Source organism: Arachis ipaensis, chromosome B10 (assembly GCF_059453495.1).
Source record: "Arachis ipaensis isolate K30076 ecotype BB chromosome B10, ASM5945349v1, whole genome shotgun sequence".
NCBI classification, from domain to species: Eukaryota; Viridiplantae; Streptophyta; class Magnoliopsida; order Fabales; family Fabaceae; genus Arachis; species Arachis ipaensis.
The window spans coordinates 2,267,142-2,338,295 of NC_142435.1; the positions used below are offsets into that span (position 1 = coordinate 2,267,142).

At 33.9% G+C, this 71,154-nt stretch overlaps 8 protein-coding genes, 2 long non-coding RNA genes and 1 pseudogene across 18 annotated transcripts; 4 read left to right on the plus strand and 7 right to left on the minus strand.

Annotated features, from left to right (window-relative positions):
- Positions 1–903: 903 nt before the first annotated feature.
- Positions 904–1,770, minus strand: LOC110268026 (putative serine carboxypeptidase-like 52). The gene is made up of 4 exons (XM_088503292.1): positions 1,641–1,770; positions 1,384–1,497; positions 1,237–1,282; positions 904–1,161 (listed from the first exon to the last, which is right to left on the minus strand). Exons 1-4 carry the CDS (start codon positions 1,706–1,708, stop codon positions 1,048–1,050), a joined length of 342 nt encoding a protein of 113 aa, XP_088359418.1. The 5' UTR covers positions 1,709–1,770; the 3' UTR covers positions 904–1,047.
- Positions 1,771–2,411: 641 nt separating this feature from the next.
- On the plus strand, positions 2,412–6,425 carry LOC107624481 (pentatricopeptide repeat-containing protein At1g73400, mitochondrial pseudogene; annotated as a pseudogene).
- A 3,361-nt stretch (positions 6,426–9,786) lies between these two features.
- Positions 9,787–11,114, minus strand: LOC148578945 (uncharacterized). Its single transcript, XR_015902733.1, has 2 exons — positions 10,867–11,114; positions 9,787–10,243 (listed from the first exon to the last, which is right to left on the minus strand). It is a non-coding gene; the product is annotated as an uncharacterized LOC148578945 (long non-coding RNA).
- Positions 11,115–12,306: 1,192 nt separating this feature from the next.
- LOC107623367 (pentatricopeptide repeat-containing protein At1g73400, mitochondrial-like) lies at positions 12,307–16,828 on the minus strand. Of its 5 annotated transcripts, none has more exons than XR_002356032.2 (3): positions 16,253–16,828; positions 12,741–14,894; positions 12,307–12,548 (listed from the first exon to the last, which is right to left on the minus strand). XR_002356032.2 is itself a non-coding variant. In XM_088503280.1 (3 exons), the coding sequence occupies exons 1-3, from the start codon at positions 16,269–16,271 to the stop codon at positions 12,864–12,866; spliced, it is 1,377 nt and encodes a 458-aa protein (XP_088359406.1). In that variant the 5' UTR covers positions 16,272–16,828; the 3' UTR covers positions 12,307–12,863. The 5 variants fall into 5 exon arrangements, 3 of the variants coding, with proteins under 3 accessions (XP_088359406.1, XP_020969576.1, XP_020969575.1); XR_002356031.2 differs by having other exon boundaries at positions 12,307–12,585; XM_088503280.1 differs by having other exon boundaries at positions 12,307–14,166; positions 14,723–14,777.
- A 941-nt stretch (positions 16,829–17,769) lies between these two features.
- LOC107623738 (uncharacterized) lies at positions 17,770–23,111 on the minus strand. 4 transcript variants are annotated; one of them, XR_001616592.3, is made up of 8 exons: positions 22,859–23,111; positions 20,963–21,381; positions 20,456–20,532; positions 19,799–20,014; positions 19,548–19,733; positions 18,813–18,935; positions 18,630–18,692; positions 17,770–18,176 (listed from the first exon to the last, which is right to left on the minus strand). It is a non-coding gene; the product is annotated as an uncharacterized LOC107623738 (long non-coding RNA). The 4 variants fall into 4 exon arrangements; XR_015902739.1 differs by having other exon boundaries at positions 18,813–18,929; positions 22,859–23,060; XR_015902741.1 differs by having other exon boundaries at positions 18,813–18,929; positions 20,963–22,348; positions 22,859–23,033.
- A 2,883-nt stretch (positions 23,112–25,994) lies between these two features.
- Positions 25,995–27,013, plus strand: LOC148578946 (wings apart-like protein 1). Of its 2 annotated transcripts, XR_015883941.1 has the most exons (5): positions 25,995–26,038; positions 26,179–26,207; positions 26,354–26,451; positions 26,537–26,618; positions 26,753–27,013. XR_015883941.1 is itself a non-coding variant. In XM_088488951.1 (3 exons), exons 1-3 carry the CDS (start codon positions 26,348–26,350, stop codon positions 26,834–26,836), a joined length of 270 nt encoding a protein of 89 aa, XP_088345077.1. In that variant the 5' UTR covers positions 26,226–26,347; the 3' UTR covers positions 26,837–27,013. The 2 variants fall into 2 exon arrangements, 1 of the variants encoding a protein (XP_088345077.1); XM_088488951.1 differs by lacking the exons at positions 25,995–26,038; positions 26,179–26,207 and having other exon boundaries at positions 26,226–26,451.
- A 3,340-nt stretch (positions 27,014–30,353) lies between these two features.
- LOC148578947 (uncharacterized) lies at positions 30,354–33,267 on the minus strand. The gene has a single exon (XM_088502092.1). It carries the CDS (start codon positions 32,673–32,675, stop codon positions 30,354–30,356), a length of 2,322 nt encoding a protein of 773 aa, XP_088358218.1. The 5' UTR covers positions 32,676–33,267.
- An 84-nt stretch (positions 33,268–33,351) lies between these two features.
- LOC148578948 (uncharacterized protein At4g19900-like) lies at positions 33,352–34,026 on the plus strand. Its single transcript, XM_088489210.1, has one exon. The coding sequence runs from the start codon at positions 33,508–33,510 to the stop codon at positions 34,024–34,026; it is 519 nt and encodes a 172-aa protein (XP_088345336.1). The 5' UTR covers positions 33,352–33,507.
- A 546-nt stretch (positions 34,027–34,572) lies between these two features.
- LOC107619914 (uncharacterized) lies at positions 34,573–36,492 on the plus strand. The gene has a single exon (XM_016322148.2). The coding sequence runs from the start codon at positions 34,573–34,575 to the stop codon at positions 36,490–36,492; it is 1,920 nt and encodes a 639-aa protein (XP_016177634.2).
- A 3,533-nt stretch (positions 36,493–40,025) lies between these two features.
- LOC148578949 (uncharacterized) lies at positions 40,026–40,621 on the minus strand. The gene is made up of 2 exons (XM_088501837.1): positions 40,571–40,621; positions 40,026–40,496 (listed from the first exon to the last, which is right to left on the minus strand). Exons 1-2 carry the CDS (start codon positions 40,619–40,621, stop codon positions 40,026–40,028), a joined length of 522 nt encoding a protein of 173 aa, XP_088357963.1.
- Positions 40,622–64,261: 23,640 nt separating this feature from the next.
- On the minus strand, positions 64,262–65,054 carry LOC107621696 (protein S40-2). Its single transcript, XM_016323717.3, has one exon. It carries the CDS (start codon positions 65,037–65,039, stop codon positions 64,461–64,463), a length of 579 nt encoding a protein of 192 aa, XP_016179203.2. The 5' UTR covers positions 65,040–65,054; the 3' UTR covers positions 64,262–64,460.
- Positions 65,055–71,154: the final 6,100 nt, after the last annotated feature.

Sequence of the window (71,154 nt, forward strand, 5' to 3'; positions counted from 1 at the left end):
AATGATGCAAAATTTTTGCATATAGTTTTATAGATAAATAAAATGATAACCAATCTATATAACTCTTAAAACAAAAAAATTATTATAAGAAATTTTATAGTATAATACAATAAGAATAATATATTGAAAATTAATTCTATCGATCTATATATTATATGAATATATATTAATTTATTTACTTAAGTAAAAGCTTTTGATAAAATATAAAACAAAGAATTAATTCTTTTCTTATTTAATTTTGATAAATGAGTTAAATTTAAGAAAACTGATAAATAAATACAAAAATAATTTATTTGTTGACACATCTGTCGATAATTTATTATATTAGATGATAAAATACATAAAAAAAAATTCTATTATAACAAGGGAATTAGAAAACATCCACAACATAGTATTTGGAAAAAAAAAAAAAAGCCAAAACTTCACAATATTTTTATCATATTGATCTACAATAATGTAGAACAATTGTATAACTAATACATAGACACAAAGTTTGGGAGGCCTAAAACTCAAAGAGCCAGATATAGTTAAGGTGTTTTAGAAGGGAATGCAGATTCTGATAGGGAGTGTAATATAAGACAAGTGATTGTGGATTTTGGAATGGATGTTCTTGGGTGTGGAGTTTGTCTTGGAGGTGGAAGAACTTGAACACTTGATGAGGGTGCTCTCAAGGGTGGGTATGAATCAAAGAGGTAGATAGAAATATTAGAATGATATGAAGCATGACAACAGGGGATCCTATTCAGTAAAGTCCTTCCTTCAAGTGGTTTATACTTTATAAGTATGATATGATATATGACACCGTGGTAGATAGTATGACATTTCGATGAACTTTGTACTATTATAGAATTTAGTATGGATTTTAGTATTAGTTAAAAGAAATTATTCAATGTGACTTAAAAATACGAAATCTGCTTTGTTGAATATTCAAATGAAATGTAAACTCAATAGCCAATATAATATAAAATATATAAACATTGTTGATACATTCTTCAACTGTTATCTTGAAATCTGCTCCTTGATATAACTTTTTATTCCCTGTCACCTTTATAATTTGATCTTGTTTGGTTTATTCCTAGAAAAGTCTCTTAGAGATCCACCTACTATACATGTGAAAGCATTCTTGAGGCTTGTACTCTGGTGCTGTGTGCCCTCCACACCCTGCAACCATATCCATCATTATAAAACAAATAAGTTATCACCATTTGTGTCCAGAAAGAGAGATCTAGGTCTTGCCTTGACAGTTGCAAATGTCATTGCATTGGAGTAAGTCCTTGTGTATCTGCTTAAGTGGGGAAAAAATGAAAACAACAGTAAATGTAAAAGAGAAAAGAAAAGCATCAACAACATAATATAGCATTCTAGAGTTAAGGGAATGAATACCCTGCAACTTGGCCATTAGTATACCATGGCCTGCAATCGTCGACAATGGAGTACTTTAACGATCTTATCCATGCTTGAGTTGCCAAGAAAGGAATAACCATGTCATGATCCCCACTGTTATGAATATTTAAAATTTATTTTCCATTGAAATCATAGTAAAACTTATTGATCAAGTCTCAAGTACCAAGAATTCCCCAACACCAACTAGTTCATTTTTGTAGTCTCAATGAAGATTCAAGCAAACAGAGAAAATTGACCTATAAATCAGTGAACGATAGAATTTTTTGCTGAGATTTACTAGAGATATCTTCCTTGTAAGGCACATCAGTGGTGCAGCATTGCCATTTCTTTTTAGTTCCCTGCATCATAATGCAGCCACATTTAGGCGGCCCGATTGATCTTCAAAATCGTCCTAAAAAAATTGGTTAAAAAATTGGCCGAACCGCGTGGATTTTCTAAAGCTCCGATTTTGTCCCCCAGAAACGGCGTCGTTTTGATGCCCAGAAAAATGAAAACTACTAACCTAAGCCAACCCACTCCCCTCAGTTACGAACGCCTCTTCCCCCCCCCCCTCCCGCTCCTCCCTTCTCTCTTAAAAAAATGAAAAATCCAACCCTAAGATTGTAACCTATCAGAGTGCAGAGCACAGCCACGTCTCCACCCGTTAGCCCCCACCACTATCGGCGCTGGCGGTGACAACCAGCGGTGGACATTCTCGCCACTCGAAGATATGCTCTTTTCCTCGCGTCGCAGAAGGTCGGTTCGGAGCAGTTATTGTCGTCAAGCTCGTTCTGTCCTCGTCGTCAAGCTCGCTCTGTCCTCGTCGTCGTCGGCGACCGCAGATTAAAATAATTGATACAAGTTTGTGCACTGCACACATAAAAATTCAAGGACAAACTCAAATAACCGTTCAGCAACAGCACCGATGGTTGGAAGAACTTAATGAGGTGGTGTAATTGGTATTCCCCCAAAAAATGTCTGCTTCACATTAGCACTGCCTATATCCTGACCAATCGATGCAAAGTGATTCTTCAGGTATGGATTCCCCATAGAAAACTGAAATTGCTTGATTGGAAACTGAAAACATTTTCACATCGTGAGGACGATTAATAGAATTCACATCATGTTGTATAGGATACGAAGTCATGGAAAAATGAAAGCCACCCTGTGATTTTTGCTTATGTGATTCTTGTGTGAGGAAAACTTGTTGAATATTGCTTCTGTGATGGGTTCCTAAGAGTACCCCTGTTTGTTGTTGCTTTAGAGATTCTTGATGTTTTGCTGTGATTTTTGAACATTTTTGGTGGTGTTGCTTTTTTGTAATTCTGGAGTTTTGATTTTGAAGGAATTTTTTTTTCAAAATTTTTGGGGGTGTTGCTCTCTTGGTGTTGAAGTCTTCTTGTTCCTAAGTTTTTTCTTCACCATTTTATCTGATTTTTAGAGTATATAGAACATAATTGTTTTCAGAATTGTGAGGTGCATGTAATTGATTTATAAGTTGGGTCAAGAAGTGGGAGAATTATTTTTTATTTGTTCAATTTGCATAAATTATCTTGAGTCATTGAAGATAAAATCTGATTATCTATCTCTTTGAATGGAGAATTGTTGCTCTGGCTGGTGCATTTGCTGTGTTATTTTCATTATCTGCTGCATTATTCAAGGTTTTTCATTTGGTAGTAGAACATTGTGCTGTGTTTGTCATTAAGGTAGAATTTTTTTATAATTTTATTGTATATTTAATTAAATCGATTCAGCGACGGTTTGATTACGGTTGGACCATTCAATCATTGAACCAGTAACCAGACCGGTTCAATGACCGGTTTGGTTCTTGCAACTATTACTAATTTAGTTATCCTGCTAATTGCTGATTTTGTGTTGGTTTGCTAATTTTGAATTTCGAAAGAAAATGTATTGGTATTTAGTTATATAGTTTTACTTCGTGGTTTATGATATTATAATTCTGCTAATAAAAATAATAGGGATGCACCTTATTTTCAATTTTAATTTTGAGGGCCCTGAAATTACCATAGTTAGAATTGATTGTTAATTGCCTAATTGATTATTAATTGTTAATAGGCTTCGTTGCTACAATGTGCTTGTTAATTGCCTAAGTGGAATCGATTGCTAATTGCCTAATTGATTGTCAATGTGATAGTGTGATTATAATTAGACAATAGGCTATGTTAGAATTGATTGTTAATTGCCTAATTGATTAATTGTCAATAGGCTCTGTTGCTGCAGTGTGATTGTTAATTTCTTAATTGGAATTGATTGCTAATTGCCTAATTGATTCTCACTATTATTGTGTCAAATTAAGATATTATTGTAGTATTGACTAATATGTCTATTTTCGTATTAGTTATTTTAGAAATTGAGACTTGATTGTTGTTAAAGTGTAGGTGAAGATATATATTTCAAAATTTAATTTTAAGTTTTTGACTATTTCATATTTTTATTTAAGTTGGATCGGGTCAGTCGGTTCAACCTGTAATCCACCGGTTGAACTAGTGACGTGATAGTCTCGATCACCGGTTTGGTTCTGACAACTATGCCTTATGCTACTCTTGGGCCCCTCCAGTCTTCCCTCTCAAAAATGACGCTGAATTTGGAACGAAGCTGCATCATCAATCACTATAAGCTCTTCCCTCCCATTCCTCTGTTTCTAAGTACTTCGCATAAAACCGACACATACCCACAGTCCAAATTTGTATTTCTATAATCTATTTCATCAATGCCTTCAATTTCAATAAGCAAACCGATGGTGGGTATGTTTCATAGGTACCTAAACTATCTGAAAAGTCCTTCCTTTTCTCCATTAACCCTTCAAGCTCCACCTCAAACTGAAACCACACTTCGATTGCTAGTTTTTTCTTCTTTTCAGCACTCCCCTTGCCATATTTCAAGATCACATGCTTCTTGTGTTTACTTAATTCAGTCTTCATCACTGAATATTCACTCTTTTAGTAAACATGTTGTTCCGATGCGGAATTATTGTTCAGAAACTGTCTCAGATCCAAAATTCTAGCTTTAGTGTGAATGTTGAAGAAGTTAATGGTTTAGAGAGCTATGTTGATAAGGTTTACAACTCTGTGATGGATAGTTCTCTAGGTTTTAACAATTTGGAAAATGCCCTTGATCAATTGGGTGTTCCATTGTCTACCCCATTGGTCACTGAGGTGTTGTATAGGCTTCGTTATGACGAAAAGATTGCATTTCGGTTCTTCACTTGGGCTGGCTGTCAACAGAATTATTCACATGAGCCTTGTGCTTATAATGATATGATGGACATCTTATCTTGTACTAAGTGCAAGACTAAGCAGTTCCGGATAGTTTGCGACATGCTGGAGTATATGAAGAGGCATAACAAGAACACAGTGCTAGTTGAAGTCCTCTTGACGATTTTGAGGAGGTATACAGAGAAGTATCTGACTCGTGCAGAAGCTTGCGAAGAAGAAGAGGATAAGAGTGAAGACGCAGCCAGAAATAAATGCATTTAACTTGCTCTTGGATGCCTTGTGCAAGTGTTGCTTAGTTGAGGATGCTGAAGGTTTGTATAAGAAAGTTAGGAAAAGGATCAGGCCGAATGCAGATACACACAATATATTGGTTTTCGGCTGGTGTAAGGTTAGAAACCCGACTAGGGCAATGAAATTCCTGGAAGAGATGATTGAATTGGGTCAAAAGCCTGACAATTTCACTTACAACACCGCCCTTGATACCTTTTTCAAGGCAGCCATGATAACCGAGGCACTAAATCTTGTCGAATTCATGAGAACGAAAGGTTCAACCATATCTTCTCCCACTGCAAAGACTTATGCAATTGTAATTGTGGCACTTGTGCAAAATGATAGAATGGAGGAGTGTTTTGAACATACGGGGCATATGATTAGCAATGGTTGCCTTCCTGGTGTTTCAACATACAAGGATATAATTGAAGGGATGTGTTTGAATGGAAAGATAGATGAAGCTTACAAGTTCGTGGATGAGATGGGAAATAAAGGTTACCCTCTAGATATTGTTACTTATAATTGTTTCCTCAAGATCCTTTGTGACAATAAGAAGTCTGAGGAAGCCCTTAAACTATATGGAAGAATGATTGAATTCGGTTGCCTTCCTAGTGTTCAGACTTATAATATGCTGATTTCAATGTTTTTTTGATATTGATGATCCTGATGGGGCATTTGAAACTTGGCACAAAATGGAGGAGTGAGTTTGCAGACCGGACACACTTATTGTGTGGTGGTTGAGGGGCTATTTCGCTGCAATAGAATTGACGACGCTTTTATTCTTTTGGAAGAATTGATAAACAAGGGAATAAAGTTGCCATATCGGAAGCTCGATTCCTTTTTGATGCAACTCTCGATAATTGGTGATCTCCATGCCATTCACAGGCTTTCAGATCACATGAGGAAGTTCTATAATCATGCTATGGCAAGACGTTATGCACTAAGCCAAAAGCGTAAGAGCATGAGTTTGAGAGGAAAGTAATAAGTTCTTGATTGGTTTTGTGCTACTAATTGTCATCGGACCCTGGAGGAGGCGAAGACACAAAGTTAGGACAGCTCTTTTCATGATAGGTTCAATGAATATTACCTGCAACCATGGCAGGTTTTTCATGATTTCATACGCCTTAAAGTTCATCAATGCACCATTTATTGGACTATTTCATGACAACAACTAGTTGCGCATCTAACGTGCTTGACTTGTTATGCTATAAAGTGCGAAAATTTTCATTACTGGATATTATTTTTGCTCACTTTTAGCTCGTCCATTGAAATTCTGGAAGCTTCGATGATGCAGTTTGATTGTGCTCTGCTGCTTAGTTGATGCAACCTGCTGATCTAGCAATTTGAAGATCCATGCCTAGATTTTATGGCCTCATGCATTGTGGTTGTGAACTTTTAATAATTCCATTTGTGAGATTCTGTTTGGCATTTTGATGAGGCTACAGTATGCTGTGCCTTCGAAATTATCTCATTGTGTAACAATCATAACAAGTGGGCCTTTTTTTCAATAAGATCATTATACTTTTCCTTTCTAAACTTTTGGGCACATTGTATTTTCCTGTTTCCATTTCCTCATTTGTTTTCTTCATACACTTTGTTAAAGAAGGTAGTTTGTTTTGTTGGAGAGTTTAGATCAGGTAACTAGGCAAGTGACTTAATGCGAGATCTTTACTTTGATTGCTTTCTGTATCTATCTATTAATATATGATAAGAATGTAGTAGGTGGTTGGTTGCTCAACAAGCGGAGCTTCAAATGGTCGACAAGTGTTAGCTTTCACTGAGTGACACGTGGTGAAGCAATAAAAAATTGTTAAAATAATAATAAAAAATCAAAATTCCGTGAATAAGGTAAGTATGGGGCGGGAATTTTAACCATACCTAGATTTGAACAATTTTGTAGTATCCCTTTTGTTTTTTGGTTTTTTCCACGGTTTAGGTGGATTGTGAAGTGAATTTTTGTGTTGAAAATTGATATGTGAAACTTTGTGTCATGGTGTTGTGCACTTCTTTGGTTCAAGGAAGGCTTACCCTTCAGAAGCAGTGCAAGGGAGTTATTCTGAGCATACTTTCAAGTATTGGTAAGTTGTAACTAAGAGCTTTATTCCTGTCTTCTACTTCAGTAACAAAAAATTAAAAAGAAAAAAAACAGAAAAGGCTCTATTTTGAGCATTCTTTCTTGATTTACTACCATACCTATTATTCATTTGTTCACTTTCAAGTCTTTCATGTTTGATAAATATGTGATGCAATGATTTATGACTTATTCTTATGGGAAAAAGGAGAAGTGAATGGATCCATGAAAAAAGCGGTTGAACATTTTATTGAAAAGCCAAAAATTAAACCCTAAGAATGGGGAAACTTTAAAATATCTAGGTCATTATTATAGCCCCATTTCCATTGATACTAACAGCGCCCTTAAGTGTTATCAATGAGCTGTTGCTCTCAATCATGGTGATTCTGGGGTGAGGTTAGTTGTTTCACATTTGTTCCTTTTTAGTGATACAAAAAGTAATAATTTAGCTTGAGGTTAGTTGTTTCACATTTGTTCCTTTTTAGTGATACAAAAAGTAATAATTTAGCTTTTGAATTGCATAACAATGAGGGCATTTTGTAATTTTGTTTATGCTTTAGGAAGCTCTTTGTAATTTTCTTTATGCTTTAGGAAGTACAGAGACATTTTGGACAGTTCTAAGAAAGTTTGGACATGATAATAATTTTAAACTCTGAGATGACTTCCTTCCAGTTCCACCTTAGAAGGCTCTTTAACAGGTCATATTTTCATTTTTTTTACTATCTTGAAGTTCTAATTTTTCTTCTATGTGGTATTTTCATTTAATGATTTAATTGTCATTTGGTTCATACAATTCCATAACAAAAAATGTGTCTAATTGCTAAAGTAGAATAGTAAACATTAGACATATAAATTATACTAACAAATTCAGCTGTAAACTACCAATTTGAGCTACAGACATTACATGTAGTGGAGTTTTATTGGCAATGCACGATGAAGTAGCTTTGACAAATAGGTAGTCTTGCTTTCTATTAATTTTTTGTGATAATGTGATATTATTGTTATTTTTTCTTTTGTCGTCTGTTAGCAAAATCAAAATTTATCTTCTATTCTAATATAATTTCTTCTTATGGAGGCAATATGTCATCACTTTATGGTTAGTTGGTTGTTCTATTTCAATTTGTGCTAAACTAATAATCATAGACCTATAAATATAATTAAACTCATCTTTCTGTTTTTTTCTTTGTTTTGTTGAGTTATTAACCCTTCATTCAGTTGACATTTTGTGGTCACAATATTATGATGATCATTTTTCTCATAAGCTTTATACGTCACTGAGAATGTGATATGTAGGTCTTCTTTTGTTTCTTTTCTCTTTTAAAATTTAGCTGAAATGCAGATTATTGCTGTATAATTTACATGTCCACTATGTATTCTATTCACATTATGTTTCCAATTATCCATGCAATTGAGTTTGTGGCAGTCAAATATGGTGGCTGCCCCAACTGAATATTGCTTTTGTCAAGCATTTGGACTTTTGTTAACTTTTTCTTTTCTCAAGTCCTCCAAGTTTTGTCATGCTTTTATATATGGAATTTTTTTGACATTTGATTGGTTAATTTTTACTGCAAAAATCTTTATAGTGTTCGCATGCCAATAGTACTGATAGATCAAGACTCGGATACTGAAGCAACAATTGTGCAGCTTAGCTTTGGTAATCGCCATGGAGTTCTTATTGACATGGCTCTTTGAACTTTATTTGTGCTCAAACTTTGCAATCCATTTGAATGTATTAGTGTATTCTTAGTTAGATATTATTGAAGTATGATAGCATTGCTTTTTAGAGTTAGAGAAGATTTATTACTCCTCTTACCTATGCTCTGTTGTCAGTCTTTACATATTCTTCATGCCATGTCACTGTAAATGAGAAGGTTGTGTTCAATGTAAATTTTTCTTCACCAAATCTTTATAAGTCAGCGATATTGCAATGTTTGATGGTTGAAATGAACAACTTATCTGAGAAGTGATATTGTACACTCATATAAGAATAATACAAGTTTCCTTTAGTTTTTCTTGTAATTTCTGATCAGTTCTAACTTCTAACCTTTAGTTTTTAAAGGTTCATTTAGTTCCTAAGAACTTAATTGAAAATTAAGTGAAACTATATAATTGAGAGTAATTTAACCTCTTTTTAAGTAACATTTGGTGCAGATATGTACAAATTGTATTTAGAATCCTAATTATTACAGTTGGTGACTCTGAAGACTCATGTATAATGGTGTTTTGTTGGTCATGAACTGATAAAGAAAAATACTCTACTTTTAATGTTTTATGTATTCAATATACAGCTACAATTTACAAAAGCCATTTGGGACAGTTGTTAAACATAATATGACGGTGTTGTAATTTTTTTTATAATTATTTGTCAGAATTAGTAGTGATAACTTTCTCAAGAGTCTTAATTTTGTCATTGTTACAACAAAAAGGCTGATAAATAATTAAAACTCTTGAGAAAGTTATCACTACTAATTCTGACAAATAATTATAAAAAGAAAACATTACAACACCGTCATATTATGATTAACAACTGCCCCAAATGGCTTTTATAAATGGTATCTGTATATTGAATACATAAAACATTAAAAGTAGAGTATTTTTCTTTATCAGTTCATGACCAACAAAACACCATTATACAAGAGTCTTCAGAGTCGCCAACTGTAATAATTAGGATTCTGAATACAATTTAAACATATATGCACCAAATGTTACTTTAAAAAAAGGTTAAATTACTCCCAATCATATAATTTCACTTAATTTTCAATTAAGTTCTTAGGAACTAAATGAACCTTTAAACACTAAAGGTTAGAAGTTAGAACTGATCAGAAATTACAAGAAAAACTAAAGAAAACTTGTATTATTCTTATGAGTGTACAATATCACTTCTCAGACAAGTTCATTTCAACCATCAAACATTGCAATATCACTGACTTATAAAGATTTGGTGGAGAAAAAATTACGTTGAACACAACCTTCTCACTTACAGTGACATAGCATGAGGAATATGTAAAGACTGACAACAGAGCAGAGGTAAGAGGAGTAATAAATCTTCTCTAACTCTAAAAAGCAACGCTATCATACTTCAATAATATCTAACTAAGAATACACTAATACATTCAAATGGATTGCAAAGTTTGAGAGTTTGAGCACAAATAAAGTTCAAAGAGCCATGTCACCATGTCAATAAGAGCTCTATGGCGATCACCAAAGCTAAGCTGCACAATTGTTGCTTCAGTATCCGAGTCTTGATCTATCAGTACTATTGGCATGGGAACACTAAAGATTTCTGCAGTAAAATTTAACCAATCAAATGTCAAAAGAACTCCAAATATAAAAGCATGACAAAACTTGTAGGACTTGAGAAAAGAAAAAGTTAACAAAAGTCCAAATGCTTGACAATAGCAATATTCAGTTGGGGCAGCCACCATATTTGACTGCCACAAACTCAATTGCATGGATAATTGGAAACATAATGTGAATAGAATACATAGTGGACATGTAAATTATACAGCAATAATCTGTATTTCAGCTAAATTTTAAAAGAGAAAAGAAACAAAATGCTAAAGACCTACATATCACATTCTCAATGACGTCTAAAGCTTATGAGAAAAATGATCATCATAATATTGTGACCACAAAATGTCAACTGAATGAAGGGTTAATAACTCGAAACAAAACAAAGAAAAAAACAAAAAGTTGAGTTTAATTATATTTATAGTTCTGATTATTAGTTCAGCACAAATTGAAATAGAACAACCAACTAACCATAAAGTGATGACATATTGCCTCCATAAGAAGAAATTATATTAGAATAGAAGATAAATTTTGATTTTGCTAACAGACGACAAAAGAAATTAAAATAACAATAATATCACATTATCACAAAAAATTAATGGAAAGCAAAACTACCTATTTGTCAAAGCTACTTCATCGTGCATTGCCAACAAAACTCCACTACATGTAATGTCTGTAGCTCAAATTGGTAGTTTACAGCTGAATTTGTTAGTACAATTTATATGTCTAACGTTTACTATTCTACTTTAGCAATTAGACACATTTTTTGTTATGGAATTATATGAACCAAATAACAATTAAATCATTAAATGAAAATACCACATATAAGAAAAATTAGAACTTCAAAATAGTAAAAAAAAAATGAAAATATGACCTGATAAAGAGCCTTCTAAGGTGGAACTGGAAGGAAGTCATCTCAGAGTTTAAAATCTTTATCATGTCCAAACTTTCTTAGAACTGTCCAAAATGTCTCTGTACTTCCTAAAGCATAAAGAAAATTACAAAGAGCTTCCTAAAACATAAACAAAATTACAAAATGCCCTCATTGTTATGTAATTCAAAAGCTAAATTATTATTTTTTGTTTCACTAAAAAGGAACAAATGTGGAACAACTAACCTCACCCTAAAATCACCATGATTGAAAGCAACAGCTCATTGATAACACTTAAGGGCGCTGTTAGTATCAATGGAAATGGGGCTATAATAATGACCCAGATATTTTAAGGTTTCTCCATTCTTAGGGTTTAATTTTTGGCTTTTTCAATAAAATGTTCAGCCGCTTTTTTCATGGATCCATTCACTTCTCCTTTTTCCCATAAGAATAAGTCATAAATCATTGCATCACATATTTATCAAACATGAAAGACTTGAAAGTGAACAAATGAATAATAGGTATGGTAGTAAATCAAGAAAGAATGCTCAAAATAGAGCCTTTTCTGTTTTTTTTTTCTCTTTAATTTTTTGTTACTGAAGTAGAAGACAGGAATAAAGCTCTTAGTTACAACTTACCAATACTTGAAAGTATGCTCAGAATAACTTCCTTGCACTGCTTTTGAAGGGTAAGCCTTCCTTGAACCAAAGAAGTGCACAACACCATGACACAAAGTTTCACATATCAATTTTCAACACAAAAATTCACTTCACAATCCACCTAAACCGTGGAAAAAACCAAAAAACAAAAGGGATACTACAAAATTGTTCAAATCTAGGTATGGTTAAAATTCCCGCCCCATACTTACCTTATTCACGGAATTTTGATTTTTTATTATTATTTTAACATTTTTTTATTGCTTCACCACGTGTCACTCAGTGAAAGCTAACACTTGTCGACCATTTGAAGCTCCACTTGTTGAGCAACCAACCACCTACTACATTCTTATCATATATTAATAGATAGATAGATACAGAAAGCAATCAAAGTAAAGATCTCACATTAAGTCACTTGCCTAGTTACCTGATCTAAACTCTCCAACAAAACAAACTACCTTCTTTAACAAAGTGTATGAAGAAAACAAATGAGGAAATGGAAATAGAAAAATACAATGTGCCCAAAAGTTTAGAAATGAAAAGTATAATGATCTTATTGAAAAAAAGGCCCACTTGTTATGATTGTTACACAATGAGATAATTTCGAAGGCACAGCATACTGTAGCCTCATCAAAATGCCAAACAGAATCTCACAAATGGAATTATTAAAAGTTCACAACCACAATGCATGAGGCCATAAAATCTAGGCATGGATCTTCAAATCGCTAGATCAGCAGGTTGCATCAACTAAGCAGCAGAGCACAATCAAACTGCATCATCGAAGCTTCCAGAATTTCAATGGACGAACTAAAAGTGAGCAAAAATAAGATCCAGTAATGAAAATTTTCGCACTTTATAGCATAACAAGTCAAGCACGTTAGATGAGCAACTAGTTGTTGTCATGAAATAGTACAATAAATGGTGCAGTGATGAACTTTAAGGCGTATGAAATCATGAAATACCTGCCATTGTTGCAGGTAATATTCCTTGAACCTATCATGAAAAGAGCTGTCCTAACTTTGTGTCTTCGCCTCCTCCAGGGTCCGATGACAATTAGTAGCACAAAACCAATCAAGAACTTATTACTATCCTCTCAAACTCATGCTCTTACGCTTCTGGCTTAGTGCATAACGTCTTGCCATAGCATGATTATAGAACTTTCTCATGTGATCTGAAAGCCTGTGAATGGCATGGAGATCACCAATTGTCGAGAGTTGCATCAAAAAAGAATCGAACTTCCGATATGGCAACTTTATTCCCTTGTTTATCACTTCTTCCAAAAGAATAAAAGCGTCGTCAATTCTATTGCAGCGAAATAGCCCCTCAACCATCAGACAGTAAGTGTGTGTGTCCGGTCTGCAAACTCGCTCCTCCATTTCGTGCCAAGTCTCAAATGCCCCATCAGGATCATCCATATCAAAAAACATTGAAATCAGCATATTATAAGTCTGAACACTAGGAAGGCAACCGAATTCAATCATTCTTCCATATAGTTTAAGGGCTTCCTCAGACTTCTTATTGTCACAAAGGACCTTAAGGAAACAATTATAAGTAACAATATCTGGAGGGTAACCTTTATTTCCCATCTCATCCAAGAACTTGTAAGCTTCATCTATCTTTCCATTCAAACACATCCCTTCAATTATATCCTTGTATGTTGAAACATCAGGAAGGCAACCATTGCTAATCATATGCCCCGTAAGTTCAAAACACTCCTCCATTCTATCATTTTGCACAAGCGCCACAATTACAATTGCATAAGTCTTTGCAGTGGGAGAAGATATGGTTGAACCTTTCGTTCTCATGAATTCAAAAAGATTTAGTGCCTCGGTTATCATGCCTGCCTTGAAAAAGGTATCAAGGGCGGTGTTGTAAGTGAAATTGTCAGGCTTATGACCCAATTCAATCATCTCTTCCAGGAATTTCATTGCCCTAGTCGGGTTTCTAACCCTACACCAGCCGAAAACCAATATATTGTGTGTATCTGCATTGGGCTTGATCCTTTTCCTAACTTTCTTATACAGACCTTCAGCATCCTCAACTAAGCAACACTTGCACAGGGCATCCAAGAGCAAGTTAAATGCATTTATTTCGGGCTGCGTCTTCACTCTTATCCTCTTCTTCTTCGCAAACTTCTGCACACGAGTCAGATACTTCTCTGTATACCTCCTCAAAATCGTCAAGACGACTTCAACTGGCACCGTGTTCTTGTTATGCCTCTTCATATACTCCAGCATGTCGCAAACTATCCGGAACTGCTTAGTCTTGTACTTAGTACAAGATAAGATGTCCATCATATCATTATAAGCACAAGGCTCATGTGAATAATTCTGTTGACAGCCAGCCCAAGTGAAGAACCGAAATGCAATCTTTTCGTCATAACGAAGCCTATACAACACCCCGGTGACCAATGGGGTAGACAATGGAACACCCAATTGATCAAGAGCATTTTCCAAATTGTTAAAACCTAGAGAACTATCCATCACAGAGTTGTAAACCTTATCAACATAGCTCTCTAAACCATTAACTTCTTCAACATTCACACTAAAGCTAGAATTTTGGATCACTGAGACAGTTTCTGAACAATAATTCCGCATTGGAACAACATGTTTACCAAAAGAGTGAATATGCAGTGATGAAGACTGAATTAAGTAAACACAAGAAGCATGTGATCTTGAAATATGGCAAGGAGGGTGCCGAAAAGAAGAAAAAACTGGCAATTGAAGTGTGGTTTCAGTTTGAGGTGGAGCTTGAAGGGTTAATGGAGAAAAGGAAGGACTTTTCACATAGTTTAGGTACCTATGAAACATACCCACCATCGTTTTGCTTCTTGAAATCGAAGGCATTGATGAAATAGATTATAGCAATACAAATTTGGATTGTGGGTATGTGTAGGTTTTATGCGAAGTACTTAGAAACAGAGGAATGGGAGGGAAGAGCTTACAATGACTGATGATGCAGCTTCGTTCCAAATTCGGCGTCGTTTTTGAGAGGGAAGACTGGAGGGGCCAAAGAGTAGCATAAGGCATAGTTGTCAGAACCAAACCGGTGATTGAGACTATCAGGTCACTAGTTCAACCGGTGGATTACAGGTTGAACCGACTGACCCGATCCAACTTAAATAAAAAAATGAAATAGTCAAAAACTTAAAATTAAATTTTGAAATATATATCTTCACCTACACTTTAACAACAATCAAGTCTCAATTTCTAAAATAACTAATACGAAAATAGACATATCAGGCAATACTATAATAATACCTTAATGTGAATCAATTAGGCAATTAGCAATCAATTCCAATTAAGAAATTAACAATCAATTCTAACATAGCCTATTATCTAATTATAATCACACTATCACATTGACAATCAATTAGGCAATTAGTAATCGATTCCAATTAGGCAGTTAACAAGCACATTGTAGCAACGAAGCCTATTAACAATTAATAATCAATTAGGCAACTAACAATCAATTCTAACTATGGTAATTTCAGGGCCCTCAAAAGTAAAATTGAAAATAAGGTGCATCCCTATTATTTTTATTAGCAGAATTATAATATCATAAACCACGAAGTAAAACTAAATAACTAAATACCAATACATTTTCTTTCGAAATTCAAAATTAGCAAACCAACACAAAATCAGCAATGAGCAGGATAACTAAATTAGTAATAGTTGCAAGAACCAAACTGGTTATTGAACCGATCCGGTTACTGATTCAATGGTTGAATGGTCCAACCATGATCAAACCGTGGCTGAACCGGTTTAATTAAATATACAATAAAATTATAAAAAAATTCTACCTTAATGACAAACACAGCACAATGTTCTACCACCAAACGAAAAACCTTGAACAATGCAGCAGATAATGAAAACAACACAGCAAATGCACCAGCCAGAGCAACAATTCTCCATTCAAAGAGATAGATAATCAGATTTTATCTTCAATGACTCAAGATAATTCATGCAAATTGAACAAATAAAAAATAATTCTCCCACTTCTTGACCCAACTTATAAATCAATTACATGCACCTCACAATTCTGAAAACAATTATGTTCTATATACTCTAAAAATCAGATAAAATGGTAAGGAAAAAACTTAGGAACAAGAAGACTTCAACACCAAGAGAGCAACACCCCCAAAAATTTTGAAAAAAAAAATTCCTTTGAAAACAAAACTCCAGAATTACCAAAAAGCAACACCACCAAAAATGTTCAGAAATCACAGCAAAACATCAAGAATCCCTAAAGCAGCACCGAAAAGGGGTACTCTTAGGAACCCATCACAGAAGCAATATTCAACAAGTTTTCCTCACACAAGAATCACATAAGCAAAAATCACAAGGTGGCTTTCATTTTTCCATGACTTCGTATCCTATACAACATGATGTGAATTATGTGAATTGTCCTCACGATGTGAAAATGTTTTCAGCTTCCAATCAAGCAATTTCAGTTTTCTGTGGAGAATCCATACCTGAAGAATCACTTTGCATCGACTGGTCAGGATATAGGCAGTGCTAATGTGAAGCAGACATTTTTTGGGGAATACCAATTACACCACCTCATTCAGTTCTTCCAACCATCGGTGCTGTTGCTGAGCGGTTATTTGAGTTTGTCCTTGAATTTTTATGTGTGCAGTGCACGGACTTGTATCAATTATTTTAATCTGCGGTTGGGACGACGACGAGGACAGAGCGAGCTTGATGACAACAGCTGCTCCGAACCCACCTTCTGCGACGCGAGAAAAAGACCAGATCTTCGAGTGGCGAGAATGTCCACCACTGGTTGTCACCGCCGGCGCCGATAGTGGTCGGGGCTAACGGGTGGAGACGTGACTGTGCTCTGCGCTCTGATAGGTTACAATCTTAGGATTGGATTTTTCATTTTTGTGAGAGAGAAGAGAGGAGGCGTTCGTAACTGAGGGGAGCGGGTTGGCTTAGGTTAGTGGTTTTCATTATCAAAACGAAGCCGTTTCTGAGGCGTTCGTAACTGAGGGGAAGCCGTTTCTGGGGGAGAGGGGGGAGGCGTTCGTAACTGAGGGGAAGCCGTTTCTTTGGGGGGGGGGGGGGAGGCGTTCGTAACTGAGGGGAGTGGGTTGGCTTAGGTTAGTGGGTTTCATTATCAAAACGAAGCCGTTTCTTGGGGTATATGACAAAATCGGAGCTTTAGAAAAACCCACCCGGTTCGGCTGGTTTTCCGGTTAATCTATATATTATATTTTTAATTTAGGCATGTTAAAATTGCTGATTATATCTTCCTTTCAATTTCAAGTGTTTGTGCTATCAATTTATAAAAATTAGGGATGGTTCATAAGACCGTATCATTATAAATGTTGTCAACGTTGTTTTTATTATGTTATTGACGCTGATTTTGAATAAAATCTTGTTCTGTTAATGTATTTATTTCTTCATTTTACTACCTAGTTGGTCCCTTTTTTTTAATTGTATGTTGTGGCTGTTCTTAGATTGATCATGTCAATGAATAGTGGGTGATCATTCTTCAATGAGTTTTTTTAATATGGAACACTTGGAAATGTTGTTTGGCAAGGACATCAGATTCACCTGAAAATAGTTTCTTAATTCAACTTCATAAGGCTGCTGTGGTGCTAAATTTGAAAGAGCATATTTGCAGATTAATAAAAGAACCAAAAACAGGACTTATGATACACTTGTCTAAATTGGCCATCAGAGAAGGGCGGGAACAGAGAAAAATTGCGTGTTTATACTTATCCAAATTGGCCATGCACTGAAGATGGTCTAGCTTAAGTGTTAAGAGCACTTTTTAATACCTGGTATATATAATTGATGTCATTCTCAACTTCATCGAAACTATTTTTAATCTTTCATTCTCAACTTCGAAATCATGCAGTCTTATGATGAGTTATCATGAAGGCAGATATGCTCAAATATAACATAACTTTCAAATTACAACTAATGAGTACCCAAATCTATGCTAATACTTTTGACTAAAGATTTTACCATCCATAATGACTTGCAAAAAAATAAAGTTAGATTTTGAATTAAATTACTCCAAGTATGTTTATATTTATTAACAAAGGAAGCCTACTACTACTACTACTATACTACACAGTACAATTCATGTAGGGATGATATACACAAGCATTCTTTTTTCTTCTCTTCTTTTTTTCCCTACAGAAATACATAATTAAATACAACACCATCTCAAATCCTAGGGATAGGGAACTGGAGATTTCAGCTCCAAAACACAGTTTCCATTGATTGCACCATGCACTCTGAAACCGTTTAGTCTTTTTTATAGTTTCTTCTCGAGGCATCCATCACAGTGCTCAACTTAACGGCTCCATCTGACACAAATATGGCATCATCTTCAATGCCAAGATCACGGTAAAATGTTGAAGCAATTGCACTTCTTAGTGGCTGCATAGATAAGAGATGGCCTCAATTCCCAAGCATCATAACTTTTCATACGGAAAATAGTTAGCAACAAAGAAAAAACAAATTAGAATTAAAAAATGAAGTAAAAAACATAACAGATTTAAAAAATGAAGTAACTATATTTTTCAATTGTGAATTTGTTCAGTTGAGAAATTTGTTTTACACTAAAATTTCAGTTGAGAAAAGGCATATACTATGCAACAGACAAACATATGAGGATGTGGTTGGAGGCTCCTAAAGACAAAGACGTCAAAATATCTTTCCTGAAATTCTACAAGGATAAAAAAATGGGCCCCTCTTATTTTCTAGGTAGCATTGTAATGAATTATGTTTACAATTGAAACTAGGACAAAAGAGTAAAGTAGGTATGGAAGGATACAAGAATGAAAAATGGGCAAAGCAAAAAAGGCTCTAGAAGATGTCAATGCAACATACCTGTTCACCTTGTTCAGCTCCTTAACCACTATATCCTTCTACGGTTGATAATGCATGTGATCTCTGATAAATGGAAAACAAGATATGCTAATCAGTTTTCATGAGAGAGGGAGCAAAACATATATTAGTGCTCAAAGTCTACACTTGAAAAATATAGAAGCTTCATTCACATTGAAGTTTTACCTTTGACATTGCAGAAGTTATGGCATCAGGAATGGGTTCAGTAGTATCACCAATTCCAAGGCTTATTACTTTGGCATCAGGGTACTTAATCAAGTGTGCATTCCTTCTTCTAGCAATCTTTTTCTTTTCAAAAAAAAATAATTAAAAAAAATATGCACAACAAAGGAAACAGGAGAAGTGAAAGGTGAGGAAAAAAGTAGTTGCATGTCATATGAAAAAGCAACGTCAACGGTTGAAAGAAAGAGAAGGATATTCACTTTCACATTTATTACATAATGTATATGAATAATGATTGAGTAAAATGACACAAATCCCGCAACTTATTCCTTTTTGCCTCTCTAGTGATAGATAAACAAATCTCAGTAATGAAGTGCTTTGTTAAGAAGAAGACATAAGTTCACTCAGTCCTAAGAATACATAAGTCAAGCACTTTAATCAAACAAACAGAAAGACATAAGCATGCTAGAGAGTTAGAGCTCATTTGATTTCCATTTATAAGCTGTAACATATACTATGATAAAATCTTTACAAAGAAATTCTCCAGGAAAATAAAGTTTTCAACAAAAGAAACATAAACCAAATAAGCTCTTTTACAAAATTAGCATAAACTCACAAGCTCTAATTTAATAAGATGATCACATGGGTGAAACTCGCCACAGTTCAAATTCACTGTAGACAACAAAAACAATAAAAAAGTGCATAAAAGATATCATCTTAGTCCAATTTGCTTCATACCAAAGAATAAAATGTAACAAGCATGACTTTGACATTAACTTGGAGACGGTCTCAAGAAACATGTCAGGACGTACTGGATGCGACTTCCTTCCTGATGCCATAGAGCTCAATTGCACAAAGAATTAATCAAGAAAAAAACACAAGTGGATTCACAGGCTTCTTCACATCCTCTACCTTTGGACCAAGCTGCATAACAAACTAAATTAAAGAAAACATTATAAAGTAAAGGAGATGAAGAAATTAGGTATTACCTTGAGGGGAAAGTCTCCACAAAATGGCTTCACATCAATCACAGAGCAACCCATGATCAAACCATGCCTCCGCACACCACGGTACCACTTTGGACCTATCCTTTTGAGCTTGCCGTCTTTGAAGCCAGCATTTTTAAACCATTCAATATAGTCTTCCTCCTTTGGGACCAATAATGCATGTTGGCAAGATTGAAGACTATCATGTCTAAGCAATTGCTGGCAAGATTTTCATCAATAAAATTTCAAAAACAGCAACAAATAATCAACAAAAACCCAATCAAAAACCATAACTGAAATCAGCAAGGCAACACTGCACTAACAGCAGCTCTCAAAGGATACACACAATCAAAAACACCATTATCAACAGCACAACAGATTGAACAGAGCCAGGAATCAAGAACAATCAGCAACAAAATTTAAAAAACAGCAACAAATAATCACCCTAAACCTGAAATCAATAAATCTATCAAAAAAAAAACTCAAACACAGCATACTCAGAAATTAAAAAAAGCAGCAGCAGAGTAACAAATCCATTTTAACCAATAATTTCAACAACACAAATTCAATGATTATATTTCCATTCACATTCAGAAATCAGTCTCACTAAACAGAGCATGAAAGGAAGAGCTGAAAAACCCTATAAGCAGTGACACTAACCTTTGACGCCAATCACCTTTGCCCAACTTTTGTAATCCAAGTAAAAATATTCTGTTCCTCCTCAGTCCTTGGAACCCCTACATATTAAAAATTATAATTTAACTATAAGAAAATGCTGCATGAATGTGTTTGCTTGTCTTCATTTAGGATATATGGTAGCATTGTTGGAGTTATGTGCAATGTAAAAATGAAATTAATTTAGAACAAATGAAAACAAAACACCCATTAAATCATAGTGAAAACAGGCATCTCAGCTAATGCTTGAACACCATTTAGAATCTAATTACCCTAATCACAAATCAGAATCAGAAGTTCATAAATTCAGAAATGAAAATCTAATTACCCTAATTCAGAAATTCAGAATCTAATTACCCTAATCACAAATCAGAATCAGAAGTTCAGAAATTCAGAAATCAAAATCTAATTACCCTAATTCAGAAATTCAAAATCTAATTACCTTAATCACAAATCAGAATCAGAAGTTCAGAAATTCAGAAATCAACTTACCCGAGGCAGAAACCACAGCAAAGACCGGCGATTTGGCAGACGAACGGCAAAGAGGAGAAGACGACGACCGGCGACGGTGAGTTCGGGACCACCAGTGAGAGATCGAGCCACTCGGGAGGTGGGAGGCGGCGCTGGGTCGTGGGAGGCGGCGATCGGCGGTGTTTGGAAAGGAGATAGAAGGGGCTGAGGGTTTGAACTTTGAGGAGGAGTGGAGATGAGACGAGACGAGACTGCGACGCCATCAGGTGGGAGGCGGCGGTCGGCGGTCAGCGGTGTTTGAGAAGGAGAGGGACTAATGGTTTGAGCTTTGAGGAGGAGTGGAGAGGAGAGGAGACGAGATCACGAGCAAGGTTCTGAGAACCGGACCGGTTATCAAACCGCTCTAGTCACTGGTTCACTGGTTTACTAGTCCAACCGGTCTAACCGGTGGTTCAACCGGAAAAACCGTTTTAGAATAGAATAATAAAAATTATAAATAAACATCCTAAAATTTAATTATAGTGTAATATAAATTTTAAAATATCTTCAAAATTTAAAACACTACATAAAATATCATCAACCAAATCCATATGATCTTATCAAAATACAAACTCAAAAGTTAAATAGTAAAAAAACATATCTAAATATTAAATCCCAGCATCATGATTTATCAATCATCAAAATCTGCAAGAACTTGTTGCAAATTTGCTACGGCCTACAGCATTCCGCAACAAACAAACCAAAACATTAACCAATAATCACAAAACCCTAAACCCTCACCCAACAGTTACAAACAAAGCCAGCAATTACAAACATTAGCACATTATAAAATATTCCAAAACACTAAACTTTCACCCATCAAAACCAGCAATTACAAAACAAAGCCATCAGTAAATTTGAACAAAAAAATTAAGAGCCATCAGCAACTAGTAATTGCAAAACAGAGCCATTAGTAAATTTGGACAAAAATTTCAGACTGAATCAATAAATTTGAAACAAAAGAGTTGGAAGAAGATGTTGATAAAATAAGTCAGCAAAGTGGTCAGCTTAGAATCCACTGTTTCCTCACAGTTAGCTCTTGTAGTGAGATGAAAAGCACAAACTGATGAACTTAATGCTCTTATTAAAGTTCTTGAATGTGATAACAGTAAAACAAGTTAATGCTCTTATTAAAGTTTTTGACAAAAATTTCAGCCTAAATCCAGCAATTACAAATACAGTAAAAAACTAAATCAGACTATCAGAGCCAGCCACCCGTAAATTTGAAAAAAAAAATTACAGCCATCACCAACTAGCAAATACAAGACAAATCCATCAGCAACAGCCAATTACAGAAGATTACAAGAAAAATGGAACCACCATGATTGAACAACAATTTCAGAACTTCAAAAGAAGAAGCGTAGGCCACTAACCTTCGACGAACGGCAATCGGCAACAAACAAAGCCAGCAAAACCAGCAACATTCAGCAACAAACAAAGCCAGCAAAACCAGCAATAATTAGAAGCCAGCAACTACAAATCAAAGCAAAACCAACAACTACAAATCAAAGCCATTAGCAAATGTGAACAAAAAAATGAGGAGCCATCAGCAACCAGTAAACCAGTAAAAGTGGAAAACACTAGCCAACGAGCAATTAGAAAACACTAAACGGAGTAACAATAAATTTGAAAACAGAGAAAACACTAAAACACTAACCTGGGTAATTAGTTAATTACAGATCCATCAACAAATACATTCAGAAACAAACTTCAAACCAAGACCCAAGAAGAAGAATTGAAGAAAAACGGAACAAAAATTGAAGAAGAAGGCCGAAGAAGAAGATCGAAGAGCAACAACTTCAGAGCTTCAAAGTTCAAGCCAAGAACAAGACTAAACATTCAGTGAAGAACTGAAGATGAAGACGAGAAGCCACTAACCTGGGTTCCGTGCCGAGAAGCCGGCGAAGATGAAGACGACGTGCCGATCTACTGGGTTCCGGACACGGGGAAGAAGAAGAAGCGGCGGCGCTGAAGACCTAGGGACGGCGGCGGCGCTGAGGATCCGGGAATGGCGACGGCGATGAAGGGCTAGGGTTTTTTATTTTTCCTTTCTTCAGAGTTCTCAGGTGTGACGAATGTTGGGGGAAGAAGAGAGGGGGGGGGGTCGGGTCTCGAATGCATTATTGCATTTGTTTCTGTTTTTTTTTTTTTTCAAATAAAAAACGGCGTCGTGTTATCCGAACCGGCCGGTTGACGGTCCGGTCCAACCGTCCGATTCTCGGCCGATTCGTCGGTTTTTGAGCGGTTTTAGATAGTGAATCGGACTGCTTTTGTTGTCGGTTCACGGTTGAATCGGCCAGTTCGGTCCGATTTTCAGAACCTTGATCACGAGACTCTCACTCTGTCTCTGAAGCAGGGATTCAGGGAAGTATATGTGCGGCTAGAGTTGCTGTCCAATGGCTCAGTCACACACACACACACACACACACACACACACACACACACACACACACACACACATATATATAAGGGCATTTCCGTCATTTCATCTAATCGGGGATTTAACGGGTCTCCATGGGGCAGGGATCTCTACCCCTGCCTCCGCCCCGTTTATTATACGGGGCCCCGTCCCCCGTCTCCGCGGATATAAATCACTCCTCATACCTGCCCCCCGGCGGGTAAATCCCCGCGGATACCCGCCCCGCCGGAGATTTTTGCCATGCTTAGACACTAACCTTTGACGGAGAGCACGGCGGCGAGCAGCTTGAATCCTCAAACAGAGAAGCCATGGGAGATGGGGACGACGTGCCGAGCCAGAAGAGGATGAGTTCGGTACAGGGGGAAGGAGGAAGGAGTGGAGGCGCCGACAACCACGGACGGCGGCGGCAAAACCGTTGAAGAAGCTAGGGTTTTGAACGTGCTATTCTGAGTGAGTGAGGTGAATCACGAAGGAGGGGGTGTTGGGGGAAGGGTGGGTGGGTAACGCGTTGGGAGGGTGATGGGGGGAGTGCTGCGCGTTTTGCCGTTTTGGAGTGAGAGTTGGGTAATGGTTAGGGTTCAATCCAAGCGATGCCGTTTTTGGCTTTTTGCAAAAAATCAGAAAACTGGCCGAGACCGGGTTCGGTTCGACTGACCGGTTCGACAGTCTTATAACGGTTTTTCAAAATGACAGTTATAGCATCTGCCCGAGTCGTTTTGTCTATCGGTTCGATTGGCTGGTTCAAACCGGTTTTTAGAACCTTGAGAATGAATGAAGAAAGGAAAGTTAGGAACGAAAGGGGGAGGGGCACAGCACAGAGCAACGCGTTCTTCGTTTTTCCCTTATTCAAAAAATCAGTCGGGTCGCAGTTCGGTTCGACCGAACGGTTCTCGGCCGAATCAACGGTTCAATTACAATTTATGAAATTGCCGGTTTTAACATTTGTCCGAGTCGTTGTTCGCAGCGGATCACTTTTCAACCGGTTCGACCAGCCAATTCGAACCGATTTTCAGAACATTGATTAAAACCATTACTTGTCTAGCTTACAACACATAAGTGGTTCAAGGAATCGAAATGTTAGAGTGAAATTAAAGACAGAAACATTAAAGAGTCCGTAAAAAATATAGTGCATAATAATTTTTTAAGTAAAAGAGATGAAACTAACAACTCTTAATAGTTAATATAAACTAAACATGACTACATGACAATTACGATTTTTTAATTTTTGTTTGAATTCTTTTGTTTATACTTATTTTAATTCCTGGTAGCAGAGTCAATGACATTATGCAGCATCAAGTTGTGGGGCTTTAGAATCAAATCCAACGCAAGTCGCATCCTTGTACCATCATTAACCTGAAAAATATAAATATTTTAGGTTACCAACAAAACCATATACATTGGCAAATGAAGTACTATTTTTTTTTTAGCAAAAGAAAATTACATTTATTGTATAACTATACGTCTTCTTGTAGTTTGTCATCCAGGTTGCCACCCATACCCCCACAATCATTACTGTGTTAAATAAGACGCGGTTAGTTTATGTAGATAAAAACTTCAAAGAGGAAAACACAAATACAGATATTCCTTACGAGCCAGGAGCTTGTTCTCCTGTTTCTAGCGTATCCACAAATGCAAAATTAAGTATTCTTGGCTTGAATGGAGTGTTGTATTTATAGAATGAGTCATACTTGAGCATATCTTCCAGGTATTTTGCCTATTCATATAGGAAAAAAATTAAATAAGGACGATATTTGAAACCTTACAAAAAATGTCATAAAAGTGAAAATGGAAAAAGTTAATTTACCAGCTTTACTATACTCGATCTCTTTCCCTCTTTATTTGAAGCAATCAATAGGGAGTCTAGCAGAATTGTTTGATGATTGCACAAATCAAAACAACCAAATACCAATGCATGTTGTTCTCGTTGACAGGTAAAAAAATCTAGTACCAATTTTCACGTATTAGAATATTACTAGATACAATTTTTTTTTAAAAAAAATAAAAAGTATAAATCAGTTCATAAAGATAAAGGCCATTAGATAATAAAAAAAAATAAAAAACACAATAAATCATATACCTTTTTTAGACCTTCATCAACTTTTCATATGAATTCTTTTTTATAATATTTCAACAAAACTTCAATTTTGGTATCACATTGCAGTATGAATTGCTGAATTTAATAGTTAGGGACTAAGTCGGTGACACCAATTAAGCAATAAGATAAAATAAATAAAAACTGTAACAAGTTTGAAAAAGACATTGCGTACCGAAAACACAGCTGGCAAATACCAGTGTATTTGACATCCTATTTCTTTCTCCTGCATGGTTAGCATAGTAGCCACCAAATCCAACACCTATGTAATAATTAATAAATTTATTAGAAATTGAAAGTATGCTAGAGATAGTAGTTTAATTATGCACTTACATCCCCATGCACCCAAGCCTTGGGAATTAATGACTTGAAATTGTCACGAATTCTGCTAAATTTGTTTGTTGTCGCCAATACCTCATCACTATAAACACAAATCACATTAATATTGTATTTTTTTTTTTTTTAGTAGATAGATAATGAGGTATTTAACCTTCTCTTTCGACCACAAGTCATGATTCTGAACTGGATCTTCTCACAGACCTTAAAGGTGGAGTCCCCCCTCCAACACAAATTATGTAGAAGCTATAGTCATATTGTAAAGAAAATTCCTTTCAATTTGTGAATGCTTAGTAGTGTTGTGATAAGCTCATCAAGGATTACTGAATGCTCTTATACATCACACTGTAGGGAGTCTCACTTACTATGATCTGCTACTGGTATGTATTATGATCTTCTTTTGTTTACTTACTATCAGAGACTTGAACCATTTAGATATAAGTTGTGTGATCTAGACGATAATGGTTGCGAAGAAGGGTATGAAGTTTGATTCTGATCTTCAGTCATCTTGTTCTCCATCATGCAGAATGAGGAGGCAGCTATTCTGCAAGGGGAAAAAGAAGCTAGGAAAACGATTGTGGAGGCTTATTCAGCACTGCTTCTAGCCTTTGTATCCACTGAAAGGTTAATATACTTTTCTTCTTTTGGTTATATTTTTTTTGTTAATGTGTATCTTAGAGATTTTTTCTTTTCCCTTTCTCAATTACAGCAATGACATTCACGAAGCAGTTGCCAACAATCTTCCAGATCATAATTTGTCCATTCTTGTGCCTGTGTTGGAAAGATTTGTGGTAAGTAGCTGTTAATAGATGTAACTACCTTGGCTTAAAACTGTGAAGCTAGCAAGAAATATTGGGATTATTGAAAGTGATGTTTGGAGTCATATTTTTACTACTATTAAGTCTTTAATCATATTTGTTTCCAGGAATTTCATTTGGCCTTAAAGATGATTTCTCCAGTGACCCATAAAGCTGTTAGTGAGGTCATTGAATCATGTAAAGTTCGTTGAAAGCTCAGCAAATGGAAAACTATGTACAGCCTCAGCTGGTTTTGCTGCAAATCACTTCATTTCGTCCAACTAGTTACACTAGATGCTTGTATATAAAAGTCAACAGAGGGTTGCCTACTTGCCTTATATAGTTTGTGTATCAACAATGGTATTTTTTCAAATATTCTTGATTAGCCATCTCTCTCTCTCTCTCTCTCTCTCTCACACACACACACACAAGTGTCTAAACAAAGCATATATATGTAGTAAGCAGGATTATTAGAAAAAATGAAAATAAAAATTAAATGAAGCACCAACCAGGAAATCACTTCACAAAGGAGTACAGATTTGGATATTCTAGATTTTATCTATAGTTTCTTATCCATGTACTCTGATTTGTCAAAACCAATGAAGCAAAGTAATCTACACGTAATGAACAAGAGAGTAGACTCCAATTCATATGAACCTTTTTTTCCCTCCTTCTATTTACTTGCACTCAATTTGATTTAAGAGAAGACTTCAATTTGCAAAAAAGAAAGGACTTGAGGTGAACTTGAAATGAGCAAAAAATACAAAGAGCTTTCTATTTGACCACCCCTTTCTACCCAGAAATAAGAGTATGGTCCATATAGAAGAAACAGATTACAATAGCCTCACACATTGCCATTTTCAACCCCCAAAATAAATCATTGGAAAAAAAGAAAAAAGAGAGAGAAAAAGCACGTAACTGTAACTCCACCACAACCACCCACACTGTCTCTAATATAAGCATGGTGTCACGGCCTTGGACACACTCCAACGCTACCGTGCCGGCACTCGGACTTACTCAACCTCTTGAGCTAAGATCAAGTCAGCCTAACCCTCAATACTTAGCAAGAAGGCTAAGAATACAAGAGAACACAAGAGAAAGGAAGCTTTGGTGGAAGAACACTTTATTGCTCAAGTGTGGTTACAAATGATTCACACACCTTACACTAACTCTTACCTCCTATTTATAGCCATCCACCTCCTCAATGGATGGTTAAGATCAAATCTAATCAACGGTCCAGATTAATCATCCAAAACCTTCTTTACAAATATCTATCCTACCACAACTTTTCAATTGTTTCTAGATTATTCCATACCACTCTTTATACTTCTATATACATCTACACTCTTCTAGAATACTCTATGATCTTCTAGAGTCTTCTAGAACCTTCTAGGATATTCTAGGAACTTCTAGAACATTCTAGAACGTTCCAAAACCATCTAGAGCATTCTCAAATACTCTAGAAAATTCTACAAACACTGTTAAATTTAACCTTCTAAAATTTACCGTGACATTCTCCCCCACCTAATGCGCCGACGTCCTCGTCGCGTTCTGTTCATGATAGCGCTCTAGGTGTTCTTGGAATTGCCACAGATCTTCGCGAGTTTCCCAGCTAGCTTCGGTTATCGGGAGCCCTTTCCACTTGATCAAGTATTGGATACTTGGTGGCACCCCTCTTCGTCGCACGATGCGATTAGCTAAGATCTCTTCAATTTCTTTATCAAAGGATCTAATTACCACGGGTGGAGCACGACTCGAGTTACCTCTACTCGGTTCATCTTGGTCTTCATGATATGGTTTAAGCATACTCACATGGAAGACCGGGTGAATCTTCATAGAGGGAGGGAGTTGTACTTTGTAAGCAACCTCCCCAACACGTCCAATGATCTCAAATGGCCCTTCGTATTTGCGGATTAAGCCCTTATGAACCTTGCGAAAGGCTTTGAATTGTTGTGGAAGAAGTTTGATCATTACCTTGTCTCCCACTTGATAGCTTGCATGCCTCCTCTTCTTATCTGCCCATTTCTTCATCCTCTTGGCAGCTTTGTCGAGGTAAGAACGAGTGACATCTGCTTGTTCTTCCCAAGACTTAATCATATGATAAGCTCCAGGGCTCTTCCCTGAGTAAGGGGAAGGAAGAGAGTGAGGTGTAAGCGGTTGTTGTCCAGTCACGATCTCGAATGGACTCTTCCCTGTAGACTCACTCCTTTGCAAATTGTATGAAAACTGAGCAATGTCGAGGAGTTTTGTCCAATCTTTCTGTTTAGCGCTTACGAAATGCCTCAAGTAACACTCGAGTAAGGCATTCACTCTCTCAGTCTGCCCATCGGTTTGAGGATGGAAGCTTGTTGAAAAATGAAGCTCTGACCCAAGGAGTTTGAACAACTCTGTCCATAGTCGTCCTGTGAAGCGTGGATCTCGATCACTAATGATGCTTTTAGGAAATCCCCAATATTTCACCACATTCTTGAAGAATAGTCGTGCTGCCTCTTCTGCAGTGCAATTAGTAGGGGCGGGTATAAAGGTAGCATACTTCAAAAATCGATCCACTACCACGAGAATAGATCCAAACCCCTCGGACTTTGGTAAGGCAGAGATGAAATCTAGAGAGACACTTTCCCACGGTCGCTCCGAAGGAGGCAGAGGTTCGAACAACCCACTTGGTGTCTTATTTTCAATCTTATCTTGTTGGCACACAAGACAAGTCTTCACATAGCTCTCCACTTCATCTCTCATTTGGGGCCAATAATAAGAAGATTCAATGAGTGCCAAGGTCCTTCGCTGACCTTGGTGACCAGCCCACTTGGTGTCGTGGCATTCTCTCACTAATTTTCTTCTTAGATTTTTCCATTTAGGGACGTATAGTCTTCTCCCTTTAGTGTAGAGAAGGTCGTTTTCTAGCCAAAATCTTTTGGTCTTACCTTCTCTAGCCAACTCCACCAACTTCTTGGCTAATGGATCGTGATGCAACCCTTCCTTGATGGTATGCACAATATCTCCTTCAACCATAGAAATGGTCGCCAATTCAGCCTTGCGACTCAACGCATCTGCTACCACATTAGTCTTGCTTGACTTGTATTCAAACTCAAAATCAAACTCAGCCAAGAAGTCTTGCCACCTAGCTTGTTTGAGGCTTAACTTCTTTTGAGTTTGGAAGTAGCTTGTAGCGACATTGTCTGTCTTGACGATAAAGTGTGAACCAAGCAAGTAGTGATGCCAAGTTCTCAAACAATGCACTACCGCGGTCATCTCCTTCTCTTGGACGGTGTATCGCCTCTCTGTATCATTCAACTTGCGACTCTCAAAGGCAATCGGATGTCCTTCTTGCATTAGAACGCCTCCAATGGCATAGTCAGAAGCATCAGTGTGGACTTCAAATACCTTTGAGTAGTCAGGTAGTGCTAGTATTGGACCTTCTGTGATAGCAGCCTTCAACTCATCAAAGGCCTTTTGACACTCCTTTGACCATTCCCAAGTGTGGTTTTTCTTGAGAAGATCAGTTAATGGTGCAGCCTTGGCGGAGTATCCCTTGATAAACCTCCGATAGTAATTAGCCAACCCAAGGAATGACCTCAATTCAGATACCTTGTTTGGCGGCTCCCACTCTTTGATAGCCTTCACCTTTCCTTGATCCATGCAGAGAGTTCCACCTTTAATGATGTGTCCCAAGAAGTGGACTTCGTCCCTTGCAAAGGAACACTTTTCCTTCTTCACATATAGGTGGTTCTCTCACAAGATCTTGAACACAGTTCGTAAGTGTTCTACATGTTCCTCCAAAGTATTGCTATAGACAACAATGTCATCCAAGTAGACCACTACAAACCGATCAAGGTAAGGTCGAAAGATCTCGTTCATCAAGGTACAGAAGGTCGCAGGAGCATTGGTCAAGCCAAAAGGCATCACCAACCACTCATACGATCCATACCTCATGACACACGTGGTCTTAGGCTCATCACCATCAGCAATTCTCACTTGGTGATATCCTGACCTCAAATCTAGCTTTGAGAACCACTTGGCTCTACCAAGTTGATCAAACAAATCGGCTATCAAAGGAATGGGATATTTGTTCTTGATGGTTACCTTGTTAAGTGCTCGATAGTCGATGCATAGTCTCAATGAACCATCATGCTTCTTTTGGAACAAGACTGGTGCGCCATAAGGTGCCTTCGAGGGACGGATGAATCCAGCATCTAGCAAATCCTTGAGTTGCTTCTTCAACTCCTCAAGTTCTGGCGGTGCCATCCTATAAGGTGTTGAGGCGGGCGGCTTTGCTCCTGACTCCAATTCAATCTTGTGGTCCACCTTCCTCCTAGGGGGTAGTTGTTTTGGCAACTCGGGAGGCATCATATCCTTATTTTCTTCAAGGACTTCCTTGATTTTGGGAGGGACGTCTTCTCTTTCAGATGTTGACTCCTCTTGTAATAGAGCCAAATATGTAATCTCTCCCTTCTTGAACCCTTTCTTGAGTTGCATAGCAGAGAGTATCGGTGGTCCTCCAACTTTAGAGACTGTAGGGACCATGCATGGAGACCCTTTCTCCATGACACATACTACGTCGTAGTATGGCATAGGTATTATATTTGCCTTCCTTTGCAAATCGAGTCCGATGACTATTTTAAAATCATCCATGGGTGCTACTGAGAAATCTACAAGGCCCTTCCAAGAACCAAGAGTCATCTCAACCCCTTTTGCTACTCCCTTAAGGGGTTCACCCTTTGTGTTCACGGGTTTGAACCAGCCATTCTTTTCAGTGATCTTCAACCCAAGCCTCTTTGCTTCATCAGGCGTGATGAAGTTGTGTGTAGCACCAGTGTCAATCATAGCCATAACGGGTTTTTCATTGATAAAGGCTTTGACATACATCAAGCCTTTCTTTTTTGCGGTGCTTGCCTCTTTGCCCTTCACAGCATTTATGTGTTGGATGGATCCAACACACTCAGTTACTTGAGTTTGAGCTTCTCGTTCCTCGGCGATAGATGCCAGAGTCCCTAGCTTGGGACAGTCCTTCATTTGGTGTGGCCCCTTGCACACGAAGCATCCTCCTTTGGGCACGAAAGCCTTCTTCTTTTCCTCGTACTCTTTCTTTGAAGAGTATTTTCCTTCCTTCTTGATTGAGAAACTCTTCCCCTTGTCTCCCCCACCTTTAGCAGAACTAGGCTTGGAGGAAGACTTGGGCTTAGAGTCTCCCCTATGATACTCAGTGAGTGATTCGGCCACCACAATGGCCTCATCGACATCCTTAACATTCCTTCTTTGTAGTTCTTGCTTTGCCCAAGGTTGGAGTCCATCAATGAAGAAGAACAATGCATCCTCTGATGCTAAGTTGGGGATTTGAAGCGTGAGAGTAGTGAACTCCTTTACGTAGTCGCTAATCGTACTCTTGTGCTTCAACTCCCTCAACTTCTTCCTTGCTTCATAAACCACATTCTCAGGGAAGAATTGTCTTTTCAACTCCCTTTTGAAATCTTCCCATGTGGCTATGCTGCAAGTACCCTTTTCCATATCTACGCACTTTCTCCTCCACCACAAAGTAGCATTATCAGAAAGGTAGAGAGCTGCAGTGCGTACCTTTATTACTTCTTCGACCACCCCTTGGCCTTCGAAGTACCTCTCCATTTGCCATAGGAAGTTCTCCACCTCGCGAGCGTCCCTTACGCCCTTGAACTGCTTTGGCTTGGGGAGATCAATCTTTGTCGTCTCCCTTATAATGGTTGGTCGAGATTTCGCCTCCTCGAACCAAACTCGAACTTCCTCAAATAGCTTCAAGGAATTCTCAAGCTTCTCTTCGATTTGGAGCATGCTTTCTTTGAAAGCATCTAGTTCTCCTAACACGTGAGCCTCGAGGGTCTCCTTGTCATGTTCTATCCTTTGGAACCGCTCATCCATAGAGGATAGAACATTTTCCAACATAGAAACTCTTTCTTCTAAGAAGTTAGAGTCCTTACCTCTAGGCTCACTTGAAGAACGGCCCTTCTTGCCTCCCCATTGAGAAGGAATAGTATCCCTTCCCCTTTGAGACTCAACATGCTCCATGGTGATATTTGAAGCCATACCCACAAACCACTTGTGCTCCCTCTCGAACCTTGCTCGGATACCAAATTGTCACGGCCTTGGACACACTCCAACGCTACCGTGCCGGCACTCGGACTTACTCAACCTCTTGAGCTAAGATCAAGTCAGCCTAACCCTCAATACTTAGCAAGAAGGCTAAGAATACAAGAGAACACAAGAGAAAGGAAGCTTTGGTGGAAGAACACTTTATTGCTCAAGTGTGGTTACAAATGATTCACACACCTTACACTAACTCTTACCTCCTATTTATAGCCATCCACCTCCTCAATGGATGGTTAAGATCAAATCTAATCAACGGTCCAGATTAATCATCCAGAACCTTCTTTACAAATATCTATCCTACCACAACTTTTCAATTATTTCTAGATTATTCCATACCACTCTTTATACTTCTATATACATCTACACTCTTCTAGAATACTCTATGATCTTCTATGGTCTTCTAGAACCTTCTAGGATATTCCAGGAACTTCTAGGACATTCTAGAACGTTCCAGAACCATCTAGAGCATTCTCAAATACTCTAGAAAATTCTACAAACACTGTTAAATTTAACCTTCTAAAATTTACCGTGACAATGGGGTTGGGGAGGAGTTTATTATTCTTTTCTTTGTAGCAGCAGCAACTGCCTCGGTAACCAACCTAAAACAAAACTTCTTGAACCAAGAAACAGTTCCCTCCTTTTCTCTGTTCTCTGTGGCCTCAGAAGCCTACTTCTAGAAGAGCCTCAATTCCCATTGTTTCGGTCCAGAATCAAGGCCTTCTTTTACGGCAATTCCTCTTCTTCTGGTTCTTGTAAGTTCAGGTTCTTCATGACTTGGATTTCACCATTGAAGGCATTTGGTGTAAGAGAATTACTTTCCATGGAGAGCATGTTCAAGTCTCACCGTGAAGCTTGTTTGGTCATAGTTTCAAAGTCAATGGACTCTGACACAGGAACTCAGATTCTGAATCCTTTTGTGAAAAAAGGATTCAGGGTCACTGCCAGTGCACCTGATTTCAAATACATATTCAAGGGAACTCATGCTAAATCATGGTTTCAAAAGTTAAAGGAAGGGAATGTGAACCCCGGTGAAGTTTTCTTGGGACAAAACCTCTCCAATTTGCTTAGGCTTGCATTGTTGTACAAGTTTGGAGGTGCATACATTGAGGCTGATGTAGTGGTCTTGAAGATCTTCTCCAAATTAAGGAACACAATTGGAGCTCTGAATCTTGATCCAAGAACTGGTGAATGGAGTCGTTTGAACAATGCAGTGTTGGTATTTGACAAGAAGCACCCTTTGCTTTTCAAGTTCATTCAAGAATTTGCACTCACTTTTGATGGGAATTGACGTGTACATCATCCAGTACGAAAACCGACCTAAAATCTCGGCAACGGTAGCTTCTGACTGAGTCAGCCTTATCTGCCAAACCATGATCTATGATAACAGAATTCACTAAGAAGAATGGGCCACGACTCCTCACAACCGAAAGATACTAACAACAATGCCGACCATATACGTCGCAACTAACTCACACCCATCGCCTATAAAACAACTAAAACCATAATCCCTAGAGGTCACACCTTCTGACTCTTAATTATTACTCTCACTCTCTGAAAAAACTCATATTCTTATTACTTGAGCGTCGGAGTGCTTTGTGTAGGTACTCCCGCCGCCGTGTTCAAGAGGCAACCGAGGAATATTCACTGAGTCATCACTGGCCGACGTGTGAGTCCGTCGAGGACGAACAATTCTCAAGGACGACCACTGATCTCGGTTCTCTCAGGACGGAACATTTGGCGCCCACCGTGGGGCCCGCATAAAACCAACCCCACTCATTTCTGTTATATTTCTACCTCTTGAGTTTCTCTTTGCAGGGTCAAACAAACTCCTGATATGGCTGACAATGGAGTCCATCAGCTCACACAGAGCGAGCTTATGGCCCAGATGGCTGAGCTCCAAGCAGAAGTCAAAAGACTGGCCGAACTGTCGGCACAAAACAACACCAACAAGAGAGACGAGGGCAATCCCAAGAGATCATCCCAAGGCATGGCTGATCTATTAATCGACGACCCCCCGAAGGAGAGACTAACTTTGGATAACCCCTTTTCCGAAGAGATTACGAACTTTCAAATGCCAAAACATTTCACACTACCCTCCTCCCTCGAGCCCTACAAGGGGATTGGTGACCCCCGGGCTCACATTAAGAAATTTCAGTCTATGATGTTTTTTAACGGCCCTAACAATGAACCTGTGCTTTGCAGAGCTTTCCCGACTTATCTTGATGGAGCGGCTTTGCTTTGGTTTTCGAAACTACCTGCAGGTTCAATTTCTTCTTTCGAAGAATTGGCGAAGTCATTCATTGATTATTTCGCCGCAGCAAGAATATACGTCCATGGGTCGGATTATCTAGGCACAATCCACCAAGGTCCTCAGGAAAGTTTGAAAGACTATCTGACCAGATTTGCAGAGGCGACTATGGAGATACCCGATCTAGATCCCGCTGTCCACCTGCATGCACTTAAGGCCGGCCTCCGACCTGGAAAGTTTAGAGAAACGATCGCAATTACCAAACCAAAGACATTGGAGGAATTCCGGGAGAGGGCGGCCGGACAAATGGAAATCGAAGAATTACGTGAGGCCAACAAAACGAAAAGAAAACCCAGGAGAGAAGAGGACCGTACACCAAGGTCGGCTCACAACAAAGATTTCGGCAAACCATTCAAACTTACTCCAAAATTCGACAATTACACCAGATTCAACACGAGAAGGGAAAAGATAATCAAGGAAATACTCAATGCCAAAATCATAAAACCTCCAACAAGGGCAGGCAGCTATCAGGACCAGAGGTTCGTAGACAAAAGCAAACACTGTGCTTTCCACCAAAAATACGGACACACAACTGACGAATGCATAATAGCCAAAGACCTCCTGGAAAGACTCGCTCGGCAAGGCCTACTCGATAAGTACATCGAAGGAAGAAAACATAAAGAAGGCGACCATGACAAGGAGGAAAGACAACCGACCTCAGCCAACAAAGAAACCAACAAATGGCCAAGTAGCAACCAACCCAAGGCAGTCATAAACTGCATATCCGGAGGATTTGCCGGGGGCGGTGAAACAACGTCGGCAAGGAAACGCAGTTACCGAGCCATGCTAGCCATAGAAGGAACAGCGCCACTAAGAAATCACGATGCGCCAGATTTAGAAATCACCTTCAACAAAGCAGATATATGCTCGGCCGCCCCACACCTAGACGATCCAGTAGTAATCTCTATCCAGACAGGCGACCTATTGGTAAGAAAGGTCCTTTTAGACCCAGGTAGCAGTGCAGACGTTCTCTTTTATTCTACCTTTTTAAAGATGAACTTATCTGAAAAACTCATACAACCCTCCTCCGGAGAACTAGTAGGATTCTCTGGAGAAAGGGTACCAATAAAAGGTTATATATGGCTTAAAACAACAATAGGTGGAAATTCATCATTCAGAACCCTTGATATACAATACCTGATAGTTGACTGCATTAGTCCATACAATATTATTCTCGGGAGACCTGCTCTGAACATGTTCAGAGCAGTAATATCAACCTTTCACCTATGTGTTAAGTTTCAGGCGCAGGACGGCAGAATAACAACAATCCACTCAGACCGCCAACAAGCTCGGCAGTGCTATAACTCCAGCTTGAAAAGGTTGGATAAGAGAGAGAAACAACACGAGGTCAAAGCAGTACAAACTAGGGAGGAAGTCCTATCCCTAGCCGAGCTTGACCCCCGGGGAGACGCGCAGGAAAGACCCCAACCATCAGACGAACTTTAGAAAATCCAACTGACGTCAAAGTCAGAACAGGTAACATACATCGGTCAAGCACTACAAGGGCAAGAAAGGTCGGATCTCGTAAAGTTACTACAAGCCAACTCTGACCTGTTCGCTTGGACTCCAGCGGACATGCCAGGAATAAGTCCAAATGTCATCTGTCATAAACTTGCCACCAACCTATCAAGCCGACCTATAGCTCAGAAAAAGAGAAACCTAGGAGCGGAGAAGTCAAAAGCAGCCCTAGAAGAAACCAGTAAACTCCTACAAGCGAGCTTCATCAAGGAGATCCGCTTCACCACATGGCTCTCAAATGTGGTAATGGTAAGGAAAAGCTCAGGTAAATGGCGCATGTGCGTCGATTTTACAGATTTAAATAAAGCATGCCCTAAAGATGCCTACCCTTTACCATGCATTGATAAGCTTGTAGACAACGCATCAGGTTTTGAAAGCTTAAGCTTCATGGATGCATACTCTGGGTATAATCAAATACTCATGCATCCTGAAGACCAAAGCAAAACAGCATTTATAACCGAGCATGGAAACTTTTGTTATCGAGTAATGCCATTTGGCTTAAAGAATGCAGGTACAACCTATCAACGCTTGATGGACAAGGTCTTCCATCACCAAATAGGACGCAACATGGAAATCTATGTAGACGACATGGTCGCCAAGACCAAAAAAGAAAAATCACATTGTGAGGACCTCGGCGAGATATTCGAACAAATTCGAGCTTATAATATGAGACTAAACCCAGAAAAATGTGCTTTTGGGGTAAAAGGAGGAAAGTTCCTCGGATTCATGCTCACCTCGCGAGGAATAGAGGCAAACCCTGAAAAGTGTTCAGCGATACTCAATATGACGAGCCCTAAAACAATAAAAGAAGTGCAACAGTTGGCAGGAAGGATAGCTGCGCTATCTCGATTCTTACCCGCGGCGTCAAACCGAGCATATCACCTTTTCCAAACAATATCGAAGAACAAAAAGTTTCACTGGACAGAAGAGGGCGAGAAAGCTTTTTCCGAGCTCAAGGCGATCCTATCAACACCACCCGTGTTGCAAAGGCCAGAAATCGGTAAACCTTTATATTTATACTTGTCCGTTTCAAATTGTTCCATAAGCTCGGCCCTTGTCCTCGAAACAGGGAAAACACAACAACCAGTGTACTTCGTCAGCAGAGTCATGCAACCAACAGAGCAACGATATCCGAAGATAGAACAACTCGCCCTAGCACTGATAATTACAGCAAGGAGATTAAGACATTACTTCCAGAGCCACACAATCATAGTGAGGACGAACCAACCATTAAGACAGATACTAGCGAAACCAGAACTGGCCGGACGCCTCACCAAATGGTCCATTGAACTCTCGGAATTCGACATTCAATTCCAACCCAGGTCGGCACTAAAAGCACAAGTACTGGCCGACTTCATCTCAGAACTGACAAATGACGAACACAACAAGTCTTGGGAACTGCACGTCGATGGAGCATCAAGCCGAGAAGGAAGTGGAGCAGGGGTAATCCTCAAAGAGGGCGACAAGGTAATAGCCGAACAAGCACTCCAGTTCCACTTCCCAGCAAGCAACAACCAAGCCGAATATGAAGCCCTCATTGCAGGACTCAAACTCGCCTTGAACCTCCAAGTTCGAAGCTTGACAGCACATTGCGACTCCCTCCTCGTGGTCCAACAAATCTGAGGAGAATTTCAGGTAAAAGATCCGTTGCTGGAGCAATACTGGCTCATAGCAAAGGATCTCATTTCAAAATTTAATTCATTTAGCATACTGCATGTTAGTAGAGGAAAAAATGTGAGAGCAGATGTACTATCCAAACTCGCAACCACTAGGGCAGACACACAAACATCCACATTAACACAACTCTCACTAAAAAAGCCGAGCACTAAGTTACTACATGTGACGAGCATTAACCACCTCCATGATTGGAGAATTCCTTTTCTTGAATATATTAATACAGGCACAATACCAAGAGACGAGCTCAAACCACAACACTTCAGACGAAAGGCCAGCCTTTACACAAGTATAGAAGGAAAACTATATAGACGAGGGCTCTCACAACCCCTGCTAAAATGCCTAAGCAAAGACGAAGCAAAAGAAGTAATGGATGAAGTCCACGAGGGAGTCTGTGGAAACCACATCGGGGGACGAGCACTGGCAGCTAAGATCGTCCGAATCGGGTATTACTGGCCGACCATAAAAAGGGATTGCATAGCAAAAGTCAAAACATGTGACAACTGTAAAAAACATGCAGCTATTTCCACAAGGCCAGCCGAGCTACTACATAGCATGGAGGTAAGCTGGCCATTCCACAGATGGGGGCGCGATATCCTCGGTCCATTCCCAATAGCGCCAGGCCAGGTAAAATTTCTTTTAGTAGCAATAGATTACTTCTCAAAATGGATAGAGACGCAACCATTAGCACGGATAACAGCCGAAAAGGTACGATCATTTATATGGAAAAACATTATATGCCGATTTGGAATACCTAGAGAGATAATATCTGATAATGGTAGGCAGTTTACAGACAATAAACTCGACTCATTTCTAAAAAATTTTAACATAAAGCATCATTTTAGCTCGGTCGAACACCCACAAACCAATGGGCAGGCTGAGGCTGCTAACCGAGTTATATTGCAGGCAATAAAGAAAAAACTAAATGATGCAAAGGGAGAATGGTCGGAACTGATCCCAGAAACATTGTGGGGATACAACACAACAATACAGACAACCACGGGCGAAACACCTTTCAAACTAGTCTATGGGTCCGAGGCACTAATCCCCGTTGAGGTCGGAGTCCCCACTCTAAGAACCGAGCTATACGACGAACAACACAACTTGCATGCAAGGAATGCCGAACTTGATCTAGCCGAAGAAACCAGGGAGCTAGCAGCCATTAGACAAAGAGCAATAAAGCAAATAACCGAAAAGAAACACAACAAAAGAGTATCGCCAAGGACGTTCACGGAAGGTGACTTGGTCCTCAGACGAACAGAAGAAGCTAGGCGTCCCCCAGCTCACGGGAAGCTCGCCGCTAACTGGGAAGGTCCATTCTGAGTAATCAAAGTGCTCGGCATGGGGGCTTACCAACTGCAAACATTACGAGGCAACCCAATATCTGGAACCTGGAATATTTCCTCTTTAAAGTTGTACCAATCTTAAGTTGTACAAGTTGCGGATGAGGGTACTCTTTTTCCCCCTTAGAGCCTTTTTTCCCAAAAAATAGGGTTTTTGCCTAAGGAGGGTTTTAACGAGGCCTGACGCACAACATACTCTATCATCAATATTCAAATTCAATCAAACACTTCATGCTTCATCATCAAAATATTCAAAAAACACATTCAACTACAGATGATACCATTACCAACTATCATACTCACTATTATAATAAAACAAGATCCCAAACACAAAATATAAGCCGACCTAAACATGGTCGGAATCAGTAAACGAGTTCAAATACCTCGTCCCCAATTACATAAGTTAGCTTACAAAGAAAACAATAAACAGAAACAATAGCCAAACTAAGAGGAAGGGGGAACATTCTCATCATGCTCCTCCGCCGTCCCGTCAACAACTAACTTCCCATTTGCTACTATCTTCGTCATATCAAGCCAACCAACATCAAACTCGGGAGCCAACAAAGAAATCTGGCTCACTGCTCGTTCGAATCCATAAGAGAACATCTCCATGCCATTCTCTTCCAACTCATGAATACGAGCCATGAGACCACCTTTGGCAACATCATTTTCCATCACCTCAGATTGCAGTAGTCGAATCTGATCTCTCAGCCGAGTCACCTCCTCTTCCGACTCCTTTGCCTTCGCAACAGCACTAACAACAACATCATCCCTCTCTTTCATCGACTTCTCCAATTCATCAATCTTAGCCTTATACGATCTCTCAACAGCGGCAGCCTTTTCTACAACCTCCTGCTGTTCAGCACCTATGAGCTCGGTAGTGCGACCAACACACATCAAGCGGGAACCAATGATCTACAACCATCACACCAAAATAAGAACAAAACCTTAAAGAAAGATCAAAGAAAAGTTCAATAAGGTAAACAAACCTGAACAAATTTGCCAAGTCCCTCCATACCGATCCGACGAGTCATAAGCATGTCCCCTGGATATTGAGAAGGCCGGTCAGAAAGCTCAGCAAATTTGAACTGTTCACTCCAGAGAGAATGAGAGTTTGACTCCGCAATAAAGCTATGAAGTTTTTTCTGTCGATCAAAGACAGGATCACCACCACCGACGATTTCCTGGTTAGCCTCAGAAATAACCTCCAAATATATATCATCCCTCTTTCTCTTGAACGAAGACGCTGGACGACCAACAGAAGAAAAAGCTTGCCCGCCACTTTCCTTATGCTCGGCAGGACCAACGGTTTTATCCTTTTTCTTGTTTAAAAAAAACTGTAACTTCAAAGGGTCCAGGAGAGGTACTCGCCCACCTACAGAATAATCACCAACATCAGTGAAACCATACAAACAGTAATACAAATGAAAAGCAAACAAAATATTACCTATATACACTTTCAAACCCTCAACATCACTAGAATCATAAAAACACAGAATATTAGCAATAGACATACATTCTCCAGCAGCAACACTCTCAACTAAATGATCCAACAAAAACTCTTCCTCTTCGCTCCGCTCAGAGGCCTCAAGAATCTGACTCGGAGCAGAGCACCAGTAAAGGGGAAATTTTTCACTAAGTTCATCGTCCAAATAAAACGGATACTCGGACTCAACCGACCGGACTTTGACAAAAAGAGATTTGAAGTTTTTAAAGGAGGATTTGTAAAGAACCAATGCACCAACATAAAAGAAGTCAGAAAAATACTCAAGAGGTTGCTAGGCATTATAAATAAAATTCGTGAGATGCTGCTTATCAGTTTTGGCAAGAAAACTAAGTGAAACTATCTTGAATCAGAAAGATAGAAAGCAATAAACTATAGAAAAAAGGAATTAAGTTTTGTGCTTTGTTATTGATCATAAAAGAAGAAATCAGAATCATAGCTTTCTCTCTACAATGAATTACACTATACATCAACTGGCCTCTCTCTATTATATACTCTCCACAAAAATTTATGGTCCTATTATACAGTGTTAAAACTCACAATATAGGCACGGATAAAAAGAAAGAAAGAAAGCACATGCAGGAACAAAAAATGAGACTTAAATAATTAAGTCTAAGTCGGTTAACATCAAACGAAAAATTTTCAAGCTCAGGGACCCTAGTTTGTTCAAAGGAATTAAATTAGCATATTAAGTATTTTTTGGTCTGCTCTATATAGCTAGAAATTATTTTTTATTATTTTAAAAGCAAATTAAAGTTCCTCCACTCATTTTACAAAGAATAGCTAGATAGTGACATAAAGTCTTACTTGAGTTCTTATATTCTGTGCAACCTGTACAGTAGGGGTGTGCATGGGCCGGGTGAAACCGGGTTTGATGTGACCTAGACCCGACCCGAAATATATACCGGGTCTATTTGTTAGACTCGAATCCGACCCTAAACCCGATGGAACCTATACACTTTCGGGTCACGATTATACCGTGTAAAAACTGGGTGAAAACCGGGCCGTTAACATTATATTACCTTGATACCTTCTTGTAAGTTAGCATGTAAAAATATCCAAATTTCCAAAACTCCAATAATTATTTGACATGGTAAAATTCACTTAGAAAAATATAATAAGAACCAACTCTTCTCTAAAATTAAAGCATAACCATAATCAATACTAATATTGCCTAATAACACCAAATATTTAAATCAATACAAATAACACAAGATTATGCATTAGTTTAAAGTCTTATGCATTTTAAACATAAAATATTAACTTATAGTCTTATATATAATGACTAATAACACAAAATATTAAGGTTTACAACACTTAAATTTCACATAATAATAGCCATCATCCATCACTAATAATACAAAATATTAATTATGTATGATGACCGGGCCACCGGACCGATTTCGGGTGACCCGAACTATGGCTCGAACCCGACCCGAAATAATGACTGTGTCTATTTTTGAGACCCATACCCGGCCCTAGACCCGATGAAATCACACCAAATTAGCCCCTAAAGTGTTCGAAACCAGGCCGGATCTTCGGGTCAGGCCGGGCCATGCACACCCCTACTGTACAGCGAGTATAATCACTTCCAAGATAACTTATAAACAACTAGGAACTTGGCTTTTTTTAAATAAACAACTTTAAGAGTTGTATACAAGAAAATTGCCAACCAAAATCAGGAAGCAAACAGTGGATACCAAAAAAGTTGTATACAATAAGTAGAAGAGAACTGTTCATTATAGAGCTCAAAACCGATAATGCTAAATTGGTACTGAGAAGTGGCACTTGAATCTGAGTTAGCTAAATTAAACAGCTCCTCAAATCAACAAAAGAGAGTTTGCTGTATGAGTTTTCACCGGTGATCAAATTGTTATGAAATATGTGTATTGTGACAATCCTGAAAATTGAGTATGATCCACTATAATTTTCTTTTTATTCTTTTTGCACTTTTTCTAGTGATAAAATTCACTCAATGTACCTATTTTATTTCAACTACCCTGTTCTAAGATCACAATTTTAGTCACATGCTTCTCTGGTAACTTACCCACGTGAAAAGTGTTCTATTTGATAAGGTAAGGATAACAATAATGTTAGATATCAGATAAATCTATATGAGATAATAATAAGTGAATTTTTTTTTCATTATTTATAAAGATTATATAGAATGTGATGAAGGATCCATGATGAAGGTTTAAAAGCTGCAGCATTTGCGTTTGATAAAATCCAATTAAAAATAACTTTTAATAAGCATAAGCATTACAATTGTGTTTGGTAAAACAGTTTTTAAAACTTAGAAAAATTATAATAAACGATGTTTATAACGAAGAATAATTTTTTTTTTAAATTCTTTAAAATTTTATATAATACAGATATCGATGATGCTTCTCGCCTCAAGATAAGAACAAGATATCTATTAATCAAAATGAAGCTAGAACAGAACCTTATTGATGTTTACTCTGGAGAAGGTTGGAAAGGCCAGAGGTAATATAAACCTTTTGTTGTCCTTTGTTTTTCATTTTTTTTTTTTTTGGTAAGAAAATATTTATACTTCCCCTTTCCTTGGTTATGTAAGTAGTTGTTACCCTTTTGTTCATTGATTTTAATTATTGGTTATAAGTAGCTGTTACCCTTTTTGTAGTAAGGCATGGTGATAAATTAACTATTAACTACCTTACCCTGATGTAACTTTTATGGAAATGCCAATTGCAGTAGAGAAAAGATTAGGCCAGAAAAGGAACTACAAAGAGCACGAAAGCAGATTTTAAAATGTAAACTTAGTATTCGTGATGCTATTCACCAGTTGGATTCTCTTAGTTCGTTGAATAGCAGCGAAGATTCTGTCATTGTTCCAGATGGATCTAACTGCCATGAACATGTGAGCAAACAAAAACTGAAAAGATTCAATTTGTAATGTTCAAGCATTTTGTGTTCATTTCTAGACTCATGAGCATGTTTATCACCTTATATTTGCGTGGAAGTTTTGCAATTTCAAATGCATGTAGTCATTAACATATTTTATCTACATCTAGAAATACTGTCAGAAGTGCAAGTTGCGAGAAACTCTTCGAGATAAGGATCTTATAAGATGTGATGATTTAAATATTTACCTAACTCAAATTTTAGAGACTAATAGTTCAAATATTTACTCCTGATTTCAGATACAAAATCAAAACAAACAAGGAAATTTTTTTTTTTGTGACTAAACAAGGAAAGAAACAAAGCAAAAACTATTCTAAATCCGAGCGGATGATTCGTTGGAGATCAACACTAGGCTCAGACCAAATAACATGATTAGAGTTACTCTTGGCACCATATTTAGCCATCCAATCCGCAGCTCTATTTGCTTCTCGGGACACCCATTCAACGTGAACAAGCCAAGGACGAGATAAAAGCTCCTGAATCTTGTGAACCAAATCTGTTACTTCAGATGGATACCCACTTGTAAGCTCATGCATGATGGGCAAAATGTCAAGGCAATCTGTTTCACATATAATATCTCTCAAACCGCAATCCCAAGCTAAAACCAGCCCCCTCCAAGCAGCAAATAATTCACATCTGATTATAGACCAAGGGAGAATGCTTCCAGAGCAACCCGAGATCCAATCTCCCTTAGAATATCTAATAATACACCCAAATCCCGCTAAATTTGAATCCATATACAAGCTTGCATCACAATTAACTTTAAAACTATTGCCTACCGGTGGTTCCCAACACAGGCAATTTCGGAGAGACCTAAAGGCATTGCTTCGATTCCTGTAAACCTGTAAGTCCTTGGCGGTAATTCTGGCCAAGGCAACAACCTTATGGTCTGTCCAAGGGTTGTCAGTGTTGAATATGTCATTGCACCTATGTCTCCATACTCACCAAAGCCCTGCACCAAAGGACGCCTCATTGTTAGCCAAGGCCTTCCGAAACCACTCTTCAAGAGCAGTACCAGCCGTCGAGTCCAGGATACTAGGATCCAACATATACCAGATTGCCTTTGATCGTTCACAGTCTCTAAGGCAATGCTCCATAGTCTCCTGCGCCTTGTTACATCTCTTACACATATCTGAAGAAGCTAAATGCCGCTTGAATCGAAAGGTCTCAGTTGGTAGAGCATCATGTAAGCTAAGCCACATAGTAAATTTGAACTTCTCTAAAATATTTGTGTTCCACAACCAGTTCCAATTACTATTGGCATTCCAATTTAATGTTTTCTTTAATAAACAAACAAGGGGATTAAAATCAATAAACGGGGGAGAAAACTAATCAAAATACATTATTTATATATAAATAAAGCAAACATATCAACAATCTTCAAGTAGGCAAAGAGCAATAATTCTAAAGCAAAGCAGAAATCTTCAAATTAAAGCATTAATATTGAAAGTATTTGCACTTATGTAGTTATATTAGCAAATGATAGATATCAAAAGGCAGCTTCATCCACAATGACGATCCACCAAAACCCAGATCAAATCACAGTAAAAGAAAACATTTTTAGGCAACTCAGATCAAATAACCATTCAACAACCCAACAATTACAACACAGCAATAAACATTACAACAACATTGAATAAAAATTTTAGAAATTAAAGGGAAAAAGAAAAAACCGAGCCTTTAACAACCAGAGCAAAATTAAGAGCAGGGCCACTAACCTTCGGTGAGAGCAGAGACGACGGCAAGCGGTGACCCAATGGCGAGCTGCTCCAAGCCACGGTCAGAGAAGCCAGCGAGGATGGGGACGACGTGCCAAGTTACCTGGGTTCCAGACAGGGGGAAGAGGAAGAAACGAAAGCGCTCAGCCTGAGACGGCGGCGGCAAAGAACCTAGGGTTTTGGTTTGGGATTTTCACTGCTTTGCTTTAGGGGGTAATTGGAGAAGACAAAGAAGGATTAATTTTTTATTTCTTTGATATGTTTTGCTTAGAGAGAGGCACAAATGATTAGAGAAATTGGAGAAGATGAAGAAATTTTGATTTTTTATTTTTTTTTAATATGTTTTTGTTTTGTTTAAATTATTTGAAACTATAAAATTAGGATTAATTGAATTCTAAAATTTCATTAATTTAAAAGGATATTTTTGTTTAATCAAATAAAAGAAGGATGTTTAAGATTTTTTATAAAATTAAATAAAAAATATTTTTTTATTTTTATTTAATTAAAAGAGTGTATTAGTAAAAATAGTGATATAATATATATTTAAAAAAATAAAAATTAAATGCTAATGTGAAAAATAAATTTCACGTGACTTATTATTATTTGTTCATGTTTTAAACGTATCGGTACGTATAAATTTATCACCATAATAAACACCTTATAATATTCATCATTATCCATGCCGACGTAATTAAAACTTAAATATTGAACTCTAAACTGTTCACGATAAATAATATAAGGTGGCCACTCTGATAAAGTTGCCAATTTCAACTTTTTCTAAAGATGTTTTTCATTTTGTGGTTATTATTGATTTAAAAGCGTGTCACTAAAAGTGTTGCTTAAAGAGAAAGTGTTACCCTTAATCGTTAACTTGGCTCTGATACCAAAATTTAAATAATTTGCAAATTCATAATCTAAAGTATTGACCATTTCTACTATTTTTCTTAAATTTAAAGGATTTTGATAAAAATAATTTGCAAATTCATAATCTAAAGTATTTGTTATATGATCATTTATTACTAGTCCTTGATGTATATTTATAATTCTGATTTTATTTTTATAATTTTTCAATCTTGTTTTAGTTTATAATATTCTTTTTTGCATGGATTATTGTATATAAAATCTTTTATCTATTTGTCTTTTTCTTTAATATAATTTCTTAAATCCTCAAAAACTTCTTTTATTTCTACACTTTCCGTTGTTTCTAAATATCTTTTTAATTTTTCGACTTCATTCTCCATTTTTTCTTTCAACAGCTTTAATTCTTTTAAGTCATAATATGGTTTTCCAGTCATTTATAAATTTTTAAAGTTTAATTCTAACTTATTTATATTTATTCTTATTTCTATCCTTTTTATTAAAAGGTCATCAATTTCGTTCTGAAGATTATTTAATTCCCTTTTATACTCTTTTTTTTTTAATTTTTTCGCCCTTTTTCTTTTTATTTTATTTTCTGATTTTTCAATCTTTTTATGCTTCATTATTTATTTTAGAATTTCCGCGAACTCTATCATCGATTCATCACTATTTTCTAGAGATTCTATTAATTTTTCTAACTCTTCAACTTCTCTTTTCAACTTGTCATAGATTATCTTTAGAGCTTCAAATGCTCTTTGATTTATTTCAGAGAACTGTAAATAATTCAAACGATTTTCTCTTTCAAAGAGCTTTTGTTTCTTGTCTTGATAAGTTACATATATTTCTTCTTTATTTATTGTCATAATTTAGTGTTTAGGGTTTCATTTAATTTTTCGACCTTTTTTGTTAATTCTTTTATTTCAGAATTTTCTTCTTTAATCTTTAACTTAGATAAACTTAAAGGACTATTAATTTTAGATTCTCTTATTTGAAAATTTGATGAAACTAATTTTTCTGATGGTTCTTTTAATAATAGAACCGGGTTTTCAATAGCTTTATATTTTGGTATTTCTGTTTTTACAATTTTCTGAAATAATTTATCGACATAAATTCTTTCTCTGTTTTTAAATATTATACTATGATGGCTATTTGTTAAAGCATAATTTATTGCATATGTAATTGAAAATGGTTCATCATCTTGTTCCATTAGATTCTTTCTGTGAAATTTATAAGCCAAACTTATAGATCTTCCAAGATTTTCAGTTGATAAAGGTATAGCATATCCAAGATGGGCATTGAATTTAACATTTACGTTTGTCAAGTTTCCATGAACAATTCCGATTATTTGATCTATTGGGTCATCAGTAATTCTTTTGTCACAGATTGCTAAGCTTATTGGTGAATTAATTCCTTTCATATATGTAGATTTGATTAAGACTTGTATAGTACTAATATGAATCCATCCAATTTTAGATCTTTTTTGTTGATCCTTAATTTTCTCAATCTGTTTACTCAATTCTTCATCATTTATCAAAGCTATTTCAAGTTCTCCATTGGCGGATTTTATCTTTATAGGGGCTTCAAGTTGAATTTTTTCATAGTATATTATATTTTTTCTATTAAAAACTTCTTTTAAAAGATTTTGTTTATTAAAGTTTTCATTTGATTTGAGATTTAATTCTGTTTTTAGAACAGCCTGTTTTTCATTATCTAATAAAGCAGTTAATCTATAATAATCAGATTGTTCTGTTAATTCTAAACTTTCTAAATAATTCATAATTTAAAGACTAGGATGAAGATATACCTTTCTGGAGAAAAACTTCCTTTATTTAGTATATTTTACATAGGTGTTTCTATCTCCAGAGGGGAGATTGTAAATACTAACTCCAGAGGGGAGTTTAGAATTATTTTTCCCTAAGGGAATTCTTCCTCAGACTATAGAATCGTCTCAGCAGCTTCCTCCTTGCTTTCCTAGCATATGAGTACTCTTAGCCTTCTGCTTTCTATTGTCTGATGCCTTCTACAATTGCCTAAGCAACCTATTTATAATAGTTGGGTTTGATGGACAATTCTCATCCTTACCCTTCTTATGACGTCATTGCTTACGTCATTGTTTGTTATCTTGCACCAGCTACATTGTTGGTGCTTTATGACCTAAGTGCTTACGTCACTATGCAATAATGTTGAGAGATGCTTCAGATGCACTGTCCTCCTCTTTTATCATGTGACCTTCAGATGCATTGTCTTCTTCCTTTATCATGTGGCTTGATTCCATTTCATTATTGCTTTCTTCAGATATCTCTGAGGCACATAGCTGGCACTTGTGGTCTTCTCTGTCTTTTATCAAATAGCAGAGATTCCTCTTTATCCCTTCAGGGAGCTTTTCTAAAAGTCCAGATAAGTTGTAGAATGCTGATTCAAATTCCACCAAGAGTCTCATCTCTCTTTCATCAATTTCATTTCTTTTACTGGACACAAGCAGAGTATTTCTACTTTTATAATTAATCCTTGTGTGAGATTCCTTCGTTATTTTTTGAGTTCTTTCAAAGACCCTTGCTAATGTGCTGGCTAGCCTTCCTTCATGACTGTAAATTGTTAAATCTTGAATCTGATCAATTGGTTAAAAATTTCCTAGGAAGACGGACATGAATATTACTTGGTGTGCTGAAACCAAGCATTCTTCTTCTTCATTAAAAATAGGTTAACTGTTTGTAAATTTTAGGGATATATCCCTTGAATTTACATTGTCAATCATATTTTTAAATCTCTTTACTGCATCAACGAATCCTGCAGGAAACTCACTAATAATTTTTAGATCATTAAAAATTAAAATTGTATCAATTAATCCATACTGGAAAAACTGATAGGTGTCAGATGGGGAAGCATCTGGAAATATAACCAGCTTTGTTAGCTGTTCTTTGGCAATAGGATAATATCCCAAAATTGCCCTTTTTTCTTCAGTCCAATTCAGGACTATGTTAAGGGTTTCTCTGAGATTTGATCTACAGACCCTTTTCTTTTCCTTGATTTCAGCCCTTGTAGGAATGTTTCTAATTATCCCTGTTCTCTGGGTTTGAATTGGAGCTTTATCTGCTCTTTTTAGGGTTTGCTCTGGATGGAGAGCTTCATATTCCCTGAAGGATTCCTTTGCCTCTTCCAGTGTTAAAAACCCTCCTTTATGAATTATCCTTGATTGATGTGTGAATGGTGTCGCTTTTTCCCAGGCATCATATACTCCTTTCATAGGGCCATTATAAATTACATAATATTTTTTATCTTGGGTGGATTTTTTAATAATTTCAGCAATTGTTTTATTTTCTGAAATTTTTTCTTCACCTAATTTGTCCACCATGCTTAGCTGGCTGAACTCTGATGGTTTTGCTTGTTGTGTTGATTTCATTGCTTCAATGGCCTTCTTGAGGGATTGGATCTGTGTCCTTATTTGCTGACAATGCTTGCATTTTTCGAGTTCTTGCTCATACTTTTGAATTTCTTGATCTAATGCGTTGTAGACGAACTCCATTCTCTTGTTAATGTATCTGCAATAACATTTTTGTCACCCTTAATATACTCAATTTTTATTGGATATTGTAACAAAAATAATTGCCATCTTACCAATCGTCCATGATTATAATCAACTTTTAAATTATATCGTATGAAACCTGTTAGGTAACTTGAATCTGTCCTTAATGTAAATTCTCTGGGTAGTAAATCAATTTTCCATTTCTTAAGAGATTTAATTGCTGCTAGAGTTTCCTTTTCATGAGTGGTATATCTCTGTTCTGTTGGAGTAAAAGTCCCTGAAATATACCTGCAAAGTAATTCTTTTGGGGAATATTTAGAATCTAGTGATTCTTTTTCTTGTTCCAAACTTTTTATAACTTTCTTAGCTTTTAGACATCCTGACCAGGTTATGTCTGAAGCATCTGTTTCTACTATTAAGTAGTTGTTTTCTTCTGGAATATAAAGTTCTGGAAGTTTTTCACATAATTCTTTAACTCTTTGAATTTGCATACTATCTTTTTCATCCCATTTCCATTCTTTTTTAGTACTTATTTTTGGAAATAAGCTTTTAGTGTATTCTGTTATATTCTTTAAAAATCCTTAATCAGAAATATAATTTATACACCCTAAAAATCTTTGTAATTGTTTTCTATCTTCTATTTTATTAGGAAATAAATTTACCTTTTTTAGAACATTTGGTTGAAGTTTTAACTTTCCTTGAGTGGATAGAATTAATCCAAGAAACTCTATTTCTTGTTTTGTTATTCTTGCTTTCTTTTTACTAAGAACTAATCCTTTTTCTTTACATCTTTCTAAAACTATTAATAATTTTTGAAGATGATCTTCTTTATCTTGTTTTGTAAAAATTAGTATATCATCAATGTACACTAAAACAAATTCATTTAACTCTTTTAGATTTTCTTCCATAAATCTTTGATAAATACCTGGGGCTTGTTTTAATCCGAATGGTAATACATTCCATTCATAGAGTAACACACTTGTTAATTCTTTTGTTGGGCAAGTAAAAGCAATTAATTTCTTTGTTTCTTCGTCTAAACGAAGTTGCCAATATCCTGATTTTGCATCAAGAGATGAAAACCAAGTTGCTCATTTGATTTTTTCTAAAATAGAATCTTTTCTTGGAAGTTTATGAGCATCACCAATAGTTGCTTCATTCATCTTCTTATAGTTAATAACCATTCTTCGTTTTCCCCTTTTAATTTCATTATTGTTTTCGACATAAAAGGCTGGAGCCGCATGAGGACTTTTACTTAATCTTATAATTCCTTTTTCCAAAAGATCTCTACATTCTAATGAGAACTCTTCTCTATCTCTTGCGGAATAAGGAATTTTATTTGGAATATTTATCTCTTTTGTAGGATCTTTTAATTTAATGCTTACTAATTCGTTATTTGTATTTTTAATATCTAAAAGATTTTCAGCACAAATTTCATCCAAAAGTTCTTCTATCTTTATTTCAAGATTATTTTTTGGAATATTTATCTGAAAGTATAAATTTAAATAACATGTCTCTAATATAGAAAATATTTTAAATTTTAAGATCTTATCTATAGTAGTAGTCGGTATTTTTATACGTTTTGATTTTTGATTTATTGAAGAATCGTGTGGAGCTTTTAAAACTATATATGTTAATTCTTGAATGAATGGATGATATAGCTTTAAAAAGTTATTTCCTATGATAAAATTCATTCCAGAATCTAACATATATATAGATGGAACAATGAACCTATAATTTTGAATAAAAATTTCAGCCATCTCTGCTTTTTGGTCAATTTTATGTATTGATTTGTCAGCTATTCTAACTCTTAATGGTTTCTTTAATTTTTTCCAATCAAGTTTTATATTTGTACTAGCAAAACATTGTGTTGCTCCAGTATCTATGAAAGCATTTATAAATTTTTCTGTTATTTTTATAGTAATAAATGTGGCATTATTACTCAGTCTCTGAGTCTGTTTCTGAGACATATTCAAAAATATAGTCTAGGTTATCATCAGATTCTTCTAATGGTTCATGAAACAAGACTTAGCAATTTCTATTTGTTTGGTAAGATCCTTTTTATTCTTCTTTTTTGGACATTCATTTGCATAGTGTCCTTCTTCTTGGCAATACCAACACTTACAATTTTCTTTTTTATTTGGGCAATAGTCACTTTTTTGTCTTTTGTTTTTATTGTTATTTCTTTTTCTAAAATACATTTTTTTTCTCCAGTTTGGATAGTATTTTCTTTTTCTTTGAAAATTTTTATTAAGACCATATTTTTGGGGTATCTCTTCATTATCCTGACAGCAAATTCTAATTATATTTGCAAATCTTTTTTGAGTCGCTTCTTGCATACAACGTTCTTTTATTTTCTCTCTTATTGCAGAGGTTGCTCCACCAAAATTATTTTCAATTGTCCTCCTATTTATTTCTCTTATAAATCTTCCCATTATAAATTCATTAGCAGGATATGGAAGTTTTGTTATATACATACTAAGATAATGATTTTCATCTTCTTTTTTTAATTTGTAATAATGTATTCTATATTCACATATATAAGACTCCACATTACATAAATCATATATCTGAATATTAGCTAAATGGTTTTTTGCTTCTTGATATTCTTTATTATAGACTTCTTGTCTATGATCTATAACATTTTTTTCAAAAAATTCTTTATATAGAATCATCATTATATGTAATATCTTATCATAAGCTGTTGTTTTTGTTGCTAATTCTTCTATTATTTGGTTTTCTATTGATGTCATATAATCTCTTATAGTTCCTTTAGTATGAAACCCTATGTAATTCCAAATATCTCTTCCAGATAATTCACTAAGTTTTGGATTAGTAAAGGCTTCTAATAAGAAGGAATTCAACCAATTTTTGAAAATTTCTTTTTCATTCTTTTTACAGTCTAAATCGAGCATTCTTTCTCCTTCCATTTCCTGGGTTTTAGGAACGTATTTTGATGGTATTTTTGTATATTTTGAATCTTTATTTATAAACCCTTTTTTAAAAGCATAATTATCAAAACCTGTTTCCCATTTAAATTGAGATTGACTATCCTTAGATGTTCCAGCTTCGTTTTTTACTTGTATTGGAATTGCTGGTTCTTCGTCACTTGAATAATCTAGGATGTGTTCTTCATTTTCTATATTTTCAGAATTTACTAAATCTTCTTCTATTTGAAATTCCTGTTCCATAATATTATTTTTCTGAGCCATTTTTAATTGTTTAAAAAGCATTGTAACTTCTTCTAATTTTTCTTCAATATTCATAATTTCAATGGTGGTTTTACTTTTAATTCTGCTATGTTGATTATATTTTGAAAATTTTCTTCTTTGGGATTCTCTTTCTGAAAGTATTTATTTAATATCTGTTTGATTTTGTTTATATTAGGTTCCTCTTTTTTCTTATTTCTTTGAAATTTTATGGATACTAAAATTTCTTCAAGCATATCTACTATAGAATTTAATTGTGGGTTAAAAGTATGATAAAGATGTGGGGAATCATTTTCATGGTAGCATTTTTTAGAAATTCCGTGTGAAATATAAGTTTTTTCAGGTTTTTGAAGTCTTTTAATAAAACTTATAGTAAAATAAAGATTTTGAGAAAAATCATTTTGTATTGATTTTAGGAATTCGGTATCATTACAATTAACATTAGTTAAAATCATTAGTTTTTGATCTATTAATTTTGATAGTTTAATAATTTCTTCTCTTAAATCTTTTAATTTACTTTTTTGCATTAGGTAACGCTTTTTCTTATAAAAAGTTACGATTTTAAGTGTTTTGTAGTGAAAAAATATTGTTTTAGAATGTATGGTTTAGATTTTGCCACTTAGGCGTCTTTAAAAAAAGTTATTTTTGTGATGTTTATGTGAGTGGTGGCTATAATATAATATAGCAACTTTTAACAATTTCTAAGGTAACCTATATTACACACGTAGAAAACTCGATGCATATTAAGTAATGCGAAGGAATTTGACTTGTATATATAAAACAAAGTTGTTGAAATTCAAATGAATCTACCGTAGTGATATATAAATTATAATAAAAACAACAAAATCATGTGTATAAAATATTGTATCTTTTTTTTTGTCAATATAAATATTGTATCTTTAACTACTTTAAAATAATAAAACTGAAAAGGGAACACAACATATGCTGCCCAACAACCAAACACATGGGCATAACATTATTATGAGTTACTAGAACTTTTTAATGAATAAAGTAAGAAGAAACATACATAACAAATTATTTATAGTATCTAATATAGTAAAAAAAACATAGTCTTCGCGGCGCATATTCATCTAAGAAATTGTAAATTTAAATTTTTTTTATTTTTAAAAAATATAATAAAAATTTAGATTTACATAAAGTTAATAGATAAAAATTATTAAATAATAATTTAATCAATTTTATTAAATTATTTAACAATTTTAAATTATCAATTTTTACATAAAATTGACTATACTTAAATTTTTTATCATGTAATATCAACTTAATTTTTAATTTCTCCAATGCAGCTTGATTAATTATTGTGATTTTCAAGACTCGATTAGTTAGACGATTGGAATCTTAATAATAACAAGAAGAATTTTGTTAAGTAAAAAATGACTTTTATAAATAATATAAATAATAAATTTTAGAATTAATTTAATAGAATAAAAAAATACTTCACCTCCAAATTACTTTCTAAACCTTAATATTAGGATAATTATTTATATACTTAATAAATTTAAATATTCAATCATTATTAATGGTTTATGAATTATCGAATAAAAAAATAATAATTCAATTAAAAATAATAAATATAATTATTTACATATTTATTGAATTAAATATATGATATGTTTATATATCTTAATTTTTTCATTGTCGACCTATATGATACTTCAAACTAACGCGTTAGATTAGTTTAAAGTCGACGTATCTTGATCATTATTATGGATATCCCTAACTTGTATTTACCAAATCTTAATACAAGTTTAACAAGGCTCTCTTGTCTTCTTATGAAGGATTCTCATTCATTATTTTTCAAGCTTACTAGAAAAGAAATAATAACATCAGATGGAGTGATCGATATTAGATCATGTATATTATAGATTTACAATATTGTTATATAAAATTATAAATATTATATTATATAAAATAATTTTAAATATTGTCTTTCAATTATTCTAATAATTCAGGTCAATTATTGACAAACAATATATATTTATATTAATATTATTTTAATTAATTTAGATTGGTCGAATAATCGATTTACTCATCTACATACTTAAATAAATATTTAATAAATTAATTTTTAGTTTGTCGAAATAAAAAATATTATAAAAAAATATTAACCTTAATTTTGCCAATTAAAAATATTAAGCATAATTATAGTAACTTTGAGTTAGGCCTAGACTCACTTTTATATACACATGTACATTTAGAAAAAGAGTACCTACTTGTGTAGTGTATATATATATATAAGAGACAAATTAATTAAAAGAGGTAAACTGTTAACAGGTACAAGTAATCATCACAAGTTGGTGGCTGTTATTATTCCTCTATATACAACTAATAATAATAGTCTAGACCCATCTTACAAAGTCATAAGTTTCTAGCTAGTATTACAAAGTCATAAGTGTACGTGTCCAAATTAAAATGCAAGGCCAATAATAATAAGAGTCCCCAGAGGCCAAATCTCGTTACATCAAATTAAAATATATAAAAGTTATACACAAAGTTAACACAATTAATATTCTTGGATTAACAAATGACAAGATGATATTAAAGAAGAATGGGGTAGAACTATGACAAAACCAATAAAACCATATCATCATCATCATCTCAATGGACGTGCATGTTAGACAACATTAACTAGCCAGCTAGTGATAGTGAAATAATCTCTTTTAATTTCTGATCTGTTTATATTATTTATATTATTATTGTCCAATAATGTCACAATCAAGACTCCAAAACTTCTAAATTGACTTTTACAATACTTTCCAATCAATCTAATTAACCATGCATTACGTACCAAACAAATAGTACATTTTAGCCCGCACGAAACTTCCTCTATCGACCTCTACATTATGCAGACACCATATATTTTGTGATGTATGATTAAAAGAAAAATGGAATTATGCCATGGGAATAATTATGATTAATATTCGAATAAATTTTGAGTCGGGATGATAAGTGGGTCAAAATTCACTGGTTTAGTCCGTATAATTTACCAAAAAAAAATGAATTGGACTAAAAATTTAAAATTATCATAATTAAAAATTAAAACTCGTTTAATTCGCAGTGTTTAACATGCGGATTTTGAAGAGGCGGGACGGAAAATTATATATATTGTTTTAATAATATCATCTATTTTTTTTTATAAATTCATACAAAATGTAATGCAAAAAAATATATAAAAAATGACATTATCAAAAATACAAATTTAATTGATCATAGATTTTCTTTACATATAATTTTAAATGAGCGGTAGGTAGATGGTGAGCATGCTAATTGCAATGATCAATTAGAAATAGTAGGTGGTGATCATACTATTCAATAGATCAATTATAAATGAAAAATAGTAGACATCCTATTTAATTAATCATTATAGTTATTATTTTTATTTTTTTTATAAAATCTTTAAAAAATTGAATAATGTTATATATCCAAGTATTTTTGTTAACCAACTCTCATTAAGTTGATTTAACAAAAAAAATCAATTATGAGTAGCATTATTTCATGTTTTATTTGTTTAACTTTAGTTAGACTTATTCATAGAAAGATTTGAATGTGTAATATTACTAAAAAATAATTAAAAATATAAATATAAATCAAATAAACTCCATATTTTTAATTAAACTCCATGTTTTTGAATTCATGTAAAAATAGTTATTTTTACTGAATTAGATATATAATATAAAAATATTTTATAATAATAATACATCAAAATTAAATTTATTAAAAAAAATATTTCTTCAATTATTCTATACAAATATTAGACATCAAACTCTTGATCTTACAAGATATATCACTTAGGAAAACAGATTTACATTGACAAATAATATAACAGACAAATAGGTTGTGTATAAGCTTTTGGCTGTAATGAATATTGTAGCTGAAGTTTAATTAATTGTGAAGTTATAATCTATTTCTATTATTTTCATTTACAGTCTTAACTCTAAAATTATTTGGTCTATTTGGGTAAATTGAGGAGAATCTAACCAAAGATCACTACAAATTTCTATTGCAGTATAAAGAGTTCCAATATAGAAGAGGATGACTTCCTAATCTAGATACTACCCTCAATTATTCACTACAAAAATAAAGAGTACTATAGAACAATAAGAAAAAGTTCAAAATTTCACTCGCTAGTTAAAAAATTATAAATGTTTGCCTATATTCTCTATGAATATCACCATAAACACCACAAATAAAGATTTATGAAGTAAATGTGCAAATAAACTCCTGTGGTAGTGATAATAAAGAAAGTGACAAAGAAGATAAAGATTGGGTCTGTAACAGAAAATAATTTTGAAACCTTTGATAAAACTAAAAATAAGAATCTATTTCGTAGCAGAAATTTATAGAGAAACTGTCTGTGTACTTTGTGCTCTTCTAGCAAAGATCTATTGTTAGAATGTTATCTGTATTTAATTTAAATTGATAGATCTCACTTGATGAATAAAATATAATTTTCTCTTTTAATTGATTAGAATTTACTTTTCCTACTGCATAATACAAATTAATTCATCATATTTTAGGTTTTTATTATGGTATCAAAAATAATTTAAATTTATTTTATTTAATATTTATTAATTATAACTGGAATTAATGAATGTTAAACTAAATAAAATTAGCAAGATAACAATTTACACATCAGAACAACAGTCACATTTAGATATTTAAAGAGAGAGAAAAATAAAAGCAGAGCCGATAAAGCCGACCTCCCCAGAAGTGGCATCACCATCACCAGTTGCAAGCTGCGAACTAGAACATACATGTTCATTGTCCAGAGAATTTAGCACAGTAGTAACAGAGAACTTAGCTAGTGATAGTGAAATAATCCCTTTTAATTTCTGATCTGTTTATATTATTTATATTATTATTGTCCAATAATGTCACAATCAAGACTCCAAAAACTTCTAAATTGACTTTTACACTACTTTCCAATCAATCTAATTAACCATGCAGTACGTACCAAACAAATAGTACATTTTATCCCGCACGAAACTTCCTCTATCTACCTCTCTACATTATGCCGCTACCATATATTTTGTGATGTGTGATAAAAAAAAATATGGAATTATGCCAAGGGAATAATTATAATTAATATTCCAATGAATTTTGAGCCTTGCTTGATGAGCTGCCTTCTTAACTGTCTTTATCGGATTCAAAATTGAATGAAACCTATGGAAAATAATGGTGTAGTTGGAGAGATAATAATTATTGATAGAGAATTAGAGATATATTTTAATAAAGCCAGAGAATGAGCTATTTCTGTTTTCCACGTATATATTCAATTTCAAACAGTGTATAGACTCTAGCTACCTAGTTTTCACATTGTTATCTAATCTTAATTATATATATAACAATATGAATAACGACTTGAATAAATTATGTCACTCCTTGTTAGCCTGTTAATTAGCCATTAGGTTATAATTGCCTAATTATTGAAAAAAAATGATATGGTTATTAATTAAAACATTGATTAAATTGTGAGTCTCATTTAGGATCAAACTTTGAAATTATATATATTGATGTGAACATCATACATACATTATAATATTATTAGCAAAACCAAATTATTAAAGTAGTAAAAGAAAAAAGGTACGAATTGAAGCACATACATTTATGATTTATCTCATCAGGACAAAAAGAGAAGTATATTCAACCAGCTTAGGAAGAAAACAAAAAGATAACAAGGGAAGACCTTTTGGGTCCTACGGTACGGTATATTCTGATCTATATACTAATTATAAATATCAATATTTAAAAAATATATATAAATATTAAATTATTAATGAAAATTAGGACCACACATGTATTACTGGTAGCAGCCAAGACACGAAGGACTTGTAGAACTTGTAGTAATTAAATGCTTATATCACTGCCTATATTTAATATTAAAACATTATATATATATATCACAAATTTTAATGAAAAATTATAACACCGCCTTAAAACAAAAAGGATCGAGGACATACATTATTATAATATTCATCATTATCAATGCCGACGTAATTAAAAGTTAAATATTGAACTCCAAACTCTTCACAATAACTAATATAATATAGCAACTAACTTTTAACAATTTCTTAGGTAACCTATATTACACACGTAGAAAACTCGATGCATATTAAGTAATGCGAAGGAATTTGACTTGTATATATAAAACAAAGTTGTTGAAATTCAAATGAATCTACCGTAGTGATATATAAATTATAATAAAAACAACAAAATCATGTGTATAAAATATTGTATCTTTTTTTTTTGTCAATATAAATATTGTATCTTTAACTACTATAAAATAATAAAACTGAAAAGGGGACACAACATATGCTGCCCAACAACCAAACACATGGGCATAACATTATTATGAGTTACTAGAACTTTTTAATGAATAAAGTAAGAAAAAACATACATAACAAATTATTTATAGTATCTAATATAGTAAAAAAAAAAAATCTTTTCGATCCATATTTATTTAAAAGATTGTGAATTTAAATTTTTTTATTTTTATTAAAAAAATATAATAAAAATTTAGACATAATTAATTTCACATAAAATTAATAGATAAAAATTATTAAATAATAATTTAATTAATTTTATTAAATTATTTAATAATTTTAAATTATTAATTTTACATAAAATTAACTATATGCTTTAATTTTCTATCATGTAATATGGACCTAACTTTTAATTTCTCCAATGCAGCTTGATTAATTATTGTGATTTTCAAGACTGGTTAGACGATTGGAATCTTAATAATAATAATAATGACAGATTTTGTTAAATAAACAATAATTTTTATAAATAATATGAATAATAAACTTTAGAATTAATCTAATAGAATAAAAAAATATTTCATCTCTAAATTATTTTTTAAATTTTAATATTAAAATAATCATTTACATACTTATTAAATTGAATATTCAGTTATTATTAAAGGTATATGAGTTATCAAATCAAAAGAAATAATAATTCAATTAAAAATAATAAATATAATTATCTACATACTTATTAAATTAAATATTTCACATATTTATATTATTTAATTTTTTTATTGTCTATTTATATTTTTTGTAACGAGAAAGTTAACACTTGAAATGAAAAATAATAATGAGATTGAAGGCAAAATGATTCAAAAAGGAGGGAAGGATCCTCTTAATTGTTAAAAAAAATTGACAATATAAAGTATGATCTCTAATTCTTTATTGTTCCTTCTTTTATATTTATTTTTAATCTTATTTATAAAATTAATGGTGAGAAATCACACTTTACTCTGTTAAAAAAAAATGAAGAAAATCCATTCCTCACAAATGGGGTATCTTTTTAGTTTTGGAGGAGGGTTCGGGTGTGATGGCGTCCACGTCACAAGTGTGTTGATCTGGTCATTGGGGAACAGGAGGCTAATCATGCAAACACGTGTCACTGACATCATGGGCCGTTTCCTCGTTAACTACCATGTGGCTTCGTTGTCATCTATAAGCTAGCTTCCATTTCTGGCTTCACACAATTACAGACAACAGTGCCGCCACAACCATAATCAATTTGGCTCTGTTTTTTTTTTTTTTTAATATTAAAATGATAAGATAATCTTTTAGAATCCATATATAAATGGGGAAACACTTCTAAGAAAGTTATTACTTAAAAGAACTGAACAAACCAATGTAATGCAAAGTGAGCTGAACTTGGCAAATGGGTCTATCAATAGTGTTCAATGTTCAAATATAATCAGACATTAGGATTTTTTTTATTTTATAAATTATAAAAAAATTTAATTTCAAAAACAAATTAAAAATATATTATTTGTCAGCATTCACTTTTTTTTTTGGAGTTTTCATAAAATTTATCTAACATTCTAACATATAGACAAATATCTATAATAATGCAAATAAAATTTGTTCTATCCTTAATTAATTTCACAAATTAAATAATAATTAATTAATATAATATTTTAATTATTTTTTAAATTATATATTGTATAAATATAATTAGTCTTTTTATATTGTATACTTATCTACTACTTTTGATTCTAAAAAATTTTAAATTTTAATTTCTATGTCACCTTAAAAAGATATATTTTATAATAATTTTTTTAATATCAAAAGTATTGGTAAAATTCTTTATATGGTAAAGAGTCAAAAAATAATTTTTAATGAATTTTTAAAAATAATTTAGTGTTTCGTTTTAAATTCATAAGTTTAAAAAAATGTAAATTATTTAGAATTTGAACTAAACACAATATTTAAATTTCTATTCTTATTCTTTTGATTTTTTATATTTTATTTAAATTTAAATAGAGAATATTTTTTTAATATATTGATATTTATGTTTTAAAATTAATAAATAATAAATAAACGATTAACTGTACAACATATATATATATATATATATATATATATATATATAGTAAATTTAATTTACTACTTGTGCAATATATTCATGGTACATGATTCGATCTACATATAAATAGCATAAATCGAATCAAATATAAAAGTGTTTCAGGACATAAAGTGCAACCAATTCTCCTTTATTTGTAGAATTTTGAGTTAGAATTATTTTATTATTTGTGTGATTTATCTTAACATATCATAAATTTTATATATTTAATATTTTTTTTAATTATTTATATATTATTTAACAAGTTTAATATACTAAACAAGATATTTTGTAAATCTGAATTTATTTTGTGATAAATTAAATCAGACTTGCATTGACCAAATCGAATACAAGCCATGTTATATATTTCTACCACTCCACTTATTTCCACCTCTATATAACTATATAACATACACTACTCTTTTTTTTATCCATATATTGATGTAAAGAAAAATCCATCAAACTAATTTTTTTTTCAAATATACATATTTGTTTATATTACTAATATTAGAAATGAGATTACTTCAATCAACCAATATGTAGCAGTAATAGAAATGGACCGGTTATCCAATAAAATTGAATTACAACCAACATTCAAAAATTAATTTTAAAGAAAAAAAAATTAATAACAAAAGTACAAGAAAGGAATTCCAAAAATATAAAACTGAACACTCTTTCTCTTATATTTATGATTTATTATACATAGTTCCTAAACAAAAAACTTGCCTATTACAGAACACGTGACATATTGAGACAAAAACTTTAGAATAGTGTATTTCGACAGTATGATACCCTATTAGCAATTTTCAAATAGCAGTTCATATCAAATATACCAATATTTTATCATACACACAATACAATGTAAATTCTTTTTCATATTATTAATTGAAGTAACCTGCATCCAATATGGTTAGTTTGATCCTGAAATTACGATGTCCAAATCCAATAATGCATGAGATGAGCCTATTTTGATTGTGATCTTCCAAATATTTTTTTAGCAAAAACAAGTAATATAAACAGTTTCGACAATTAAAAAAAAAGTTTTATTTCATTGTCAAAAGGCTATTATAAAACTAATTAATTGGAAACCAACATTTTCATTGGTGATTTCACATCATACATACAGTTCTTCCGAAATCATATAGATTATTCAGTTCTGAACCAATGTAACTTATAATATAAAATGAAGAAAATAAAATTAATTAATTAAAGAAAAAAGATTCCTTTTATTTGCTGCTGTTAGAAAACGTCCTATAAGATTATGCCAACTAGAAGCGTGGATACTATAATTTGAATGCCAAATTCAGTTATCAAGTGCATTTTCTTTTATTATTATATTATTGGTAGAAACTCGACTTCACGTGAAGTTGATAGTTAAGAGCCGTTGGATGATTTGACTGATTTGACTAAATTTTCGTCTATCGACTCTCAATTATCAATTTCACGTGAAGTCGGCTGCAACTGAATTTTCACATATATTATTATTATTATTATTTAATAAATTAAGACTATAATATAGGTTGTGACATAATGTCGAAAAAATGACAACTAATTATTTATAGCAATCCTTTTCCATCCAACCTGCCAAATCATAATTAAAAGCCATGTTCCCCTCTTCAGTTTTTGGTTTGGTTCCCTTTCAGACCTGGCCAAGTTAAGGTATTCTACCTTGTTAATATTAGTTCCTTTTTATATATTTTAATTTAAAATCTTCTAACTAACTTGATTATTTGAATAAACTATATAGTAATTACAAAATTGAATAAAAATTTAGAGCTCTCTCTCTCTCTCTCTCTCTCTCTCTCTCTCACTACATGTGAGACAATTTATAGTTCAAAAAGATATTCCAATTTAATGACGAAATGCAGAAAACAATAGGGTGAAGCAGAAGAAATGTGAACCAAGACAATCTTAAACAGACCAAACTATTGAGTATCTAAAATCTCCTTTTTCTGTATTTTTCACCGAATACAATACTGGAGAAGGAGTTAAAAAGTAGCATGATTGGAATGAAAAATTACTCGAATTTAAATGTTAAAAATATTTTACTGTGATCCATACATATAAATAATTAAATATACTTTGTCTAGACATAAAAAAATTGTATCAACTTGACGTAGCAAATAAAATAAATTTACAATATTTCAACTAGTGGCGTATACAATATCACTGTAACATACACAAATGTAATTTTTCAAAGAGTTATTATTATTTTCATTTTTACTGAATAGTTAAAAGAAAACGATTTTTAACTACTTACAAGCCAAAGAATAATTTTTGTAAGAAGACAGTTACAGAACAATTTTTTTTTTTCCAATCAAAATACATAAAAATTAGACGGCAGACGGGGTTAAGTAGTGGGTGGAAGGAAGCATGAGGGAGGAAATTCCGAAATTGGGCAAAGTTGATTGAAAGCTGCTTGCTTAATGCTTAGCTTGAACAATGCATAAACTATAAAGAAATATAGAAATACAATCCCGTGAGAAAGCAAAACATGATATAATAAAAATAATAATAAGATGAGATTAGTTAGTTGATGATGATGATGATGAATTAAAATTGTCCGTGAATAATAACAATTATCTGGAATTTTCTCTATATAGTTTAATTTCCCCGCCGGGCTTGTTACAAGCAATAATTAATGAGAGTGGGGAGAAGGAAATTTTGGTTTTGCACTTTTCCCTTTGATGAGTTGTTATATATGCAAGAATGGAATGGGGGGCAAAAAAGGAAAAAGAAAAAAAAAAGAGGTACGTTGAGGCGGTGAGGTCAGGCTTCAAGAAAGCCGGTCATCCGGAGAACGGAGTTGCGGACCTGACTTAGGTCTCTTCCTTTTAAGGTCCTTCCATGGCCTGTGCACACCGAGAACGCCATTTTCCCTCCTCCCACCACTCTTCTGGCCACCATCACGTGCGGCGGCACCATCTCCTCCTCCTCCTGACTTGAATCTTTCAATGACCTCATCGTCAGCCGCCTGCTCTCCGGGATGTTCACCGGCAACGACCTATTATCAGCACTGCTGCTTCCGACCGGATGTACCTTGTTGTTGTTCTTCTTCTTCTTGTTCTTGTTGTTATTGTGATCCCAGCTGGAGGCTTGGACTTGGTGCTGGTTGGCGAATACAACATCGGATTCGTGGAGTTCGTCTGCCATCTGAAGGTGAGGTGTGAGAATTGAAAGAGAAAGAATTGGTATTGGGAATGAAACAGTGAATAGAGGTGGGATTGGAGGATTATTTATATATACACACAAGAGTAATAAGAATGGAGAGAGAAAGAATAGAATAGGGATGAGTTTGAGCATTGAGTGTGTTGTGTTGTTAGATGGCGTCACCGTAAAGGCGTTCATTGCGGTCCCCGCATTTTCTTCTCTCTCTCTCTTCTCTAATTATTTTTCTCTCTATGCCTATAAGTAACTTGAATAAAAAAAAAATAAGGAGCTAATGGAATATTTTATATTTGTAATAGAGGTTTATGAAGTATTAAAAGTATAATTATTAGTGTTATTTTTTTCATCAGTTGAAGTTTTTGGGATGGGTGGTATCATGACATGATATTAGAGCTCTAGATCTGAAAGGTCAATAGTTCGATCCTTGGTGAATCCGAAAATTAGTTTAAGTTTTTTGGGAAGATGTGGTTATTCTAGATAGTATGGGAGATGTTCATTTTGTAACTCATATACCCATTATGGATAGTATTATGGATTATTAGATGAATTTATATATTTGATTAAATATGTTCGATTAATTATCTAAAAATTCACAATGTCATTTTTATGTAAAGATGTTATCATGTGAGTATTTTCTTAAAATAAAACATGAAAAAATTATAGACTTGTTATAAAAAATTTGACTAGTTCCATTACTTTTTATTTGATTAAACCTAATAAACAACATGCGTGTTTTTAAGTTTATTTTTTTTCGTACATACTATATATTAATTAAAAAATGGTGAAAACTCATGTAAAGTCGACTTCACGTGAAGTTGATACTTAAGAATCATTAGATAAGTTGATACGTGAAGTCGACTGCACTTGAGTTTTCACCTTAAAAAATACTTTAGCTGGTTTTGATGTTAGTGAGTTAAGAAAACATACATCTATTTATTTAAAAAGAATGTATTCACATGCTAAAATTGATTTTATTTAAACATGTCTTAGATTTAATGGTAAATAAAATGGAGATAAATGAAATTTAAAATGAATTAGATCTATAATTTAATAACAGTTTAGCACTAACTTATCTTTTTCAAATTACATTATTGAAGAAAAAAAAATTGTTCTATTATTTTGTGTTGGGGTCCCACCCGTGTTTTAATATTGTGTTTTCCTTTTCTTGCAATTAACTAGTAGCTTGTCTTGTCTGTGTAGTTAAACGGCATTTTTAATTGACACCGCTCGGCTAATCTTTCACGGCTTCCTCCACGCCATACATTTTATTCATTCTCTATTTTGTTTTTGTTTTTTTTTTTAATGTTTTTCACTTTTTTATTAAATTCACGTTTTTCTTTACTTTCCATAAACCCTTGCAGGGTCTCTATTTCCGTCTTCATTCATAGTTATCCATATCCATTGCATTTTCTTTTACGTGTGTGGTATCATTCGAATTGCAAAGTCAATTATACCACCTCTTCCTTCTTTGACTCTCATGTATATAGCCCTTTTAATATGACTACTATTAATGACTTTTAATTGTTCATGTAGGAAATAAACGTCGTGGATATGCTAAATCCATTCATAAATATTCTCATTGAATACTAATAATTTAAAGCTCGGATTTAATTAATTACTATATTATGACTTCAAGAATTTTGTCTTTTATTTCTCCAAAAAAAAAAAAAAAAAAAGGTAACGTCGCAAGCATGATTTTAATCATTATACGGTAACATACGTGTATGTATGTAGACTAAATCTATTTTTTCATAGCACGTTATACGTTTATGTTATTTGTTATTTCAATTACAAACAAACAAAAAAAATTGACTTCTTATTGAATTTACACGTAGAAGTATACGAGTAAAGTATCATTTTTTTCCCAACGTTAGGGATAAGTTTTAAAGTTGTTTCTAACATTTCAATCATCCTATTTAAGTCTCTAACATTTCAAAATTGACTTAATATTGTCCTGCCATTAAAAATCCGTTAATAGAATTGACGGTGGGACAAAAATGAAATAATTTTGAAACGTTAGAGACTTAAATAGAACGAAAACATTGAGGACAAAAATAATACATAAAAATAATTTTTAATTCAATTTTATCTTTCAATAATATCAATTTTTATTGTACATAGTATTCAATTATTTTTTAATTACATCTAAATAAATTACACTTAATCACATTATTTTTATTTTAAATAAAATTACTTTTTTATAATTTTAAAGAATTTTGATACATTAGAGACAAAAGATAGAATTTATATTTTATTGTATATATATTATTTTTTTCACAAGTTTATATACTAATCATCCTACAAATATTTTATGATAACTAAAAATCTTTAAGAGTAAAATTATAAAAAATTAATTTATTTAGAATAAAAGTAATATGATTAAGTGTAATTTATTTAGATGTGATTAAAAAATAATTGAATACTGTGTATAGTAAAAAATTGATATTATTGAAGGATAAAATTAAAATTTATTTTTATATATTGTTTTTGTCCCCAATATTTTCGTTCTATTTAAATCCCTAACGTTTCAAAATCATCTCAATTTTGTCCTGTCGTAAATTCTGTTAACAGATCTCTAATGACAAGACAATATTGAGTCAATTTTAAAACGTTAAAAATTTAAATAAGACGATTAAAACGTTAGAGACAATTTTAAAACTTACCTCAAGTATTAGAGACAAAAATGATATTTACTCTAGAAGTATTATAATAGATAGATAGCAGATTCGTGAATGTTATCAACATCATCTTTCCCGTGGGACCAAACATTAATTAATGAAGATGAATGCAAAATTGTTAAATACGTGACAAATCAAAGAGCATTGCAATTTATTTACGTAATTGTTACAGTTGTACTCTGTACATCGCTATCTATCTACTCAAGGGTATAGTTTAACTTAGGGTCAACCAATAATATTATTTAACTACAGTAATATCATTTTACATTGATTGTGTTTAAATTATACCTTTCCAAACACCCTTAACCTTAATGTTAAGAGAATAATGACTAAATCTTTCTGTTATGCAAGAATAATAACGATAACTAACACTCAATACATAGTTGTTTTTTTTTCTTCGCAAGCGAGTTATTCAAAAAGGAAAATAAATTACTTGAACGCTTTGTTTAACCTATATATATGGAAAAAATGTCAGAGAAGGAATATTTCCGTTGTGAGAATATTCGTTTACCGCAGAATTCAAACCTTTTACTACGCTGTAATAGTAATTTATGAATACCATGATAATAAATTAAGTTCCATAAAGACGCGTACAACGTCTATTTTTTAAGGTAAAAATTTAAGTGAAGTCGATTTTACGAAGTTAATATCTGATAGCAGTTAGATGAAAATTTAGTCAAATCAGTCAAATCATTTAACGGTTCTTAGGTATTAACTTCATGTGAAGTCGACTGCACCTGAGTTTTCACCTTGTTTAAAGACGCTTACGTGTTGCATTATTATTGGACGTATTAATGAATCGGTTATTTTTTAATTTCTTAACAAATTAGAATAAAACCGATTTTTTTATAACAATAACAATAAATCTATTTTTTTAGAAATTTAATTGTATTTTTAAATTTTTAAGGCTTTAAATGTCCGCAAAATAAAATGTTAGAGATATATTTGTCTTTTTATCAAAAAATTTAAAGATATTCGGTTTAAATTGTGTAATTCAATAAGATCAAATCGAGTCTAATAATTATAATACAGACAATTAAATTTATTATTGTTGCTATAATAAACTAATTTTATTCTGATTTATTAAAAAATAAATTATTAACTAATTTAATAAAAATATCCAATAATAACATAACACATATAAACATTTTAAAAAAAATATTTTCAGTATCTTTATTAAAGTAGACTTCTTGATTATTGTTTCACTTCAATATTCAATTGATCCATTATACTAGGGAATATAGTATTTATTACTTGTGTTAATTAGCATGTTAGTATAAAATAAAGTTATCACAAATAATGAATATAGGCTCGTTGCGCGACTAGTAGAACCGGATAAGATCAAGCTATAAATGGGCCCCTTAAACTTGCTTACATTGATGTCTAATAATTTTGTCATTGAGGTTCATTTTCTACGGTATGAACTTGGAATAGTGGAGTAAGAAATAGCATTCAATAGAACACAATGAGAGAAAAATTTAGTCAACCATTATAAATATATAATTTCTTTGAATTTATATATACCATTTATTATTAGTAATTTTAAAATATTTTATGAAAAGGAATACTTATAAACTAGTATTATAACACTGAATAATCAATATATTCCGAAAAAAAAACCCGTATTCATATTATTAAGAAAAAGCAATGAACAATTTTTTGTCCTTGGTGGCCTGGGGAGTAGTGCAGCCATGCTAATGCTAGCGAAGAATAGTGTGGTATGATCTGTTTTGGATTATTTTGCGATCATAATGTGGTCATTTTGTTTGCACATATATATATCACGATCTTGACTTGTTGACTCGGTTTAAAATCATCATGTCATCATTATTACTGATTAGAGAGTAGTAATAGTGGCATCATAATTACTATTAGTAGAGTTATTAGAATAGTAGAAAACGAAAATAGCATTTCCCCTATGAGGGGGGTCGTCAGTCACGTTTGAGATTAATAGACATACTACTAGTACTCCGAAAATTCATCAACTTTTTGGCTCATACCAGATAAAATGGTGTGGTTTCATATAAATTGTTTTGACATGCTACTAGCTAGAGCTTCTATGGTTAAAAATTTTTTACTTAGATTTTTGTTATTTTAAAAAAAGACTGTATAAAAAGGGCCGGATAAAAAAATGTATACAAAATTTATACTTTAAGTCGAAGAATATTTAAAAAAAAAAATATTATTAGATGTACACTTTTTACCGTTCAAGAGTGTCACTTCTAAAAGACATACAAGTTTATAAAAAATATAATCTAAATTATACTATATAAAATTTGAGTAATGCTATGTGTATACTAGTAAAAAATACATGATAGAATATAAATACACATTGAAAATAAATTAAAACAGACATATATTTATATACAAATATATATATTGATGACTGATTTTAGTGGCTGATTTTGGTGTATAAATAGTATTTTTATAGAATAAATGATCATTTGTACCCATAAAAAATGAAAACGCTGACATATATACCCACGTTAAATCGAAACTAAACTTGTTTTGATCCAGTGTGGGTACATATGTCAGCGTTTTCATCTTTTATGGGCTTTTGGGATTCACTAAAGATCGAACTCTTAACCTTTCGGATCTAAAGCTCTAATACCATGTCATGATACCTCTCATCCCAAAAGTTTCAGCTGATGAAAAAAGGTAACACTAATAATTATACCTCTAATATTCCCTAAACCTCCATTGTACACATTGTACAAATATTCCATTGGCTTCTCATATTTTTCCATTTTGTACGGATCTATTTGGATTGTCTCATATTATTCACCTTTTAAACCTTAACAAATAAATGACTTAACACATACTCAAAATATGTTATATATCTACTCGTAATTTGTATATCTCTCAAATTACTACTGATTTGAGTGTAAAAAATCTTTAGAGATGCACCTCACTCGTAGAGATGCCAACCCATAAGAAGAAGATTTATTGCAATGTCGTGTCTCGATATTATAAGGTTCGTGTTCCACCGTAGTCTTAACTTCACCTTCAAAACAACAATTATATATATATAAAATTTAACTTTTTAAGATAAATGATTTCTTGATAGAATCTCCTATTTTAATTTGTGTGAAATAATTCTTGAGGAGGGGGTGGATGTTTTTCCAATCTAATACTAACATATATCTACTTCATCATATATCCAATTACACTTAAGCAAGTTCAAAGTTAGGATTGTTGAAATATAATAATGTTATGTTGGAGCTAGAACTCTAATACCGTATCATGAAACCACTCATCCTAAAAATGTAATCTGACAGGACAATATAACACTAATAATCATATTTCTAATACATTCTAAACCTCTATTGTACATATTGTACGCTTAAATCATTGACTCTCTATATTTTCTCTTTTCGAATTTTTTGTATGGAAAAATATAGGGTACCAACATATTATCTGCCAACTTATTGTCAACAATAATTAATTATTATATTTTAAATACATATATAAAGAGACACATCTATAAAATATATCTATAAAGACACTTCTATTAAACACAATCATAAAAAAGACATTTTTATTAGACACATCCACGAAGACACTTCCATGAAACACAGTTATAAATAAGAGTTGGCAGAAGTTGGTAGATATACTGT

Bases quoted from the DNA above. Each gene is read 5' to 3' on its own strand.
- LOC110268026 (XM_088503292.1), bottom strand. From the start codon at position 1,708: ATGTGCCTTACAAGGAAGATATCTCTAGTAAATCTCAGCAAAAAATTC. The intron at 1,283-1,383 runs GTATTCATTCCC...CCACTTAAGCAG, and splicing joins ACTAATGGCCAAGTTGCAGG to ATACACAAGGACTTACTCCA. The intron at 1,162-1,236 runs GCAAGACCTAGA...ATATGGTTGCAG, and splicing joins TGACATTTGCAACTGTCAAG to GGTGTGGAGGGCACACAGCA.
- LOC107623367 (XM_021113917.2), bottom strand. From the start codon at position 14,624: ATGCCTTCGATTTCAAGAAGCAAAACGATGGTGGGTATGTTTCATAGG.
- LOC148578947 (XM_088502092.1), bottom strand. From the start codon at position 32,675: ATGGCTTCAAATATCACCATGGAGCATGTTGAGTCTCAAAGGGGAAGG.
- LOC107621696 (XM_016323717.3), bottom strand. From the start codon at position 65,039: ATGAACGCCTTTACGGTGACGCCATCTAACAACACAACACACTCAATG.
- LOC148578949 (XM_088501837.1), bottom strand. From the start codon at position 40,621: ATGCTTATGACTCGTCGGATCGGTATGGAGGGACTTGGCAAATTTGTT. The intron at 40,497-40,570 runs GTTTGTTTACCT...TGATGGTTGTAG, and splicing joins GACTTGGCAAATTTGTTCAG to ATCATTGGTTCCCGCTTGAT.
- LOC107619914 (XM_016322148.2), top strand. From the start codon at position 34,573: ATGGCTGACAATGGAGTCCATCAGCTCACACAGAGCGAGCTTATGGCC.
- LOC148578948 (XM_088489210.1), top strand. From the start codon at position 33,508: ATGACTTGGATTTCACCATTGAAGGCATTTGGTGTAAGAGAATTACTT.
- LOC148578946 (XM_088488951.1), top strand. From the start codon at position 26,348: ATGCAGAATGAGGAGGCAGCTATTCTGCAAGGGGAAAAAGAAGCTAGG. The intron at 26,452-26,536 runs GTTAATATACTT...TCTCAATTACAG, and splicing joins GCCTTTGTATCCACTGAAAG to CAATGACATTCACGAAGCAG. The intron at 26,619-26,752 runs GTAAGTAGCTGT...ATTTGTTTCCAG, and splicing joins CTGTGTTGGAAAGATTTGTG to GAATTTCATTTGGCCTTAAA.